We start from the raw sequence: 72089 nt of genomic DNA on the forward strand, positions 1-72089 counted from the left end.
CTCCAGAACCGAATGGTTCTAAATGTAGTATTAGCTGACCGTGGGGGTGCATGTCGCATTATCGGAAGTAGTTGCTGTGTGTACGTGCCAGATAATTCACCCTCTGTATATGATGCAATTTCTAAGTTGCATAAGATAGCTGCTGAGATACATCCTGATAATGGTACTTGGACACTTTCGGGTGGTTTTGGACGTTACTTAGTACTTGGGGTTGGAAGTTGCTGACAATCCTATGTGTAATAATTGGAATACCATTCTTCCTATGTCTCTGTATTCAATGTGGCCCTATGTTATGTTCTATGTGCCTTTCTGCTTGTATCCCATCCAAAGAGCTATTGTCAAGAATGAACAAATGATTCATAGAGAAATAGCAAATATTATGTCCATTGATATCGATGATGAATACCCTGATTACGTTCACTATGAGGTAGCTTCAGCTAAACGCTAAAAGGGTCTTCTGTCGTAATTTGACGGTGATCGGGTTAGCGTTAAGCTTTGCTACACGAATTTCCCCTTAACTTGACTATGGTGTTCGGAAGCCATTTTGAACACACTAGCGGCCATTTTATATGAATGCGTCGCCTCGTGGTCAGCATACCCATTGTCCTTTCTCTGTACCACTGACCACTCGAATTTGCCCAGCAACCGGCTATTTTTAGTATTGGTCAAGCTCGCACATGCGCAGTTAAACCCTCTGTACTAGTGGACAGTCATCGCTTAGGAATGTTCTTAAAACTGACCAGTGGTGTTGTAACCCCTCCCATGAGTTGGCTGTGTTCCAAAAATGACCTTATATGTACCTAAACTGAGTAAATGTGTTCCCCCTACTCTTTTTATTACTGTAAAACTGTATAAAAGAGGCCTCGCACCGATGTTCGGTGTGATACTTCTTGCATTGCCGAAGGGTGTTGTAGGAATGTACCACCACCCCATGGGGTCTTAATAAACTTGTCTTTTGCATTTTCCAGTTTCTGTGCCAACGTCTGTTTTATGGTGTAGCGGGTTTTGCGGAATATGTAGGCCTAGAGAACCCAATACCACAGCAGGATTGAATTATTTGTGCACAAGCTGGACTGACATTGTGAAGTCTGGGTAGAACTCCAATGCATTTCCCTGGTAAGTAATCTGCAGCCGTTCTCGAGCCAGTCTTAAAATCACATCACAATCTCTATGATTGAGGACTTGAGCTTCGATGATTCATGGAGTGGTGCTCGGCTTCGGCAGCGGGGCCAGAGATCGACGGGCACAGTTCACCAGGAAGTCCGCTGAAAGATGCTCCGCACCAAACACGCTTCGGAGCATTTTCTCTACATATGTTTCAAACCTTCCAGTGTTCGTGGACTCCGGCACTCCCGTGATTCTGATGTTATTGTGGCGAGACCTCACTTCTAAATCCTCCACTTTCTTCTTAATAGAGTCTAACAGCTTTCCCATCTCCTTGCATTTTTGAGTTGTGGAATGCGATTCATCTTCCAAGGCAGTTAGACGAGTTTCAGCTTCTACAAGTCTCTCCCCCTGCTTGTCTAGTTTAGCCGCCATGTTGTCTACTCGTAGGGTGATGGTGTCCAGTTTCCCAATTATATCCTGCAGACTCTTTGGATTGCCTGCAATACACCTTCCATGCTGGCTACAGGGGTATTTTCGATGTCAAGTTCAGTATCAGAGTGAGCTGTTGCACCCCTGGTGCTCTTTTTGGCTTCAAACGGCAATTTAAATTGCTGCATCTCTGGTTTTCCCATTGTCACTTTATTAAAACAACTCAATCCCAGGAGTGAAGCACTGTGTCTACACGTGGTGTGCGTGCTATGGAGAGCTCCTCCCGCTCCTCAACATGCGGTCAACGCTCCTCTTTAGCCCTACTGCTGTCAAACAATCACGTCTGAGCAGCGAAATCCACTGACAGTTAGGCTGAGGTACCGCAGTCAATAGAAGTCATACCATCATTCCTGAGATTGCTTCCCTTAGCATAGAGACAGAGTGGTCAGAAGAAATGTTAGAGACACGTCTGCTTCGCAGGCTTGTTCCCACCTCTACCAGCTTGTAGCGCGAAGAGCAGTAGCGAACACCTCAACCACCACGTTTCATGATCTGCAGGCAAAGGAACCCAGCAAGGCAGCTAGATCGTATATCTTCTCACCCACTCTCCTCAGCTGCCTCCCTGTTGCGGCTTTGTTCACTCTGGGCTCAGCAGTCTTACCGGCCTCTGTATACGCTGTTTGGGTCCACGCATACACTCCTTCGCTTCTGAGTTTCGGACATCTCCCAGCAGTGCGCATTAGATCGTGAAAATCGGCCAAGTCATATAGTCGAATCCCGGGATTTGTAAAAGCAGCGATGAGAGTTACGCTGTGCAGTGCCTGCATAACAGAGTAAGGGGCAGTGCGAGGCATATCCACTCTACCGCGTTATTGTACAATGCCATGATCATTCATGCCGTACTCGCTGCCCATATCAACGGCCATCTGCACAGTCGCCGTCCGCCATTTTTTGCTGGATTCTAGTGAGCTCCACCACTTGTGCTCAGCACCTCCTTTCAGCAATGTTTATGCATCTAATAGGCAATCCGCTATGTCTGTTTTCACTAATGCATGCCAGACGCAGTGTTTCCTTACTGTTCTGCTCCGCACCCGTGATGTCTACACGGCGCCCGCTCCTATACACGGCCACTTCAGGGCGCCGCCATCTTAGCCAGCACAGATCTCACGCATCCCGCTCGTTTTCTCAAATTTCTGGCCTTCACTTCAGTTTTTCGGGTTGTTTTTGCCCTCTTCTGGTGCCTGACACCTTCCGAGTTGTTGGTTTTTCATCCACTCGCCACTGGTAGAGTCACATTTTGTTCATGACCAGCGGAGCTGTCTCAGAAGGCAGCCATTCCACAGTGCGTCCTCTAGCGCCCGCGCATTTTGTACATTCTAAAATGTGGATAGTAACCCCGTTCGGGGTAAAAACTCTACCTAATAAGTCCAGTGCCCTGACTTTGGACACCCATTGACATGAGATCAAGCAGAAAAGAGTGGAAAGTTTAACCAAGAGCTTCTTCCGTGAAAGGTATTTGTTAGATATACAGGACAAGAAAATGTTATGGACATTGTTTACACCAAAAGACGGAATACCTGGGTTTTGGGGGAAGGGATTGGCAGATGCCTCTCAACCGTTTCCACAACAGAGGCTGCTCCCCACCTGGATGTTCATCAACTGGTGAGTAACCCACCAAAATTTCTGACCTGAAGATATTGATCGAACTACATGCAAGTCCCTCTGACACCAAAGAGGTGATAAATTCAAAATGTAAATAATGTCTGTTCACACCGCATTCAGATGTCATTGATGTCAATATGAGGGATATTAGACATCTGCGACTGCCCACGTTGGGAAATCTTGCCAAGAGGTAATCTCGAATAAGATTTTCCATTCTCACTAACGTAACATTGGTGAGTGAGGAAAAAACTCTGCTCCTCTTAGCTGAGTGGAATTTTTGGGAACTTCGCTAGCTATGAGAAGCGGGGAGTGGAAAAAACTCTGCAAACTCTGCAAGCGGAGCTGGATTTCATGCTCAGGCCTACATTAGACCAGTCTGGTCACACACGCATGAAAACGTTCAACAGAGCAACATGAGGTAGAATGAGGCACTACTACATGTACACCTCCACCTCCAAGAATGGCAACCTGTGAATTGGACACTGCACACAATGAGCATGCAGTCTGAGTGTAATGCAGCACCATCAACTAAATGAGCCCTGCATGGTCCCGCAACTTTTAAACCTGCTCACCACCAACTAAACGTTTATGAGTGAGGGTCCCTGCAGTACAGGCCCAACATGCCTTAGATGCGTGTAACATTTCTGGATTTCTGTACTAGACAATCCAGTCTCCAGCCACATCTCTTAATTGCATACTCACACCGCGCTCCTCAATGGAATTCTGTAGCCAATATGGGCACTTGAGACGGCACCCATCACCAGATGTTATAGTTAGATGGTGTAGGTCCCACAAAGGAGATCTTTGATGTCCCTGCGATCTCTAGGAGAACAGGCAGCCAACAGCCAGGCCCCAGTAGAGCACACTTCAGGGTGCCACACTTCAGCAGGTCTCCAGCCCAGACCAGCCTCTTTTAAGAAAATGCATGCAATCCCCTTCATGGGCAGGTATCCTCCATTTTCACAACAGAGTCCTCTGGCTATGTGCACCACGCAGTCCAGATTCTCCAGGCCAGCGTCCCCTCAAGCGTATCTTGCCCTTTGCTGAAGGATGCTACCTGTAGTTATACTGTTGTGCATCTTTGAACTTAGGGGTGTTTCAAGGTGTTTCCCATTGATGAACAAATGTCTCCCATAAATTGCAAGCTTGTCTGCCATGGGACAGTAGAACACAGATTTTAATCTTTAGTGGGGCTAAAATCCGGCCCTGATAGGCTCTGTCAAAACCTCGCTCCCCACTCTATTTACCTGACCCTCAAATGGCAGAGGAATTGTCATTGTAGTGAGATGTCCATGATTTATTACGTTCACTGGGGAATGCACAGTTGTGCTTCCCTGAGCCCTGGTGTCCACCGAAGCCAGGCACCATGGCACACAAGATTCTTTGAGCATAAGAATGTCCTATTTTATACATGTAATTTCTAGGCAAGTTATGCCAAATTCCCCTTTACCATTAAAAAGGGTTTGGCATTACAATTAAATTGATAGGAAACATCATGAGGCTGCCCTCCCGCAGTCCACTATAACAGTCTCAAACAATGACAATCATTTCCCCATGTTAGCCTACACACAGATATTCCTCACCACCTTGGTGCACATACACTTGTGTGGACACAGACCTGCAAATGGCAGGTTGGACACCTGGGGCCCGATGTAGGTAAATCCCATTTACCGATTTTGAAATACCGAATTTTACCGATTCGGTATTTTAAAATCGGTAAATGGGATGTAGGTCCCAACATCTGGATTCGTTACCGAATCCTTAACAATTCTTTAATTACCGATTCAGTAAATACCGAATCGGTAATGCCCATTCATTCCTATGAGCTTTGAAGCCCATAGGAATGATTAGGCATTACTGATTCGGTATTTACCGAATCGGTAATTAAAGAATTCACAAGGGTGCAGGGGGTGTCACTTTGACACCCTCTAGCACCCCCAAAACGGGCATGTGTGCAATGTGGCACACAGACATGCCCTAAGGGCACGTCTGTCTGTCACATGGATCGGTATTCCATGGTAAAAGACCGATTCTGTAAGCCATGTGCTGATGGAACATTGGCTAACTACATTGCATTTTCGGTAATTTTACCGAATCGGTATCATTACCGAATCGGTAAATATTACCGATTCGGTAAATTTACCGATTCGGTAATGATAACGATTCGGTAAAATTAACGAAAATGTGCCCCTACATCTCGATAGCCCTTTACCGATCGGAAACGGCCGAAAATCGGTATTTTCGGCCGATTCCGATCGGTAAAGGGCTACCTACATCGGGCCCATAGTCCTCAGCATCAGGGGTGCAAATGCGCTCGTCCGAGTCTGCAATGCAGACTGGACATAGATCGAACTAATATGTGTGTCAGTGCTCACACACTAGCCTGCGATGGAAGGCGGAACACACAATCACAGGCACCTTAGGTGTGGGTGCACACATACGGCGGCCTGCAGTGGCAGTCCACTCATGATTATAATTACAATAGATACCAGTGCGATCACACGCGTTGGTAATGACAGAATAACCCCTGAATCAGAACATCGAGTCAGCACCACTACCCAGTACAGGTAGGGAGGACGTTTTACCTTGTGAAAGTGCCCAGAGCCCGGAGGCCATTCAAGAGAATCAATAAAACCCAGGTGGAAAAACCAAAAAGTTTAGGGAAACGCTACCTGACGAGTGTCAGGTCCAACACCTGGGGACTATCTAGTCTATTCTATGAAGTACTTATAGAGTGCATAGTTATCCATAGGCATCATAGCTCTGAAAGGGTGGCACAGAATCATTGCAGAAAGAATTAAAGGGACCAATTTGGTTAAAGCCTAGTTTTCAATGCTTCCAAAAAGGAAGTTCCTTTTGATTGATCAAAGGGAAAGAGGAAGAATGTTCCACATTTTAGCGATGTTACATGCGAGGGAACGTCTTACATGATTTGCCCTTTTAATGATAGGTGCTTTAGGAAGATGGGCATTCAACCAGAGCAAAGTTCTCTAGGGGATGTAAAAGGAGATCAGTGCATGTGAGATTAACAGTCCTTTCTCCTGAAAGATCCTATGAGAAATGCACAGTGATTTGAATGTAACTCTTTCTGCAACGGGTGGCCAAAGGAGAAGGCAGAGATCTTGTCTGGCAGATTGGTGTCTGGGAAATTGAGGTCTCCTTTGTCATTATTTGTGTGTCTTCTCTGGTCTTTCACCTTAAAATCCAATCTAACAGCGTCATTTAGTTATCTGTTTTTGTCAGTATAGTCTGAAAATAGTCTCTAACATTTCTGAAATAATACTTCAAATCCATGAGGTAACGCCGTGATAAAGAAACAAGAAAAGAATAGGGGCGCATATTATCAAGGGAGTTTATCTCCGCTTTTTGGGCTTTAAAAGCCAAGAAATCGGAGATAACATTATCTCCCTATTACCTAGCGGTCGCTAACACCAGTTAGCGTCAGCTAATAGGAGATAGCGACCATCTTGGGCCCCACTTTGCATGTCAGTGATATTTATCTTTAATGACATGCAAAGTGGGCGTGCCAAGATGTTAGCGACTGAAAACAGTCGCTAACATCGCTATCTCCTATTACCAACTTTTGGAGATATTCACGCTAAGCGCGAATATCTCCAAAAGCTAACACCTGCCCTGAGCAGTTCTTAGCCATGTTATCCAATGGGAGGTGGATAACATGGCTAAGAGCATTAGCTCGGTAATGCATGAATATCGCTGACTTCTCAGCAATATTCATCCATTGCGGCAATTTTTATCGCATTTGTGATAAACCTTGGTAATACCAAGGTTTATTTGCGGTAAAAATCGCCGCAGCTCAGCGGTAATTTTTTGTCTCTAACCAAGCAATAGCGATAATTATCGCTATTGCTTGGTAATATGCCCCATGGTGCGGTGGGAAACCGAAAGGAGCCCTAACGTAAATTAATAAAGTGTCGTGGTATGGGGCAGACATTAAAAAAAAAATCACAGCTAAAACATCAGATTCTATCGACTTGCAGTTTCTCCAAAATAAGAGACATTTCTCCCCAAAAAAATAAGCAATATTCATGCTGGAGACTGTTTGTACAATGAGCCCATGGTATGTGCGGCATCACACTATATTGGACATAAAACACATTGTTTATCTGAGCTTTTATGAGGGCGTCGAACTCTTTTAGTGCAGGCTCTCTTATTTTCCCGGATTTCCTTGAAACCAACTAGTTACTGGGCGCTGAAAAATAATGAGAGCAAATTCGTTCTTAATATAGAATTCAAGAATATCCTTTTTCGTCTATCTTTCAGCTGTGCTGTAGCTGTTAGACTTTAAAAATAAAATACACAAAAATGACATCCCCTCCTGTAAACAAATCAATTCGTACACACAAACCAGAATGAAAAAAATCATTTCAAAGATACACACCAGAAAAGCAGCATTTCAAGTCCTGAGTTCTACCAATGATACCCGTAGGCTAAAACGAACAGCAACACATGAAAACAATAGTCGTACACCATCATGCATGCTGGCACTGTAATTGGCTCCCTGTCAACATGATTTAAATAAAGACTATTACTGTGTCCTACATGCTTCTTCTTTATTACAGCGGAAAAATATCAGGCCTGCGGTGCTTAAAAAGAGAGCACACCAACTAAACACAGCTTTACCAATAATGCCAGCAAACCCGAGAAATGCAGACATTTCTGAAATGCATCAACAGCTGTTTCTGCTTCTGATACTTCAAAGCCATCCACCTATCCTTTTATTAATCAGTGGTATTGTCATGATTGCACTCAATTTCAAATTGGAGGGGAAATACTGGGGCATATTATCGCTATTGCTTGGTTAGAGTCAAAAATTTACCGCAGCGCTGCGGCGATTTGTACCGCAAATAAACCTTGGTATTACCAAGGTTTAACGCAAATGCGGTAAAAATCGCCGCAAAGCATGAATATCGCTGAAAAGTCAGCGATATTCATGCATTAGCGAGCTAATGCTCTTAGCCATGTTATCCACCTCCCATTGGATAACATGGCTAAGAACTGCTCAGGGCAGGTGTTAGCTTTTGGAGATATTCCCGCTTAGCGCGAATATCTCCAAAAGTTGGTAATAGGAGATAGCGATGTTAGCGACTGTTTTCAGTCTCTAACATCTTGGCATGCCCACTTTGCATCTCATTAGTGATAAATATCACTGACATGCAAAGTGGGGCCCAAGATGGTCGCTATCTCCTACTAGCTGTCGCTAACTGGTGTTAGCGGCAGCTAGGTAATAGGGAGATAATTTTATCTCCGCTTTCTTGGCTTTTAAAGCCAAAAAAGCGGAGATAAACCCCCTTGATAATATGCCCCTAGGTTCGAGTTTTGGCATTGACGCTCAACATCCTGTGATTCTGGGTAAATTAATTAGGAGCTTATTTACAAGCCCCTTGCACCGACGGTGTGTCACTTTTAATATGGGAAAAAGTCACCCACTGGCGGCTCAACAAAACATCAAAAAATGAATGTGTCCATCTGTAACGAAACTGGTGATCATGTAAAATGCTCTGATACCTGATAGCTTCGGGTCTAGTTCGCGCTATATACAATTGGTGCAAAGCAGCATGCAAAGTTTCTGCGCTGCTTTATATCACTTGGAGAGTAGGACCACACAATATCTTAAAAGAAATGTTGCAGACCTGCTCTCTCTGGCTCACTTTGAGCTGCCTAGCACCAATGTAGGCACCACTGCGCATAGTCTAAGTTTGTCTGCATTGTGGTTTAAATTATTTTGTGAGCAAGAAATGATACCTTTCAGCTCAAAAAAATATCCTTCGTGGTTATTCCTTCTTTATATTGTTGCTACAGAATGCACACACATGCAAAGAGGAAATAATGAGGAGAAAAAAAAGATATTTGTTCTGGTTTAGCCAGCCTAAGGCAGGTACACCATTTTTTCGCATACCAATGTCTACATCTGTTTGTAAATATGAGTGTGAGTCAAAATCCATGGGTGAATGCATGGGAATGCCCATGCACCACCCATGGAATGCCAACCTGATTCCATGTAATGCAAGGCACTGCAATGCACTGCTTTGCATTAATTTTCTCATAAAGCCACACAAATCAACATTCGTGTGGCTTTGTAAATGTTATGTTATGTTATGTTATATATGATTTGTAACACGCGCAACTACTCAGGAGTATCCTGGCGTGAATGGGCGTAGGCAGAGAGGGCACCAATGAAATTAACTAAGAGGGTTGAAAAGATGAGTTTTTAGGAGTGTCCTGAAGATACGGATGTCCTGTGTATGTCGCAACAGGCCAGGAAGCTTGTTCCATAGAATGGCCACTATTACTGACCACGATTAGCCGCTCATCCTAGAGCGGCGAAATCACGGAATGGCCAGTAGAATACGAGAGGAGGAGCGGAGCGAGCGGCCAGGCTTGTAAAGGGCCACGTGCTTCCTAATGTACAAGGGTCCAGAGTCATGCAAGGCTATATGTGCCATGATCAAGATCTTAAATTAGACCCGCTGGGCCACAGGTAGCCAATGAAGGTCACGTAGCAGAAGCCTTGCACTGGATCATTTGGCGATGTTGAATAGGCGTCTGGCCACCGCATTTTGAATCAGTTGGAGTTTATTCATGAGGTAGCCAGGGATGCCAATAAATAGGGCATTGGCGTAGTCCAGCCTGGAGAGGATAAGTGCCTGAGCCACCATTTCCTTTGCCTGCTGTGGTAGCAGAGGGAATAACTTCCTAAAGATCTTAAGAGTGCCAAAGCAGATACCAGTCAGTTTTTTAATATGTTCGGGGAACCAGAGTACTTCCCCAAACCATATCCCAAGATCTTGGCCGGGCTGCCAACCAACCATGGGCATGGGAAGTCTGGAGGCCACAGGGCCTCTCTAAACTGTGGGAGAAAGTTGCCGTACAGCAGTATCTCTGATTTTTCTTCATTACTCTAAAGATGCACCTTGGCCAGCCAGGTAAACACCGCAGATAAGCACCTCTGCGCATCCCCGGTGTCCAATTCGGAACCTTTCCATGCAAATAAAATCTGCGTATCGTCGGCATATGCCATAATTGTGGCACCCAGACCCTCAGCCAGGTCAATCAGAGGGGTCATTTAGATATTGAAAAGTATAGGGCTCAAAGTAGAGCCCTGCGGGACTCCCGTTGATAGCTTCCTGGCTGAGGAAGAGAAAGGAGGCACCCAGACCTGTTGGGAGCGCTCCTCCAGAAAGCAACTCAGCCAAGCCCAGACTGCCCCAGAGATGCTGATGGCAGAGAGCCGATCCAGTAGAAGCTGGTGAGGTACCGTATCGAAGGCGGCAGAGAGGTCCAATAAAACCTGAGCCGCTCTGCCGCACCCATCCAGGCACTCTCTGATGGCTTCCGGGTATGCACCTGTTACAACGCATTTTTTACAACGCACTACCACTACAACGCAGGCATTACAACGCATACCATTACAACGCATAGCGCTGGGGGGCGCTCTAGGATAAGAGGTAAGTTTAATTTACTATCCAACACCTTCCCTAGGGTCCACGGGGACTGGAGTTAGAATAGTAAATTATACTTACCACTATCCAGCACCCCAAAGCGCTATGCGTTGTAGTGGTATGCGTTGTGAATACCGCGTTGTAATGGTATGCGGAGTAAAAGTATGCGTTGTAACGTCATACATCCGGCTTCCGCTACATCAACCAATGCGTCTCCATGCTAAAAGATGTTCTAAAACCAGACTGGGCTGGATGGAGCGCCCCAGATGTTTCAACAAAAGCCTCAAGTTGAGGAAAAACCACCTTTTCACAAACGTTGGCCAGTGCCGGCAATAAGGAGATAGGCCGCAGGGGATCAGCAGCTGCCTTTTTTAGAAGCGGGAGAAGTTTATCCTGTTTCCATTGGATAGGAACCCTAGCAGAGTGAAGTGAGCGATTAATAATGGAAGTGACTTCAAGATAGACACTCCCCGCTACACCTGCTAAGGCTCTAGCTGGGCATGGGTCTGATGGAGAGCCCGACTTTAAAGATTTGAGGATGGCAAGAATGTCGGAGTCTTCTGCTGGCAGAAACCGGGAGAACAGGGGGCGGGTAGAAATGTTAGACAGAATAGCTGAGGTAGAAGAGGTTGACATTTCCCTTACATCCGACCCCAAGCTGTCTTGAATAGATTGTATTTTGCTAATAAAAAAGGAGGAGAGCTCCTCGCACCACTGCGTGGAGGCAGGAAGAGGTTGTTGTTCTGCGCTAGGAGACATAAAACTTCTTACGATTGAAAAAATCTCCTTACTATTATTATTAGCCTTCAAAATACATTCTGCATAGAAATCACTTTTAGCTTTCTTAATGGCGGCATAATAAAACCTCTGATCTGCCCGAAGCACCAGTTTGGCCGCCGGACAATAGGCAGCATGCCACTGACATTCCAGTTTCTTGCAACCCAATTTTAATTCTTTTAGGTGCACCGAGAACCATGGCTTTGAGGTGGACGATCTATGATGACAAGTGGCTGAGGGTTTAGAGGAGGATTCAGCCCCCTGACCAATTTAAATATTAAAACAATCCACTGCCTCACCAAGGTCATCTGCAGGAGCCAATGAAGTGTCAAGCAAGGCCTCAGAAAAGGCTGGGATGTTAATCATCCTCCTGACCGGTCCGAAGGATGAAGATAAGGTGGAAGGAGACGACCCCAAATCCCAAGAAAACCTGATAAAACAATGGTCAGACCAAGTCACAGGTAGGGGGTCCCGGATGTGCAAATCAAAATTCGAGCAGACCAAATGGCCGCCAGAATGAGTTGGACCCTCCACCCACTGAGTCAATTGCGTGAGGTCAAGTAGATCCAATAGAGCAGCTGAGTCAGAGACCTCTGGGGTATCTAAGTGAATATGGAAATCCTCCAGGAGCAGAAATTTAGTAAAGCGCAGCACGCGCGGGGCAATGAAGTCTCCAAGAGTCTCCCAGAACGCTCCAGGAGGGCCAGGTGGTCGATTCAATAATATGCCCCTCAGGGTAAAATGGGGTGGCAGGATATAACTGAAGTCCAGCGCACCCACCTCCGCCAGTTCACTGTCGGTAGAGTAGGTGAAGGCCCAGGCCGCTCGGAATATCACCGCCGTTCCTCCCCCTCTCCCCGTTTTTCGGTCAGCGCGAATTATGTGGAACCCTCGGGGAACAGCAAGTTCAATTACCGGTGCACATAAATTGCCTAACCAAGATTCGGGGATAAACAAAGCGTCCAGGTTATTGTCTAACATAAGCTTGTGGATATTAAGAGCATGTTTCACCATTGAGCGAGCGTTGATGAGTCCAGCAAAAATCTCATGACCCTTATCAGCTCGACTGTCCCCACCAAGTGGCATGGTGCCAAAACAAAAGTTACAGGTGGGGCATCTGCTAGCGAGGTTAGGGAGCACATCCCACTGACTGTTACCTGCACGAAGACACAGGTTTCATGCCAGCAAATCCTCACACCCATAAGTCTGTATGTCACGCAGGGCAGCCTTTTAAGGGTAAGAGCCTAACAGCAACTAGACCGCTCACCCTTCTACCGGAAATGAGGCAAAGTGCAAAATGGAGACAGGAAGAATCTCCCTCCACTACAAATGAGCCAGGACTCGCGGTGGACCGGGGAGAGGGAAAGGAGTGCAGCAGGTATTTTTGATTGGGCATGCCTGAAAACAGTGACGCAACCCAGACACAAAATCTTTGTAAATCTTGGCCCTAGTGAGTGAAAGCATAGAAGACAGGGAATGTGATACACCATGCAAAGTACTGAAGAGGAGAATTAGTTAACTACTAGTTATAGTTATTAATAGTCCATATAACTTCTATGAGAAGCTCTGAGAAGCAATGTCATGCCCCTGGGTGTAACCTATATTCCAGTAACTATGGGAGACTTTGTGCCAATGCACTTGTGATTTACTGTCAGTCACTGGTAAATATTCTCTGATGAACACCAGGCAATGTTCCTTCGGTCACTGAAACACAGACATGAACCACTCTTGTGCTTTTTATCTTTATTGTGAGTTGCCCAAAGTGCAACTTATATTTCTGTGTGAGGGTCTCTTTCTCGCTGTGTCTTAGGATTCAAGCTGCACTTCACTAATGTGAACTCAGGGGACCATGGTGTAGACTTTGGCAACAGGGCTCCAACTGGGATGGTTGAGGTTGATTGCCACTGTGGTCCTAGGGTATATCCGACTATGGTTCTGCAAACTGAGCCACATACAACCTTTTTGGTTCTTGACCCTCAGGTTTGTGAGGGTGAGCAATCACAGGCTTCCCAGAGAGCTAGTTTGGAGGTGTACGAGTCGAGTGATCAAATATAAACCGTTAGACATAATTATTTAAATATCCATACCTTGCTTGTCTTTTTATATCACATAGCAGTACTAAGTATTTCACAATTTAATCCAGTACAAAGGGCAGTGATCTTTATTACAAATAACCATTGTTGCACTATTTCTGTGGAGTTTCCTCATGCTAATACCACACAAGTGACCCGTGATTGCTAGTTGTCAGCAATTGAGGCATTAGCATGAAAGGGGCTGAGGTACAGTGCCAATTGTACACTCAGGTCATGCTCCCAAGTTTCTTATCCATGGCTGTGTAGTGGAAAATTATTTTAATCTCCTATGCTCCTCCTGAGCAGAACTGATGGGTTCGCTGTCCTCCCACCAATGGAGTGCCATGTTGAGTGTATCTAACCTTAGTATCCATTGAGGAGCCCATATGTGGCCCATGTTCATGTACAGGCAGCAATCTAGTTAAGTTCAGGTGTTTTCCAGCTGTTATTGCTCTTTCCTGTGCTAGGGTGAGAGTATGCTCCATATGGGCTGGCCGGCTGACAAAAACATAGGTTATGACTGGGCCAGTGCAGTCACCATGGCAGCCATAGATGCGATCAGGTAGGTGCATTCCCCATGGCAGTTGTAGCCCAATTGAGCTGATGCAGGCAGTTGCAGCCCCAGTTCAGTCAACACAAGGAGTTCATATACATCTTAGCAGTTGTACTCTCGAGTGGGCCGATGTGCTTAGCAAGGCTTGAAGGGGGTCCTGTCAGCCACCTTTGTTTGCGAGACCAGCGGGACAATATGCAGCACAGGGGACTCTTGGCTTCACTCTTAAGCATGTCAAAAGGAAATCCCTGGGGAGCACTCGTTAATCTTTCATACCACTGTGAACATGCACACAAACCTGAATAGGGAAGGCCAGTTTATCCACACTATAGAGAATATATATTAATTTCCACAACCAAATTGAATCGTTTACAATCTATTTTTAATAAAACCGTATACATAAAAAACATAAGCGCTTGAACATCACAATTTAAAATTTCAAAGAGATATTCTTTGAAAGCAAAAGGTAAAAAACAATTAATCACAATATTTCATCACAATGTATAATTCAAAATTTAAAAATAAAAGCAGAGGAAAGCACATATAGCACATCTCAACAACTCATACATGAACACGGTAAACAAGAACCTATTAGTAAATAACCCCTAGTTTAAATGTGGCTACTTGGTCTATTTGCCACTATTTGTTACTGGATCCAAAGGCCTACAGTTTTTTCATCAATATAAACAACAGTAACAGTAGTACATGTACATCAGTTGTTTACTGGGCCCTGATTGGATTCTCTTTATGTACAAAAATGCGTCGACGCGTTTCGGTGCTTAACATGTGATATTGTGGCACCTTCTTCAGGACTTCTTTGATCGGGGTTTCTCGCTTGAATAAGTGGTGACTTGCACCCTCTCTGCAAATATATGGAGAGAAAAGTAGGGTGTCACTTATTTTATGTATAGGTTATAAACTTCTCATGGATCAGGGTTTTTCTAATAACATACTGTACAGTGATATCTCTCACACATTCACATAATGATGATACAGTTTTTCAAGTACATATGTATTAACCACTTAGTTAATACTCCCTGGTTTTAGTTATATATGCCTTATATTCAATTAGCTCTGTATTTTAGGCTTCTCGTTACATTAACCTCTGTAGGCATCTGACTTCCCTCCGAGTACAGTTGGATGTGGAAATTTCTACGGGCAACTAGGGGAACTTATAAAGAATAATTTCATTCAATTCCTTACATTCGGTACACACTCTTACCCCTTCTATATGAGGGAAGATCCAGATTAGTACATCTATGGTCTTCAGTAAATTTCTTCCGAATTACTTTTCATGGTCCTAATTGGATATATCAGGAGACATTGGTATATATTAGAAATACTGATCTGTTGATAAGGTCTATGCTGCTAGATCATGGCTGATTGAACTGTTTACCTTTCTTTTAATTAGAAGAGTTCCTTGTATTGGGTTCGCTTCTCCTGTTGTTCCAATCTTTTTGAGTTGTTAAGCTGAATTTCTATATGGGCAGAGAACAGGATATTTATTTTATAACTACCCTCTTTCAAAGTGGGGGCTGTACTTGGATTTTAACAGATTTCCCTTTTCGCTATCTTACCTTAGAAATTTTTAAAACTCTCCTTGAACGGGCATAGGATTTGTGATCTCCTTGAGAAAACTGGATTTGTTCTAATAAAGCAAACAAATACAGAAATATGTTTTAATAATAGCACGGTCACGCTGCCTCGATCTCTTCTCTATTTTCGTTTTCAGTAAAATTTAACGTGTTTATATTCTCCCTTCTATCTATCTATGTATCTGGGGATATTTTACGCGTCTTATCGCTTATTTTATTATCCTATGCTCCATCCTGACTATATAGGTAAATATAAGTGTGGCTCTCGGCTAATCCTATATTGTGGCATTTACTGTTGTAATTCCGTCATTGCTTCTCCTTCTATCCTTATTTAAAATAAAGAAAGCGTGTATATGTTCTCTCAGTGTACTGTGATATGATCAGGTATGATAAACCTTCATCATTGTCTGTGGGATCTACCCCCATCTTAAATAAAACTACAAATCTTCTTGGTGGGGGAAATGAAAGTTGTTATATACCGATAGACCCACCCTTTCAAATGGTTCTTTATATTTATAGAGGTTCCTCTACACGCTGATTTAGGTCTATCCCTCCCCGCTTCTTGCTAGCTCTGTCTGCATTCACTGGCTGGTCAGAAGTCTCTTACCTCGTATTTCCTGGAGCCGCATCTTTGCCTCGTTCAAACACTCTCTGAAGTGTTGCTCGCGACCGTCTCTTTTTTGTATACCGGCTTGCTCAGGGCAGATTAATCTCACCTGGGGAGCCATTGCCGTTTCCATAGGGCGTAACTCCAGTTACTGGAGGCGCCATCTTGGAACGGAGTAGATAGAGTATTATTCTATCCCCAATTCGTAATAAACAGCTTTAAGGGCAAAACCGAGTTTGTTATTATGTTTAGATATTACTCACTTTCCTCTTATTACTTTTATAGAATAATTATTGTCTTTTGTTTTGTATTTTTTATCCATCTTAAAGTCGGCAGGATAATATATTTTATTACAACGGCGCCTTGTTATTTATTCAAAGCGGCGTTCCAGTGATATGCCCTCTTTGAATAACCATTTGTTGCGTTTTCGTGGCGGATACATTATTAGGGCTCAAGCTAATCTTTTTAATACAGGATACGTCAGCTAGTCCTTTGTAAATTTTCAGTTAGTAGGTTTGTGGGATTTGTTCACAACATCCTTTTCCTACTACGGCTGCACATGTCTATTAGTACATTGGGGATATTCTGAGGGGAGGAGATATCTTACGCAAGAGTATTCTTTATATTATTTGTCATTCTGATTCTGTGGGACATATTGGCTATATATCTCTTTATTTTATCTGAATGTGTATCATACCCTTCTCATCCTCTATTTCATATTCAAAGTATTTATTAAATTTCTGTATATAGAATGTCCTTATTTGTTTTCTTTCTCAATTGATAGTATATTATCTTGTGACTCTTTCCTGTACTAAATACTCTGCCTACCTCTACATTTGCGTTTCAGATCAGGGCTTCCCATTCACTCTTAAGCATCCCACTTCCTCCAGGTGTCCCTTAGTCTTTAGAACCAACCGGGTTTCTCCTCCTGGATTGAAAGTCCACTTGCAGTGCTAGGCTGCCTTCTTCCCTCTCTCAGCATTTAGGTTGGATTTTAGGCACCAGGGAAACCTGCAGCTCCTCAACAGGAAGTGCAGACTTCAGGTGGTGGCCCCACAGCTTTTGTATACTCTGTCAGGTAAGTATCATCCCTGGTCTCCCAATAGTCATTCAAGTACTTACTTTCTTGGCCATATAGGACTTAGAACTGGAACAAAAGGGGCATATTAGCAAGAACCTCGATACAATTATCGCAGTTTTAGCGGCAGGAAAATGCCGCTAAAACAGCGATAACGGGCGTGGTAATATGCATTATACAATTCCAATTGAAGCCCAGGTTAGATGCGCAGGACATCTAACCTGGGCTTCTATTGGGATTCTATAATGCATATTAGCAAGCCCATTGTCACTGTTTTAGCGGCAGTTTCCTGACGCTAAAACTTGTGAAAATTTTAACGACGTTCTTGCTAATATGTCCCTGAGTTTGGTGACTTGGGCCTACTTTTATAGACATGTTCTATTTAAGGGATGTGGATCCACTGTCTCCAGCTTCAGAACCAGTTCGGGGTAGTGCTCCTTCCAAGTGCCTTTCTCGGACACAATCTGTGTGTCGCAGGAAGCATCTCACGACATATAGCAGTGGGGCTGTCTCCAAACTGGAGGGCCCACATCAAACACAGACAATAAAGAGTGTAAGGTTTCTGCACCTGGCTTTCAGCTGCCTCTCTGAATTAGTAATAATTGATAGACAGTAGGGCATGTTTACCTAACGCTACAGAAACTGCAGATCTAACCTGCCCCTCTACCAATCCCCAGGAAGAACGAATCATCAACCCTTCGCAAATTAAAGTCCTCGTGCACTATACAAAGATAACCCTCTCTCTAACATCCCAACTTCAGTGCCTGCATCGCCATCCTCCAGCTTTAGTAGTGCAAGAAATTCCCTCCTACTGTCTGGTAAAATTGTCCTTGTCCTCCTTATTGTGCTGTACCAAATGTAGGGTAGTAAAAGTGGATCCCAGTGGCTTACTATTGCACATGTGCTACAGACATACTACACAAGCATTTACACTCAGCCTGTACAGGGGACCCAATGGAAGGTTTACGGTATTCTTATAACAGGAGCCTGTCACACGAGCAGGGTCTTCAGTGCACACTCTCAGTAACACAGAAAAACGTATCCCAACATGGTCATGTGTTTCTGTGTAGAATAAATATGGCCTGGCAGTCATTGATGTAATGTATCTTTAGAGATGGGAAGAAGACTAATTTGAATATGGGGTCCCTGTCTCCAGGGGCACAGTGAGAAAGAAGGTGGAACTAAATGCTGTGACGAGTAATTGCCTGTGACACTGATTCTTTAAAGCAGTGAATCTATCAATTGTCCTTGTCCTCCTTATTGTGCTGTACCAAATGTAGGGTAGTAAAAGTGGATCCCAGTGGCTTACTATTGCACATGTGCTACAGACATACTACACAAGCATTTACACTCAGCCTGTACAGGGGACCCAATGGAAGGTTTACGGTATTCTTATAACAGGAGCCTGTCACACGAGCAGGGTCTTCAGTGCACACTCTCAGTAACACAGAAAAACGTATCCCAACATGGTCATGTGTTTCTGTGTAGAATAAATATGGCCTGGCAGTCATTGATGTAATGTATCTTTAGAGATGGGAAGAAGACTAATTTGAATATGGGGTCCCTGTCTCCAGGGGCACAGTGAGAAAGAAGGTGGAACTAAATGCTGTGACGAGTAATTGCCTGTGACACTGATTCTTTAAAGCAGTGAATCTATCAATTGTTTTTCATATCTGGATAAACCTACCTGGAAAACCATTATGCAGACTTTTGAGGTGTGGAATTATATCTCACATTACACTCACATTTAAATAAGTTGAGTAATGTTTGCTCACCATCTGGACCTTGCAAAAGGGCAAGTGAAAAAAGTAGAGCCTGATGTACAAAATACTTTTGCAGGGGCAATCCCTGCATTTTGCGGACTCGTAGGGTTTGCGAGGCAACCTTGTTTTCAATGTACAAAAACCCATACCTGCAGCATCAAAGCCTTCCCAAATGAGAAACTTTGTTTCAAAGCAGAATCCATCCTCTTAATGAACATAGCTTGCTATTGAAAAAAAAAGTGTTTCTCGTAGGGAATGCAAATGCAAGGATGGAACACTCTTCTTCCTTGCAGGTCATCATCACTGTTTTTTTCATCAAATTACAGGAGGTCACAAAGAGTGGCTTGCCTAATTAAAATTGTTATAGACATTTTCTAGACAGGGGAAATGAATCCACAGTCTCCAGCTTCAGAACTGCTTTTTTTTCTTTTCTTTTCAAGAGCCCTTGTCGACACACACGTTCTGTGTTTCATGAACCCTCTCTAACAGGTAGCATTGGTATTGTCTCCATTCTGGAGGACTCACATCATACCCACAATGACGTGTAATGTTTCTGCAGCTGCCTGAGGCTGTCAGCAGCCTACTAATTCATCCTACTGGTTAAATCTGTACCTATGTATTTAAGGATATGAACTCATGCTTAAGGAATGCAGGTCTACAATAGTTTGTTCGCCTACCAGCAGAGCTCTGCTAAGCAGCTTTGACATAGTTACAATAAAACATCCTCCCCCTGAGGGCAGAAATGATTAGACATTTATACGCAGAGAGCATGGCTGAGGTTGTCCTTTCATTGTATCTCTGAAAGAGGGAAAGTCACATGCACATTAACGTTCATCCAGCTAAAATAAACATGCACCATTCTGAAGCCTTTCATGAAGAATTTTCAATGCTGTCTGGTGCGACCTACTTATCCTAACTGAAGCTTGCCTAAATGTATCTTTTTTTTCTTTCTTTTTAGCAAATTGGAACTCGTGAATGCAGGCAAACAGACATGAGTGGAAAAGAGGTGTCCACGGCCACAAATCAGGAGCAGCCACACTGACCAGAATGAATTGCATACCACCTCATGCAGCCTGACCATTGGGTCCTAACAGATCTAACCTAGTGTTAGATTAGGTCACGCAGACCAAAGCGACTGCAAGTAAAGACATGGGGCCATATGTATCAACACAATTCCCCATAGACACAGAATGGGCAAAACCCTTTGATACATCTGGCCCTAAGTGAACTGTATCATGATTTGGTATGCCAATGAAGAAAGAAAATAAGCTACGCAAAGGATAGAAGCCAAGGTCCTCATTAATGAGGCCGTGCGTCACTTTTACGCCGCCGGTCCGTCACTTTTTTTGACGCACCAGTAGCGTAAAAAATGTGCCATGTTGCACCGTATTTACTAAGTGACGCATCTAGGTAGATATGTCACTTTGTGAACCTCTGTGCTACATTATACCTGCGCCAGGGATAATGTATGCAGGGTAGCGTTCTGACTCAAGAAAGGGTCATAGAAGTGACGCAGTGCACCACTTCTAGGACTCAAATGCATCAATTTCTTACACCTGCCTCACAGCAGGCATAAGATTGACGCAGGCCCTTTCGCATGGGGCTTGCCCCATGTGAAAGGACACATTGCTGGAGTTGCATCACTTTTGTGACACACTCCAGCAATGAGTCACTTTTGCGCCATACAGATACGTCAGAAATACTGACGTATCTGTAACTCCTTGCGCAATGATGCGTCATACTGTAAATATGACGCATCATTGGTGTTGCAAGGAGGGTGCACTGTGAAGTGAGGCATCGCTGTTTTCAGCGATGCGTCACTTTTCATAAATGAGGCCCCAACGGTTTAGCAAGGCTAGCATGAACTAATTTGTAAGAAAGGAACATAAACTATATATCCTTGCTTGGTTGTAAAGGACCACCATGATAGTGGCTCCGCATAGGGCTGGGCACTGGGACTGCCACACCAGCTGGCCCAGCGATAATTATGCACCTGAAAAAAACGGCAAGGACTCCAGCATCACTTGCCAGGCACAAATGTACCCTGGCAGAGATGTGGCTGATTTATTGAGAAGAGGAAATTACTAAATGACGGCTATTGACATTATGTTGTTTGTTATCTCACTAATAAATTTGGTTTACTTAGCAGCAGAAACGTCCAAACAGAAATCACATCATCATCAAAAGTAGTACCTGTGCTAACCATCGATTCAGTTCTACAATTATTTACGATATCATCGTGTGGACTTCATGCATCATGTTGATCTGTGCTTGCTGTAACTGAAGAAATTCATTGTTCTTTAGTTATCAGCCTTAGAGTGGGCATAGTTATCACCCCTGTAAACACATTTATGTGATCAAACATGTCAGCATACAAAACACGTACGCATTCACATCATATTCTTAAAGATATAACCTCAATATTCTGGCTCATGTGCATATTAGTAAACTGCAGAGTCATTTAAAAAAAAGCTTCAATTAATTTGTGAGTTCTTTATTTAATGACGCTCCATATGAGGGCACTAAAATGGTACCTATGTTTAGTGTCATTCTTCGCTATTATGTGCAGAACAGGGAACCTAAACGTCCATGAGGCATCAGTGGCTCCTCATTCATGCCAAGGAGAATGACAGCTGGTGTTATTTTCTAAACGAGTCATCCATTTTCTGGTTGTTGCTTTCATCACAATGAATATAAGCAGGCTTAGTGAATTGGAAATGGGGTATCAGCACACCCAACAGTACCAACGTACACTTGCAAACTACTACGGACTGAGGGTTGTCCAAAGCAGACTAAGATACTGAAACCTGTATTCTGTTTGCCTTTTATTGAATTTAGGAAAATTCATAACCAAAACACTTTTTCGAAATAAAGAAGTATGTTGAAAGGGCCAGACCAGTAAAATCTCATTACAGTTTTGTGATTTATGCCACTGAGCACACTTCAATGCTTCCATCATGAACAAAGCATTTTTTGAACAGAGTACTGAGGGAGTTGAACCCACACTGGCCAAAGATTGTGCCCGCTTAACCTTTATGCAAACAAATGATGGACGGAATGCTGAAGAAATCATACATTCACCCCAGTCAAGAGATCTGGGTTACATCCATCCTTCTTTTGCTCGCCATGCCACCCCAGTTTAGACCCAGCCATATGCAAATCAGTCTTGACTCTGTGCCTCATTGGAACAGTTAAGACCGAGCTGCCAAGCCATGTCCTCCCTGGACCCGAAACAAGCATCCTGAGACCGGTTTCTGGGTATTACACCTTCATCAGCCAGGCTAGCTTGAATCCAACGGCACAGTGAGCAAGGGACCCACATTTGGGCATTTCCCATACCTGGCAGTTCAGGCTGGACTGTTCCAATTGGGTGCAGGGTCAAGACTGATTTGCATGTGGCTGGGTCCAAACTGGAATGGCATGGTGATCAAAAAACAATGGATTTAGCCCCAGATCTCTGTAATGGGGTGAATGTTTGACATTATTCTGCATTATATCCTTCAATTGTTCTTATTGCCTTTGTCACCCTGAGTGGGACAGGTATGCTTAGACTTGAGACCTGTGCTCTCCATGTCACTGGAGTCAGGCTATCCTGGCTGATGAGGGCTGAAAACCTGAAACTGGTCCTAGGATGCTTGTTTCCAGTCCAGGGAGGACCTGGCCTGGCAGTTCGGGCTGGACTGTTCCCATTGGACACAGGGTCAAGACTGATTTGCCCAGATCTCTGTACTGGGGTGAATGTATGACATTTTTCTGCATTCTGTCCATCAATTGTTCTTGTTAGAACTGGGGGTCTATAGTTGGCAGAGGTAGGTACTTAGGTAGGTGCTTCTAGTCAGGCTAAGGAGGAAAACTCCAGATAACCCCTGCTCATCCCCTTGGTAGCTTGGCACGAGCAGTCAGGCTTATTGAAGGCAATGTGTAAAGTATTTGTACCAAAACTCACAGTAACACAGTGAAAACACCCAAAACTGACTCCACAACAGTTTAGAAAAATAAAGGTATTTTCAATCTAAACTACACAAGATCAAAATGAATAAAATTCAACATACACAGTTCAAGAATATGGTTTCAAATGAGTTCTTATGGTTGCATTAGAATTGTTCACAGTTCCGTAACGTTTTAGCCAACAGTACCTTTAGATGTGACAAAAGTTTCAAGTGAAAGCTGTAGCGTTGAAAAGCAAACGATGCGTCACTCCTGAGACCCTGGGGAGGCGATGCGACAACCACACTGGACACAGCTGGCGTGTTGCGGTGACTCCGGTCTGTATGGGGAGGGATGCGATACATTGCGTGGATTCCAGTGCACATGTTTCTGGTTGAAGCGGCTCGCAAAAGGTAAAATGCGACAATCTTCGGGGCGGTGACGATCTCCGGTGCGGCGACAATGCGTGGCTCAGCGTTGATCTTCCACTCTCACGGCCCCTTGATGTGATGGCTCTGCGACGACTCTCGCAGCGACCTGATGCGGTCCGCAAGCAAACGGTGCAACGATCTCACCCAGTGATGATTGGCTCAGCGACGATATTCACAGAGATGGTAATCTTCCCACACCGGACTGGTGCGTCCCACAAACGAAGGATGCGCCAGTTCTAGCAGCGGCAACGGGCACTGCGAAGATCTCGGCCTTCGTAGCGGCGGGAATTTCCTCGCACTGATGGGGATGCACTCCACAAGCGAGCGATGCGATAAACTTTGCAGAAAGTTCTTTAAATCTTTGTTTCCAGATTCCGAACACATATACAACTTCCAGAGGCACCACACATGGGCCAAGCACTCCAGGAAGGACAGAACTCTCTCAGCAGAGTTCGGGGAAGCTGGGGGTGAAGTCCTTTTGTTCCTGGGACTTCTTAACAGGGAGCCAGCTCTTCTTCAGGCCCTTGGAGATTCCTTCTAGCAAGGGGGCACAGCACAAAGCAAAGTCCTTCCCCTCTCCTTGGCAGCAAAGCAACTGCAGGTCAGTTCAGCAAAGCAACAGCAGGACCGTCTTCCTTCTTCAGTCTTCCAGCTTTCTCCTTGGCAGAGGTTCCTTCTTGATTCCAGGATGATCTACTTTTCGGTAGTCAGTGGTCCTGTACTATTACCCCTAAAAGTATTTGTTCCCTTTGTGCAGGAGGGCTCTGAGCCCAGTCTGAACCAGTTCGGGGTGTTCCTTGAGCACTTTGTTTTCCTGGCTTCTCCTTTCTTTTCAGAGAGAGGGGCAGGGTCATCAGCCGCCCAGCAGGAGGTGGAGTCAGCACGGTGGAAGGAAGGCACAGCCCTATTCAGGCCCAGGTGCTATCCCCTCCCACTACTCAAGATGCAGATGCAGTAATTTAGCCTAGATCTGACTCAGCCAGCCTCCTGGGGGCTCCCCATCACCTTTCATTCTCAAATCAGACAGTCAATTCACAAACAGGCCAAGGCACACAGAAAGGTCAGAGAAGAGAACAGCAACTTTCCAAAAGTGCTGTTCTCAAACACAGGATGTAAAAACAACATTTCCTAAAAGATGTGTTATTGAATTCTGAGTTCAGGGATACCAGATTGTTATGTCCTACCTTGCTCCTATGGGAAGATATGCTGGTAGCCACTGTAGCCAGCATTACACATGATAGCCTATGGGCAAGGTAGCCTTACAATAGTGAAAAACAAAAATGGCTGTAATTCACTACTACAGCATGTCACCTGCACTAGTACATGCTCTACCTTTCACATACACTGCACCCTGCCCAAGGGGGTAGCTTGGGCCTTCCATTGGGGTGACCACTGTGTACAGAAAGGGAAGGGTTAGGCCCGGTCAGTGGGGACATTGACCAGGAGGACATGGCAGTTCACAGACTGCACACAGGCACTGCGATTTTAGGGCTACCCGGGTGGGTGACACAATCAGTGCTGCAGGCCCACTAGTAGCATTTGTATCACCAGCCCTGGCACACTTAGTGCACTTTACTAGGGACTACTGGTGAGACAAATATTCCTATCATGGCTAACCAATTACCATCATAATTTACACAGGGAACACTTGCACTTTGACACTGATCAGCAATGGCCCAAAGCATCTATACCAGCAAAACCAAAATCCAGCACAGCATCAAAAATACTGGAGGTAGAGGCAAAAAGACAGGGGAAACCACACCAAAGATCTAACAGTTCTTTTTGCAGCTTAACATTTAACCAAATTTGATACCAGCCCGAGTAAGTCATAAGACAAGGTCCCTGCTTCAGGAAGCAGAGGCATAACACACACAGGGAGTTGCATCAATTGCACTGCAGTGGAAGTCAAGGCGTCTGGTCATGGGAGGCCCTCTAGTTTCTAATGACTTGCATGGGAAACAATTTCACTGTTTCAAATGTCCCAGGAGACATTTTGAGACTGTGGACATGTGCTGGTCTTTTAGCTGATGAACTGAACCTTCTTTGCCAAACCATTTCCTTTATTTCATTTTTTCATGTTCTCTATTACTTTGTTTATTCTAATGAACTCACCCTTAATTAACTTTGAATTTGAACCTTTTTTCCATCTTCATAGGACCTGAACTGTTAGACAACAATCTATGCTTCTGCCTAAACTATGGTAGGACTCTATAACTCTTTTAACTGATCCTGATTATAACCACCTGTGAAAGCCTTCTTAAATATTTGGCACTGTCATACAATCTGTGACATTTTTTACTGAACTTAATATGAAATTACTATTGGCATAAACTTTGGATCTTTAATACAATAACCAAATTAATCAATTATCTGCCTTAGTCTATTATTGAGTCCTGTTGATTCTTCCATTTAAACAGTGCTGTTTCTTAATGACTTAATGTGTTGTAGGTAGATTCATCATGCTCTGACAGAACATCAGATGTTACTTATTTTGTGTTGCAGAGCTTTTGGTCTGCATAATCCTAACTCAAAATAACTTCTTTAGGAGGTTGGGTTTTCCTGTTGCTATCCTTTATTTCTACAGCATTGTTTTAAGAGTGGTGTACCTACATTTAATCTCTAATTTGTGAGTTGGCTGTCAATGAATGGTCCTTATAGGACAGCTAATGCGGTGTTAGGTTACCCTCATTCCCACCCCTCCTATTGGCAGACAAAGATTTGTCAGAGGATCATTGCCTCTGTGGTAAATGGGTGTGCTGTAGACTGGCAAATTGTAAAGGCCCCAGTACAGTTAGGGGCATGTTCACAAGGAGCTATCGCCAAATTAACAGCACTTTATCGTAGCCAAAGTCATGATAAATTTACCCCACCATTCACAAGCAGGTGCTAACAGCCCACAGCACCACTTTTCCCGTGATAGCAGCCGCCAAACACATCACCACAGAGGACCCCTGCAGCTATCACTAATGAGATGCAGAGTAAGTGTTCCCTTTCAGAAACAAACAAAAAAACAGCAACACCACTTTCTCAACAAACTGACAGATCCTCTAGGCGAACGGAAAACACGCAGTAAGCCTTGTTAGCCGCAGGTATTTAACACCTGCCTCAAGCAGGTGTAAAGACAGCTGACTACCTGCCGTAGGCAACTGAGCCCAGCACAAAGCCACATCCGAAGAACAAACAATGTCATGGAGCTACTCATCATGAACTCGGAGCCCCAACAGGGCCACAACACCCACCACCATCACCCCAAGGACTGCCACCACCCCCTGGACCCGGACCCGCCTCCCCGGACCACCACAGAGGCAGCGCAGATTAAGAAAGTGGACCTACTGAAAATGCACCACTCTCACAGACCTAACGCCAGAGGAAGTAATTTCCCACTACAGGCTCAAAAGGATAACTATTCACCGCATCCTGAACCACATTGTCCACAGGATGACAGTCCCAACACAGAGGAGAGCCAACATCCCGCCTCAGACAAAGCTGCTGGCTATGCTGCACCTGTTGACCTCTGGTACATTCCAACTATCAACAGTCAGAGTCATAGGGGTCTCACAGCCAGCCCTATCAAAGTTCATCACACCTGTCCTGGATGCCATCCTCAGCTTTATACCCCAGGACCTTCACTTTCCCAACACTGCACAGGAACAGCTGGAGACACTGCAAGGCTTCTACGCGATAGCAGGATTCCTGATCGTGTTGGGGGCAATCGACTACACACATGTCCACTTGTGCCCCCTGCGGATACTGCACACCACTACCGTAACAGAAAGCACAAACATTCCATCAATGTGCAGGCAACAGTGGACCACCAGGGACTCTTCACCAATGTTGTCTCAAACTACCAAGGCAGTGTGCATGATTCCTTCATCTTCCGACAGTCCATCATCAACCAGCACTTCCAGGATGGCACATATGGGACGAGATTGCTCGTTGGAAAGTACCAAGTCAACACACCACACATCACAATGCCTCCAAAGAACAATGCAAAACTGTGGGGATGCACACATGACCATACCACATTCAACATGTCAAACTACACGGACAAACCTACCAGACACAACCACAACACTCCATGGTCATCCTGGCCTACCCCTGCACCCTACACAGACTGGTGGTGTTGTTGTCTGCATCAGCTACTCCCTGCAGGCTGACGAACACTCACCTCACACACAGCCAGCACAGGCGTCACTGGATTGGTGGACCTGCCATCACATTCAGCTGAACCAAGTATTGACTCTTTTCTCCCTGTACTGTCACAGGTGATCAAGGATATGCACTCTGCCTGTGGATGATGACACCCCTCCACGATCCGAACACACCAGAGGCAGTACAATGCGGCACACATACTTACCAGGGGTATCGTTGAATGTACATTTGGTGTGTTGGAGTCACGTTTCAGGTGCCTGGACGGCACAGGTGGGAAGGTCCTGTACAGTCTGGACAGCGTGTGCAAGCTGATCATTGCATGTTGGGTGTTGCACAACATCTGTGTTCTCACAAGGGCCCCATGGATCCCAGTTCCAGGAATATCACCCCGATGATGGTGGTGATGGGGCAGGTGGCCCACATCCTATTGCAGCAGCAGCAGGAATGGCCCGTAGGAATACCATTATTGACACTTCTCATGAGGACATTACATTGTGACTGTCCATGGCAATCATGCGACAGTAGAATATGTGCATTTGCACTGCATGTGTGAATAAAACATTTTTAAAGGTCTCAGGTTTTACTTGTATAGTTTGATCTTATGTTTCCCTGCGTCCCAGATGTGATTTGGCAGGTTGTGCTGCTGCTGGGCTTCTGCTCATGTACAGCACTATGCACAAGAAACCAGGACCTCAGTGAATTGTGGTGTACCAAAAAACTCACCTCAGTACCCAGAACCCCTAACCGACTAGCATCAGTGTCTCATTAGCTCTCCGTCCTATAGCGAAGCTACCAATGATTAGACAACCTAGAATATGCGACTTAGGGTATTCTCAGCAATGGTGGGAATCAAGAACACTCTTTTGTGTGTATTCTCATACCAGTCCACAATGTGAGTAATCAGAGACACAGAAAAGTTTAAAATGTGTTTTTTAATGACGTGCTCTAAGATGCAGTATTTTGGCTAACATAAGCAGGCATAAGATTCGAAATAATACGATCAGCATTGTTACAATTCCATAAAACACAAAAGAAGAAATCATGTTATAATGACAGTAAAAACAGGTCATATAGTGCCTTGTGAACCACCCTCCCCTGCAAGGAACATAGGGGCCAATTACGATGGCGGGTGTGGTGCAAAAGGCACTGCGCGCCATAGGTACGGCGGTCCCGCAAAACAAATTAGGATGCTCCCGCCACACTGGCGGGCGCATCCTGTATGTTTACATTGTGACAGGTGGCAGCACCTGCCACAATGTAAAAGTACATGTTTCACATTTTCATGTACACCGTGGCAGGCACTGTGTGGTACCTGCCTCCTTGTACATGCAAAAGTGGAGGGGTACCATAGGTACCCCCACGTGCAGCACCCCACCCCCCTGGGGGCCCGCAACGGGCCCCCGAAGGCATTTTCCGCCTGTATTTTTGCGGCGGAAAGACAGGCATCCAAATACCCTCGTTGGTGCCTGCACTGCACCGCCTCCATTGACCCCCTGTACCTGGTCCGGCAAGGTGGGCGGAACAGGCCCGCCTTGCAGGCCCACGGTGGACGGTCTTTCCATCCGCCGCGGTACCTTTTCCCTTCCCACCGCCATCCTAATATGGCGGTTGGAATTTTAAGGGTGATGGCAGTGAATCCGCGACCGCTGGGCCGGCGGGCCCCACTGCCGGCCCGGCGGTCGCGGATTCACCACCATCGTAATCGGCCCCTAAGTTTTATAATAATAATAGAATGTCTCTTCGGCTTGAATGGGGAACCCCATACCTCCAAGATCAGCAGTAGTGAATCACGTCACAGGATCAGCAAAAGCTCTCTCACTGGAAACAAATGTTTTCCAAGTGCCCAAATCATGCATGCAGTGGAATAATAAAGGCACTAGAACTTCAGTTGGTTGCAGCTCTGTACTTTTTGAGTTTAGAGCGGGGGCCGATCAACCTGAATAACAGCATACATTGTTATGGTGACCTTGACGGGTTCTGCAGGCAGTGTACAGACTAAGGTTGCGATGTAATCTAGGGATGTCAAAAACAGACCGATTTCATGCGAGGAACCCAAGCAGTCTAACTTACAAAAACAGTTACATGCAGTGTTGTGTGCAAAAGCTGCAAAGTGGCAAAATGGCATTTAAACTTCTAATAAGCTTATGCTAACATAGCAATGTGTGCACGCAGGACTGTGTCCTCACAGTGCACATTTGATGTACCAGTTGTGTCTTGTGTTCAAATGTGGTGGGTGTGCGGTTTGACCCGGGATGTTGTCACTGCCGGGGTGCACTCCTGATTTTGTGCATATGCTGCACGGTGGGTGTGTCTCTCCTGCCACTCTGCTCTGTCTGCCACTGGTCTCTTTTGTGCATTGTGCCTGTCGATTCAGTTCTTCCACTGTGCTTGGATGTTGTGGTGTACATGTTGTCCTCTGCAGTTAGCCAGGGTGCATTCCTCGTATCCAGCTGTTGATGATTGTTGTTCATTGGCATTTTCTGTGTGCTGTTCTTGTACTTTTTTCCCCGCATTGTTTGTTAGTATTGCTGCCCTTGCACTAGTAGTCTGTTTTGTAAAATATTTTTATCATGCTCTAAGTTTCAACAAAGCCAAAGACCTCCTGAATTTCAGTACATTTATTAATTAGTTTTATTGAGTGAAGCTCCTGTTTTAGGGGCCTTCATATGAGTGAGTGCCATTATGGTGCAGTGCTAAGCCACACCACAAGTGATTTCTTTGCTTTACCTGAAAGCTTTGAAACTGAGCTGCGTTTCACATTTAAAAGCATGACTCAATTCTGAGCCTATCTACCATGTTATATTATATTAGGATATTTCTTTTTTCTTTTTCTTTCATGAATAGGAAATCCGGAAAGATATTAGCAAGCTGGAATTATACATTATTTGTTCTGTTTTCCCTTTAAACATTTAATTTTCATTGAAGATCTATACGTCACACTTACCCTTAATCTAGTATTTCCTGGACATAATTGGGAATAACTAGTGATAATCACACGTTCAACATATTTTATTTATTTCTATGTAGAGTGACAATCATCTTTTCTGATGCCCATACTCAAGGTATTTCCATAATTCCATCTGATATTGCCTTCTTTCCATCAAGGGATAATTTAAAATTACACGATGTGATACATTCAGAGGATGACAGGAGATTTGCTTAAACACAATTCCTCGTTTAAGTTTATTAGTGTAACCTTGCATTTGTGATATTGTTGGGAATTTAAGATTAAACGTTGAATAACAAGGAGTTCTGATCCATTAGTGTATCCACATTAAAAAAAATACCAGGTTTTTGCTGGTGCAAATGGGAATGTGTTTTCTGGCAGAGAAGTGATATTTCAGGGTTTCTAAATAAAATAATTACATTATACTCACCAAAGACTTCATTCCACACATATAACCTAATTATTTTTCTCCTCTCAACATTCTCTAAATGAGGCCTTAAAAATGCACAATCTGTTAAATGCGCAGTGATCCGTTACTCCAGATATAACATGCGTCTTCATGAGTTAGTCTAAAGAACTTGCTAATTGTTAAACTAAATTAAACACGCTCAAAAGACTTAGCTAAAAAAAGGTAAGCAGTGCTGTTTAATAAAGCTCTAAAGAAATGAATAAATAAGCAGCAAAACAGCATCCATTTTAAAATTACCATGTGGTTTTTAATCATTGACAAACAAAGCAATAATGTTTTCAATACACATTATAGTATAACAAATAGGGTCGGCTTGGTAAAAATATTGCTATAATTTAAACAAAATATTCTTGTACTTTGAGAGTCTTCATTTCTTTTTTAAATAAGAGCAATCATTTTGCAATTGAAATGTAAAGCAGGTCAGTACCATAGCACAATATAGAATCACCATGTTTATGTTATGTATAACACTTTTATTTGATCTAGGTTTCGCACTGTGACCTTCCTCTTCACCCAATCCTTCCCATCTTAAAATGGTCAGACTCCCCTTCCTTTCGACCCCCTGAGTAGCAGTAGCCAGGTAGCGCCAAGAAACCGCTGGGTGTATGAGCGCTTTAGAAAACCTTTCAAACTCAAACACTGTGATATGTTTCATTACGTATAAGAGGCTGACATGCTACTGAGTCATCATCAAACTGGCCAATAATAATATTCTACTGACAACAATGAAGGTACCAAATTGACAAGATGCAAGTTTAATTCAGGGTTTGTTGCAAGAGTGTCGTCAGTTTTAAAGTGCTAGGGAAATTATCTTTGGGCTAGCACTCAATTTTGCAAGAATGTCATCACTTTTAAAGTTCTAGGAAAATTATAATTGGGACGGCACTCAATTAGATGATGATGGTGCAGAACAATTATTATTATGTTGTGAAAATCCTGCAACAATATGCAAATATACCTGTGTATGACTTGTCACATCAATCTTATACTTTTGTATAAACAAAAGTGAAAATAGCATGCATAGAGTGCCTTAAACTAAACAATAGCAATATCTGGTTCGATATCATGTACCCCTAATGGTCAAAAGTAATACATGTGCAGTGTTTTGCTATCTTAACATAATGTAAACCTTTTATGTGCGGGTGTAGTAACTGAAAAGATAACAGTGCAACATATTCCTGTTTATGACATAACCATATTTATATTAGGCCTGGGCGTAGTTCGCGTAGCCGCACTCCGCGAGCTACGCGAAGATGCACTTGCACTCTGCGAACTACGCATAGCTCCGCGAGCATGCGTAGTAGCTTGCTTGACCCGTTCGCGAGCCATTTTTCGTCTTCGGGAGCGCCGTGGAACTCTGGAACCTGCTCGACACCACATCTCCAGACGTCGCCTTCCTCACGGAAACATGGATGAACGCATCCTCAGCGCCCGACATCGCCGTCGCCATCCCGGACGGATACAAGATCACCCGGAGAGACCGCATCAACGAGACAGGAGGAGGCATCGCCATCTTCCACAAGAACACCATCCGCATCACGACCAACTCAGACGACACCCTCACAGCCGCTTAACATCTTCACTTCCAGATACACACCGACCCCAAGACCACACTCAGAGGCACCCTCATCTACAGACCCCCAGGACCTCGCACACAATTCAGCGAAGACATCGCAGACTTCATCAGCCCGCATGCCCTCGCCTCCGCTGACTACATCCTCCTAGGGGACCTCAACTTCCATCTGGAGAACAACAACGACAACACCACCACCACCCTGCTGGACAACCTCGCCAACCTCGGACTCATGCAACTGGTGAACACCCCCACCCACTACACCGGACACACGCTTGACCCAGTCTTCTCCTCCAGCAAGTACATCTCCTTAAGCCACTCCACCGGACTCCACTGGACAGACCACAGCTGCATCCACTTCAGCTTCAGAAAGACCACGACTCACCACCACCCGCAACAGGTTTCCCGCAGGAACTGGAACAAGATCACCACCGACCAGCTCACCACTTCACTGAGCCAGAACCCTCCCGCCAGCTCAACGGACCCCAACCAAGCAGCCAACAACCTCACACAGTGGATCACCAATTGCGCTCGCCCAACCAGCCTCGACCACTCGCAGTCCGGCTTCCGCGCCAACCACAGCACCGAGACCGCCCTCATCGCAGCCACTGACGACATCCGAGCCCTGCTCGACAACTGAGAAACAGCGGCCCTCATCCTCCTGGACCTCACCGCACCCTAGTGCAGCGCCTCAGCAACATCAGAATCCAAGAGAAGGCACTGGAGTGGATCATCTCGTTCCTCACCGGAAGAACCCAGAGAGTCCGCCTCCCCCCGTACAGATCCAAGCCACCGAAGTCATATGCGGCGTACCACAAGGATCATCACTCAGCCCCACCCTCTTCAACGTCTACATGAGCCCCCTCCCAGCCATTGTACGCCAACACAACCTCAACAGCATCTCCTACGTCGACGACACCCAGCTGATCCTCTCCCTCACCAACGACCCAGGAACCGCCAGAACCAACCTACACGAAGGGATGAAAGACGTAGTTGAGTGGATGAGGAACAGCCGCCTGAAACTGAACTCAGACAAGACGGAAGTCCTCATCCCTGGATCATCACCCTCCGCCTGGGACGACTCCTGGTGGCCCCCTGCCCTGGGCAGCGCACCCAAACCAACGGACCACACACACAACCTGGGCTTCATCCTGGACTTCTCCCTCTCGATGACCAGACAAGTCAACGCCGTCTCATCATCATGCTTCAACATCCTACGCATGCTCCGAAAGATCTTCCGATGGCTCGCCACCGAAACCAGGAAGACGGTCACACAGGCACTCGTCACCAGCCGACTGGACTACGGAAACACCCTCTATACCGGAACCACAGCCAAACTCCAGAAAAGACTCTAACACATCCAGAACGCCTCCGCACGACTCATCTTGGACATCCCCCGACACAGCCACATCTCCGGACACCTGAGAGACCTTCACTGGCTCCCCGTCAGCAAGAGAATCACATTCCAACTCCTCACCCACGCACACAAGGCCCTCCACGACCTGGGCCCCAGGTACCTCAACAACCGCCTGACCTTCTACACTCCCACCCGCCAGCTACGATCGACCAGCCATGCCGTCGCCGCCGTGCCACGCATCCGAAGATCCACCATGGGAGAAAGATCCTTCTCCTACCTGGCAGCCAAGACTTGGAACTCCCTCCCCATCCACCTCCGCCTGACCCAAGACCACCTCTGCTTTAATCCTGATTGATTGATTGATTGATTGCCTGCATGCTCGGGATGTGTAGCGCGCGAAGTTACCCATGAGGTTTGTCCCGCCTGCTCGCGTCCCCTTATTTCCGGTCACTACTAACGTGTTCGCGAGTTATTCTGTGCCAGATTGCAGTTTCTGCGTGTTCGGCAACTCGATCTTACCGACAAGCATCCTCGCGCACGCGAAAGTGCTATTGAGCGCGCGAGAACTACGCTACGCAGCAGTTTGCGGAGTATTCGACAACTTCGCGTTCTCCGCGGAGCGCGGAGTTGCTGAAACTCCGCAAACTCCGCGAACGGAGCGTAGTTCTTCGCCTAGGGTTAATTTATATTCATATTAAAGAAAAACAAAAAGGTAAATACCAATGTTGCTTCACTAATTCTTTTTCAATTCATTGCTACTTCTTTGTATACCTGTCAAACTACCTTCCAATCTGTGGGGCATATGTACTAGGAAATGTCGGAAAGTGGAGCTCTGCCAAATTTGGCCGTGCCACGCTCCTACATTTCCAAAAACCAAGGATACACCATATTTACAACAATATAGCTCACGCCTCTATTTTCCCTAGTGAAGACACTAAAATTAGCTGCCCATAAACAATCAATATTAGTTATTTGTTACTTCTATGTCTACTGCATAATGCAGCACACTCAGAAGTGCACTTCATTATTTAATGAATGTTTATGTGCAGGAAGGAACACCTTCCTGCATATAATAATAATAATAATAATAATAATTCTGCAGAACACACAGAAAAAGCAAAAATGAAAAGAAATAAAAGTTTTTCTCCAATCTTCGCCATTCTAACGTCTGACTTTGCATGGCTTTAGATTATGGCCCTACCTTAGATTTGCATATCCTTGTCAATCTGGGGCAGCGACAAAAGGCAATGGGTGTGGCAGTGAAATACACATAGCAACGCCCATTGCACTCCCCTTTCACACAGGCTTGCGTGAAAGGGTATCATATTTGCAAAGCAGCATTGAGCCCAAAAAATCGTTAAAAGTGACGTTGCTGTTCGCAGTGCCTTTGTAATTATGCCCCTTTGTGTCTCAGACATAGATTCACTTGAGCGTAGTTAGATGTTATGAAGAGCCTCTAATGTGGTTACTTGGAACATGCTCGTTGCTACATCACAGCTGCAGGGTGCCTTCTCTACTTTGTATGTTTGAAGGACATTGGGAAAGATTGGTGGTTGGAGCTAGCTTGCCTAAAGACCACACGTGCCTGCTTAGACCTGATACCATGTTATTTTTTGTGATTTTTACTGTTAATGACAACAGCAGTACAATGTGTCTTTATGGCATCGGACACATAACCAAAGCTTCTAGTTAACATAGTAACTATATGTGTTATGTCACTTGGTATTCGAAGAATGTTAAGATATATTTTAACCATAGCTGACAGCTGGTTGTACTGTACTGTGCACATAGTCTTTTCTAAGTTCATTAAACCTGCTCTTATGGTGATATCACAACCTGCTCTTCGTAGCTCGCATGTGCCCTACTGGGGTGTGAAAGTTGTTTGAAATCTCAGCCCCCAGGTAGGTGAGAAAACTTTGACCAATATTCGACCAATAGTCCATCTTTATAGGGGTCTCTCATTGCCAGTTTTTTTTTAGGTCGTCTAAGTTGTCTTGTTGTTGGCAGTATGTCAGTTGGTGGTATTAGTGAGCAGTGATGGTAGCAGACGTTTCCTCTCACTATGCTTTACTATGCACTTCCTCTGGCACATATTCCTCTTCCCATCCTTATGCACCATGTTCAAGGATGACATCTTTGGAAGGGGGATTGTGTAAGCATTTAATACAGTGCATGTCACATGGAGCTTAAAAGACAATTCTTGTTACAGGTAAACAGTGATCACATGTTAGTAAGTTGGCATAATGTACTTTTAAGTGCATATTTGAAATAAACTTAAAAACAGAGGGGCATATTATCAATATGCTCTTGAGAATTTCAATAGAAGCCCATGTTCTGGTGTTAACATGGGCTTCTATTGGAATTCTCTACGGTGTATTATCAAGCCCATTATCAGCGTTTTAGTTGCAGTTTCCTGCCGCTAAAGCGGCGATAATTGTAACGCCGTTCCTTGATAATATGCCCCAGAATTCTGTTTTATAGAAATAATTTTCCATAATGCATGGTCATGATAAAATAGCACATTAGAAACCCAGTAAACAAAAAACATCAGTGTTTAAAGTACAGCCCACACTTATACCTAACATATATTTGCTTTAAATTTATAAAGTGCCACAGATACCCGGAGGGTTCTCAGTGCTGAAGAAGGGAGGGCAGAGGGAATAAGATTACATTTGAGTACAAAGCCAGGTCCTGAGAAGTTTGTGGAAACACTGGAGGGAGTGGGATGATTTAATTGCCAAAGTAAGCTTATTCCAGATTAGGGTTGTACAGACCCCAAAGCTCCTGCCACCCCAGGAGGAGAGTCTGTAGGGAGGAACCACCAAATCCATTGCTGAACTAGATCTAAGGGTCCTGTTGAGCACATACCTGCTATTTTCCCTCAGGAAGGCTGGCCCTTGACCCTGAAGTGCTTTATAGGTTATACAAAGGCCTTTGAAATAAAATGTGTTGCCGAACAGGTAACCGATGTAGTTTAAAAAGAGCCAGTGCGGCCGACTAAAAACTTGGAATTTTCATCAGCAGTCTAGCTGCAGAATTTTTTAGAAATTGTAGTTTTTTCAGATGAGCCTTAGGAAGGTTACCGTAAAGGCAATGGTAATAGTCAATCCTGGAGATTACAAGTCAAATGATCCTGGTGGACAGTAGATTTGAAGGAACAAACTGTGCTATCTTCCTGATCATACGTATCATGAAGAAGGAGGTTCCTTTGTTATTCTATTCCTTGTAAGTAAAGGTAACATCAACCAGGATCACCAGCCTTTTCACCCTATGCACAGGAACCGGGAGGGAGCCCAAATCATCTACCCACAATGAAGGATTCCAAAAGGAAGTGTTATTACCAAAAAGAATAACTTCAGTTTTTATAGAATTAAGCTTGAGGCAGTTCACATAGATCCAGATACCAACTTCTCGCATACATGCCCGGAATAAATCACTCAGGTCCAGGTTACTTCTGGATAGAGATTCCACAATCAGGGTGTCATCTGCATATGAGACAGTGGAAAACCCAAATGACTTCACCAAAGCAGCCAGTGGTATAACATAGATGTTAAAAAGAGTCGACCCATTTGGACCCAGAGGAACCATGCAGGTCAGGGAAAAAGACTTTGAAGTAAAGTAACCCATAGACACTGTCTGAGCTCACTCAGTCAAAAAAGATCTAACAAATGCCACAGCAGCCCCATCTACACCTAAATCCATCAGCTGGTGTGACAGTAGATCATGATTGATGGTGTAAAAAGCTGCCGTCAGATCGAGGAGGATAAGAGCAGCGCTGCCCCCATCAACTGTAGACCTGATCATTTCAGTGGCTACAATCAGAGCCGATTTCATGGAGTGCCCCCTGCGGAACCCAAGTTAGGATTCGTCCAGCAATCGGTTACTGTTCAGGAAAGCTGACAGTTGGAAATTAATTTCTTTCCCTATTATCTTTGCTGGGAGAGGTAGTCTGGAGATTGATCTAAAGCTGCTAGGGTAAATAGAGCGCAAGCTTGCTTTTTCAACAAAGGGAGAATAGAGGCAGTTTTCCATGCTTAAGGGAAGACATGGGTCTTAAATATTGAAATAACGATAGGCGTCAGTTGGGAAGCAACAATATATATGTTATATATGTTATGTTAAACTAACACATTGGTGTAATGGTGGAAATAACGGCCACTTACTGACACATGGTGCTGCACAAAATAATACACTGCTCACTCCAATGTCTGCCTTGTGTGCAATGGTCAATTCAGTGCCACCCCTCCAGTCCCAGCTTGCCCCTCCTTCCTGCTTTCAATCCTTAGACCTGAAGTGCAAGTTGTATCAACTTTTTATTATTTTACTGATGCTATGGCTTAATACTCCACTGTATTTATCCTTTCTTGAATCCTTTTGCAAGATGTGCCACTTGGTAGCTTCTGGGACAGTGAGTAAAGATTTTCTGAAGGGAACATCATTGTTAGAAACACAACCTTCAACTAATATCTCGAGCTCTACATCTCTAACTTTTCTCTTTCTTTTTCTTCCATCCTCACCTCTTTCGACCTTCTATGTGACTATTTCCAAAGTCTTTTAATCCTTTCTATACACAGGTACTTTGCACACAAATCCTCTCTTCTCTCTGTTTTTACAAGGGATTATCTTCCTCTTTGTGACGTCATGAAAAGGAGCCATCCTCAATTTTGATTTATTTTGTTTCACAACTCAATTTTATTGTTGAAAGCTCATACAGATCCGACGTCTCATGAAACGCCAGTAAAAGATAATGACAAGCAGCATTGATTTCAAAATTTTCCATAATAATATATCTGTGTTGATATACAAAACACAAGAAAAAGAAAGGAAACAATACAATTTTAACAACAAACAAAAGTACAATAACAATATCGCTGAAGACATCCAACGATCTAAGACATGTAGATTGATGCAATTTAGTACACATATAGATTAGGTCTACATCCATAGCGTAGCAAAATACCATTAACTCAACAATTTTTCTACATCAGTGACAGAGGGAGGAGGATCTAAGTCTAGTCCGCTATAGTCCCCTCACCGCTTCCACAGTTTATAATGTTTCTGGGGGCACCTTCTTGCAGTAAAGACCGGGATCTCTAGACACAAACAAAAGTCAAGTCCTTTCTTCCAGGACGCAAACAATGGCAGAGACTCACTGCACACCAGGCTCCAGTACATACACCCAAACCTAAAAATGTGTTGGAATGGGCCACACACCATATTGACATATTTATCTTACCTATAAGTCTCTAGTATATGGTACAACAATGTTCCCAGTGCCTGTAAGTCAAATGTGATGATTTCAAATGATGGCAAGTATGTGGACTGGACCACATACTTTGCCATCATTAAAGTGACCAACTTTGCTAGGCCAAAAGCTTTCTTTTGAATACTAATATAAGTCACCCCTAAAGTTGGTTTTACCTGCCCATATGGCATGATGCATGATATTTGAAAATTGGGGCATGCCCAAATATGTTTTACGTGCCCTGGCACTGAAAGATCTTCAAAGCTATGTATTTTATGTGGTAAGGCTAGCTCTCCAATAATAAAACACTGGGTTACAATAGAACACCTTATAATGCTTAACATCAGTTTGGGATTAGCTAGAATTTAGGGATTAGCAAATCAGAGGCAAATTAGCAAATCAGGGATTAGCAAGTCAGAGTCAAATTTGGCTTTCTGTCAGTGTTCATCACCTGACTGTTGATGCCTTCCCTGTGGTGAAATGTGTACTGCTACCAGACAGTGGGCAGAAAAGTTGGTTGTGGGGAAATGCTTTACTTCTAAACATACTGATCATCTGGGCTGTGCCCATGAACTTAATTAACTTCAAAGGGAGCCTACCTTGTGCCCAGTATCTTAATTAAATTCAGAGGTTGCCTACCCCGTCACAGGCAGGTGTAGCTCGCACCTGCACCTATCTTCTCTGTTGTCCTGCTGAACAGCAAGCACCAATCCTGGTGGGGGAGGGACTGCATGCAGTACTGGTTTTGATTGACCAGAAGATGTTGTACAAACTAAGACTTTGGATTAGCTGTACACAGTTTGATGACATTTCCACCCATGGATGCTTTTACTTAATGTAGTCCACCAACACATGATCGTGAAGGTACAGTTTGTTGTAGCCCCACGCAACTCTACTCAATACGTAATTGATGTGTTGTCCGTGCTTTCTGAGTCCCTTAAAAACGGGTCAGGGATGCAGTGGTAATTCACGCCCAATTTCATTCTTTAGACTACCGCACAATGACTCTGAACTAAGAGAAAATGCATTTTATATGTAAAAGTGTTTATGTCAACAGTCTTATTCTGTAGCTTAGCACATGTAACATAACCTGGCAGAATTTTACTAAACCAGCACTGATGCATGACACTATCAAGACGTTTAATATGAACATTTCTAATGAAGTCAAAATTTCATTTGGCAACCATACAACCTAAAAACATCTTCTAAGGACTATGCATGAAAGCACCGCACAGCTTAACATCCATTTGGAGATTCTTAGGAATCAGTGCACTGCATACCTCTTTACAACAAGAAATCATCATCAACTGGGCTCAGTTCCTTTCCTCTCAGACTTGGCTCAGTATCAGCTCTCACTATAGGACTGGGTGCTGCAGCAATGTGACAATCTGATGGTCTATGTTAGGATCTCTGGCAGTACTGTGTTTGATAACCTGAGGAAAGAACCTCTTTCAGTTGCGGCCAGTTCATGAATCCTTTATACTTTTGGTCACTGGTCCTGTCCTGTATAGGGAATTTCCGAGGAATTTCTGGCATAATCTGTATGAATCAATATGCTGTACTTAAGATGCACTTGTTTAAAAAAGTCAGGTTAAAATATATCAATTCAGACCTCACTGTTTATGTCATTTGCTTTATCTGCACATGAAATATAGATAACAAGGCGCCTGTCCCAGACTGATGTCTCATTAGGCGTCTTATCAATAAGATTGTCTGGTTGATTTGACACTTTTACAAGTTATTTGAAAGATAAAGGCAGATGGCATCTACGTCAAAGGTAGATATGCCAATGATCAGGCAGAAAAAGGAATCTTAGTTTGCTTAAATGAAGTCAGACCTTAGGGTTATTACGTCAAATGTTTTTGTCATTAAAAGTTTTTCTCACTATGAGCAATACTCAGATCAGTTATTTCCTGAAATAAAATCAGCTCACACAAGCAATTTAGACTGGGCCCGCTTCTAGTACTAATTTATACAAAGAACTGGTTGAACAGGAATAGATCCACTACTTCCAAATGTGCACCAGGAGACAACAAAATAGTTCTACACTTTATGTTGTATGTTTGTTTTATCTGCAAGCAAGGGGGTTATACCTCTACCCCATCATCAAGATACACAACATAAGACACTGTAAAGTCACAATTAACTTATGCCTTCAATATGAGCAGGAATCAGTCTTCCACCCTGCGGCCTCTTATATTTATATCGCTGTTAGAAATTGGATTCCTGGTTGGCTAGGGCATGCATCTAAGCCAGGCCGAAACCACCACTTTAGTCAGGGAAAGAGAGTTACATGCTGAATATAACCCCTGCTCACCCCCTTGGTAGCTCAGCAGAGCAGTCAGGCTTATCCCAGAGGTAATGTATAAAGTGTTTGCGCAATACACACACACACGCGCACCAATATCACAATAGGCACACCACAAAGGAAACTTTCCACTAAGGTATGTTAGAAAATATGGCCTTTGTATTATTTAGAAAATGCAGTAGTATCAAGGAGTCACAGGTGTTACATATCATGTTCCAAAAATGCATTAGGCAGCATTTCACTATTAGGACATGTTACACTCACCAGTACCTGTCCTACCTTTCACATACACTGCACATTACCCAGGGGTGGTACCTTGGGCCTACCATAGGGGTGTCCTATGTAGAAGAAAAGGGAAGAGTAGGGCCCGGCAAATGGGTGCACTCGCCAAGTCGACATGGCAGTTAACAAACTGCGCACAGGCACCATGGTGGCAGGCCTGAGACATCTTTTCTAGGCTACTCATTTGGGTGGCACAATCAGTGCTGCAAGCCCACTAGTAGCAATTGGTTTGCCAGTCCTGGCACACTCAGTGCACATTACTAGGGAGCTAAAGTTAAAACAAATATGCCAATCAGGGAGAACCAATCACAATATCAATTTACACTGGGAGCACTTGCACTTTGACACTGATCAGCAGTGGCAAAGTGCCCAAAGCATCTAAGCCAGCAAAAACACAATACAATACAGCATCTAAAAAACAGGTGGCAGAGGTAAAAAGTCAGCGAAAACCACGCCAAGTATGTCATGACTAACAGCTGCCTGCAAAAGCTATGTGATTGATTGCTAATGATTGACAAGACTTTGGAAAACAATTCACTTATTAGGAACATACTATCTAAGAGGAGAATTACTTTGATCAATTTGGTACCATGCATCAGAGACTCATTTGAAGGGGGAATTGGGATCAAATGAATTTTAGAGATCTGCAAGTAGGAGCAAATATAATTAGTTGTGTCTGTCTGGATGGCAATGTTGTTAAGGTTGTATACTCTGGCGTGGTAAGGCTCAAACTTGGTGATATTTATTTCCACAAGATATATTTCTCAAAAGTAAGTCTTGAATGTCCATCCCAGAAGCATATCCTGCAGTATACCTGTGGGAGAGATAATGCTTAATATGAGATATGAATTTTTGGGCAGCAAATTGCGCTCTCCCAATTTCCTAAATAAGGTGGTAAACTGAAAAAGTTGTCCAGTGTCGTAGATTTTTTTTTTCTTCTTTCACAGAGAAATCTATCTCCAAACCAGAGTAGTCCCAATGGGGGTTAGCTTCGCCCCAGATCCAGGTCCTGTTAATTTGGACAGGAACATCTACCATGCCTGGTATGTTCCTGGAGTACCCCGGGACATAGCAGGAGCCAGTCCTGGAGTTTGGTGGTCCCCAGGGCCATTAATGGCTCCAGGAGAGAGCAATGTAACCTCCTCCTTTCTTGTATTTTGCCCTAGGGAGTTGATTACCCCTGGTTCTCGAGGAGGCAAAAACACCCTCCATTTATTTTATTTAAAGGCCCTGGGAAGTGGTGGTCTCACGTGGGTCTGCTTGGCCCCCTCAATAAATTAGAATAAGACCTGAGGAGATGGAGGTGGTGGTCCTAGAGGCATAAAATTGCAGCTGAATGGGGGGGGCACATGCTTCTCCATCCTTTAATTCGATGAACTCGGACTGGCCCACCCGGGAGCTTAATTAAGAATAAGCGTGGGAGACCAAGGCTTGGGGGTCAGGGTATTCCTTCCCTGCCCCTTTTCCTTGTATGCTTTTTTAGGGACTCAGCTGAGATTGACTCCCAAGATGACTGCCAATGTCTCCTGGTTGAAGTGTGGGCAACCATTCAGGGGTCTACATTTCCCTGCACAAGCTTGTTATTATTTGTGAAATAGCCTCGAATGCAGATATTCTTATTTAGTTTGCCTTAAATTTCTCTAAAACTATTGAATTGATTTACATCATATAACAAAAAAAAACTATTTACCAACCAAAAGCTAGCTTTCTTCCTAATTTTAGGTAATTCTGTCCAGCAGATCGGGCTACAGTTGTGTCTAAAGCTCCTATGGAAATTAACATGGGAAACACACTTTTTTTGATCCTCCTGTTTCTCGGCCCCTGCTTGATGGATCACCTGGAAACCTTCCATACGCATGACTCATTATGTAACTTGCTTTGCACAATGTTGTGAAGATGTGTCAAACAAAACCAAAAATATAGTCAGAAAATGCTTTTTCCATGGCAACATGGTCCTAACTATATCTAAATGTACTAATATCCCACTGGAGGGTACTTTTGAAATGCATATTGAGTGTTGCAGCGCTGAGTCTACAAGAGATAGAACACTGTCTGAAAGGGACTACATATCCCAGCATGAACACCAGTTAACTCACCTGTGACACCTACTAAAGGTCAATTGAAATGTGCTGAGAAGTTTTGCCTTTGAGTATGTCTGCATGCACCCTAGCAGCCTGTGATTAAGGAGCTGTGCTCCAAAACGCGTTAGGCAAACAAAGACCTTTGAACTAAAAATACCATTTGCTTTTACTAGATATACTTTGGAGTGCTTCTTTGAAGTGTGGACACATTGATGGACATGTAACTGAACGTCAGTCCGGCCTTGAAGACTGCATCACCCCGAGTTGGGGCAATGAAGGCCTGGAAATCCGGAGAAAGTTGAAACAGTAGATCAGCACAAATTATGGAGCATTTATGATTTGGAGGCCTACTGGAGGGTAATTTTGAAATACATATTCAGTGTTGCAGCGCAGAGTCTACAAGAGATAGAACACTGTCTGAAAGGGTCTACAGATCCCTGCATAAACACCAGTTAACTCACCTGTGAAACCTACTAAAGGTCATTTGAAATGTGCAGAGAAGTTTTGCCTTTGAGTATGTCTGCATGCACCCTGGCAGCCTGTGATCAAAGAGCTGTGCCCTGAAACACGTTAGGCAAACAAGAAAACTCTGAATTAAAAATACCTTTTGTTTTTACTAGATCTGTGGAATGCGTCTTTGAAGTAGGCACACATTGATGGACATCTATATATTACCTACTGGCGGTCGCCAGTAGGTAGTTACAGTTAGGACCTTGTTTCTCTTCAAAAAGTGTTTTTTCTTTGGGCATTATCTTGGGTGCTGTTTGAAAAATCTTCGGGAAATTTTCTGAACTAAAAACCAGCTCAGGCCAACTCCTGTCTTGAAAGTATTGGGGTGATTCGTCAAGCGGGCCAAGAAGAAAAAAGGGGGGTCCCAAAACACATTTCTCCTATGTTCATTTCCATTGGAAATTTTGGAACAGGCTACAGCCCAAACTGCTGATTGGAATTACACCAAATTTGGCATAAAGGTAGCTCTTGGTTCAGAAAGCACCCTTTTTTTTAAATGGTGTATATCCGTTCAGTGGTTGTTGAAAAATTTTAAAAATTTAAATTTATATATCAGAGCACCGAGGAGGAGCAGCGAATCCTCCCAAGCACGAGCTTGATTCTGATTGGCTGCCACCAGTCCAAACCAGAATGTGTTGGCAGCCATATTGTCATTTGGTAACCGAGTCACAAGAAACAGTAAAACAAAGATAAAAAACAAGAATAGTGGGCCCCCACAAAGACCCCCAGGGCCATAAAAAGCATTTTTTAATCGGCTGAATTTGAGCTGGGTGCACAAATCGGCCACATTTTTAAAAAAAATGAAGCGCTGGCTTCTGCACTTTGTTATCCTTAAGTCCTCTGGTGGGCCCGGTCCCAGGGGCCATATGCATTTATTTAGTGGGGGTCCGCGGGGGACCTCCACCTCCCCTGGCTTAGTTAATTATATGCAGGGGCATGTGGCCTGCTGCAGCCCCGGGGACCACCACCTCCCCGGGGCTTTAATAAAAAATGTGTGGGGGGCTACAACTCCCCCCACACTGCCCCAGGGAGGGCTTCATGGGCCCCCAAAGCCTGGGGACCATCACCTCCCTGGGGCTCTTTAATTAATGGGGGGCCATATGGGCCCCCCAACTCAGGAGGCCACCACCTCCTTGGGGCTTCCTTCCAAATTGAGTGGGGGCCTCGCGGGCCCCTTCAAGCCCTGGAGACAACAACCTCCCCGGGGCTTTTGAAATAGTGGGGAGGCCTCGCAGGCACCCCAAAGCACCGGGGACCACCACCTCCCCGGGGTTTTCTTATTTAATAAGTGGGGACCACCACCTCCCTGGGGCTTTGTACTGAAAGGGAAGGAGCCACACAGCCCCCCTCCTGGAGCCCTCTACAGCCCTGGGGACCACCACCCCCCAAGGCCAGCTGCAGCAACATTGTAGTTTGCAATGACAGGGCGGGAGCTGTGAGGCTCCTGCCCTGTCTTTGCAAACACTGCTTTGCTTGTTGAAGAAAGAGCTCTTGCTTCCTACCAGCAAAGCAGTATTGCTTTTGGACAAGGTGAGCTGCACGTTAGAAGCTCCCCTTGCATACAAGCACTGCTGGCTTCCTCAGGAGGTGAGGAACCGGCTTGAACCATGGGGACAACTTGAGAATAGGCCCCAAGGGATAGGGTCACCGAGGCCAGAAGTTGCCCGGGAGTGGTGCCATGATTCACCCTCTCCTAAAACAAAACAGGCTAGCCAGGCCCCAGGGGACGGGGTACCCGGGGTCATAAGTGGCCCATGGGAGGGGGCCATGCAGCCCCCCTCTCTGGATATATATTTTTTTAATTTAAAAATGAGGCCAGGCCCTTGGAGATGGGATCCCCGGGGCCAACAGTGGCCAGGGTAAGGGAGGCCACACGGCCCCCTTCCTGTTTAATTTTTTATTAAAAAAATATCATGCTCAGGCCCTGGGGGATGGGGTCCCCAAGTCCCCAAAAATACTAAAATAAGAGGGGCCACACAGCCCCCTTCAAAAAATATTTTACAAAAAGAAAAGCTGACATCTCACCGAAAGGCCCGCCCTCTCTCAGCACCACAAAGCAAACAAGCCTTCTGGCGTGTTCTGAATTAGGGGATCAAGTCCCCTTCAATCCTTAGGGTCCTTAGTGGCAACTAGGCCACAAGGAACCTCCAGTAAGCCCCACACAGAGGGATTGCTGAGAGGTGGTCCAAGGCCATGCCCCTTTTTACACCACTCTGCAAACATGCCTCTGTTCGCACTGGTGGTGGGGTGATGAGATCAACTTGCATCCTGAGGACCTCAGGACTGAAGTGGACTTCATCCCCCAAGCAGCATTGCACCTGATGGTGCATTTGCAGAGTGGTGTAAACAAGGGGGCGTGGCCTCAAACCACTCTCAGCAATCCAGCTGTGTGGGTTCTATTGTAGGTAACAGGAGGGCTAGTAGGCCCCCAGGGACCCTCAGGAGGAACGGGGACTTCACCCCCAATGAAGAGCACGCCGGGAGGCACATTCGCAGAGTGGTTGACAAAGGGGGCGTGGCCTGTGTCCACTTCTCAACAATCCCAATGTTTGGGGCTTACTGGAGGCAACAGATATGCTAGTTGGCCCCTAAGGACCCCCAAAAGTGATGTGGACTTTAATCCCCATGCAAGAGCGCACCAGGGAGCATGTTTGCAGAGTGGGGGGAAATGGGGCATGGCCTGCCATGAGAATTAAGCAATGCTGCTATGTGGGACTTACTGGAGATAATAGGAGGGGTAGTTGGCCCTCAAGGTTGTCCTTTGGGGGCCAACTGCCTCTCCTGTTACCTCCACTAAGTCCCACACAGTGGGATTGCTACGAGGTCTTCAGGAGCCACGCCCCCTCTTTTGATTGCTCCTATCAGATAATACATAATATTCCACGCGGTAGCCCAACACCCGGCGCAGTCAAAACACTTAACACAGCACCTTTAGAAAAGGGTTTTATTTTACAAAATGCAAGGACTCTCTCTCTCTTTTGAATAAGGCTTGGGGTTTATTTTACACAATGCTCTCAAAAGCTTTCCCAGATGTCAAATGCAAAAGATTCAAATATACAAAGAGATATATATGTTCATATGCAAGCAATAATAACCTAAATGCATGAGTAAAGACACAAATGATATGAGATAAGACTCAAGCAAATATACTGTACATCCTGCAAGAGATCAGAGAGCTATATATATCAAATGAGTACTTTGGAGGTGCACCTCGACTCACTCCTGCATCACAAAGAAAACACACTCACTCACACATCACAAAGCCAACACATCAAATGATCACAGCCACTGACTCACATCACAATGGGAATAATCAGAACTCAATACATCACCTGGTGCAAAAACACTGCATCTCAGAATGGGGAAGTAAACAGCCATGATTGAGAGCCTTGGAAAACCAGGGTCCAAGCTCCAAGATAGACGCGTCCGTCCTCGCTTGGATTTCAAAGTCCTGGTTTCCAAGTCCACAACCCTGAGCTTTAAACAAACTAGAAGATTCGAGAAATACCTCCCCATGGGCCAGAGGAATCTTACCAGAACTGGTCACATTCCAAGCAAGTATTCTCACAGTAGGAAGGAGCTCTCACGTCCTCTTCTTTAAATCTTGCATGTTCCATCCTCTATCTTGACGAAGCTCACAAGGCTTTCAGAATACATAAACAATCCCTCATGCAAACAGAAAGACCTTGAACGTAAATAACCCAAGAAACTTGCAAGCACTGCTGTGCACGCAGAAAAGCTGAAGCAAGGCATAGCCAGGAAAAAAGATTACATGATGCCATGTCAAAGCCAATAGTAAGCACTTCACTTCAAAAGCAAAAAGTATATTCCACACTTCTCTCTCCCTTTCAAGCTTTCAAATGCACAACCCACACATTCTATTCTTGGCAAGGCTGTCTTACTTTGTGACAGCTACCACAGAAAGACAGCAAGATTACAAGAAAGAAGAGAAGCAAGGAATATGCAGGACCATCGTACATCTGGACTAGGATGAAATAACACACTAAAGTCAGTTAAAAGAATGATAGTCAAAGGTCATCATAGGGTCTCAAACCACAAGAGTGCCTCTAGCACTACACCCCCTTTCTCCACCACTCTGCAAATGTGCCTCCTGGCACAGTACTGATTGGGGGATGTCGTCCACTTTACTCCTGAGGGACTTTGGGGACCAAGAAGCCCTCCTTGTACCTTTTGTAAGTCCTATGCAGCAGAATTCCTGAGTGCTGCTTGAAGGCACAACCCCCTTTCTCCACCACTCTGCAAATGCGACTACCAGTTAAAGAAGCCTTTGTAATGTAATAGATCTCGCATTTGCAAGAGTTAGAGCTATTGGCGTGGTAAATCTAAACTTTTTTACTAATGTTTTTTGGAGTGGATGTACTTTGTGTGTAGTGGAGTTATATGGTATTTTGTGTAGTGCAATTATGTGGATAGAAAGCATGTGGTATTTAGTGTATATTAATTATGTAGAGTGGGTTTATGTGTTAAGGAGAGTAATTATGTGGTATAGTAGTCTGTGTTGTGGAGTGGTAACCTCAGGTTTGGTGTTCCTCGTTTCCATAGAATCTAAATTATGAAGTCTATGAGTCAAAAAAAGAAGGAACCACTGAGGATCACTTCTGGAGCTAGTCAGAGGTATGAGCAGGCCACTGGAATTATGCGACTGTTGGCTGCACCAACATTTGCAAAATTATGCATTTTCTGCATTAGCCACATAATTAATCATCTGCTGCCTAATCTGCAGATTTGAACAAAAAAAGCCTAGTTTCTAGCTGAAACGGCCCAAACCTTACCAAAAATGCAGTGACAAGTGTTACTGCGTGGTGGAAAGCCCTTTGCAAACCTCGAATTGTTACCTGTTACCTATTGCTAAATGTGGGTGTTCAACTGGTACTAATGGTGTGCAAACCACTATTGCTTCCTTCTGCGCCTCTCTTGCCACTTCCTGCATTTCTATTGCCTCTTTCTGCAACTTTTTTCTGTCCTTTTTTTGCCTCTTTCTGCTCCTCTCTTCTACTTTCTGTACCTCCCTTACCTCTTCCTGCACCTCTCTTGTCTCTTTCTTCTGCACCTCTGCTGTCTCTTTCTGTACCTCTGTTGCCTCTTTCTCCACCCCACTTGCTTCTTTCTGCACTTCTATTTCCTTTTTCCCCACTCTCTTGCCTCTTTGTACACCTCTGTAGCTTCTTTCTCTTCTTCTGTTGCTGCTTTCTGCTCCTCTGTTGCCTCTTTCTGTACCCCTCTTGCCTCTTTGTGCACTTCTCCTAATCCTTTCTGCACCCATTTTGCCTCTTTTTGCACCTCTATTGGTTCTTTCTGCACATATTTTGCTTTGTTCTGCACTTTACTTGCCTCTTTCTGTACCCCTCTTGCCCTGTTGGTTCTTTCTGCACTGCTCTTGCTTCTTTCTGCACCTCTGTTCCAAATTTCTGCATCCCTCTCGCCTTTTTCTGCATCCCTCTTCCCTTTTTTCTGCAACCCTTTTCCCTTTTTCTACACCCTTTTTGTATGTTTCTGCAACTCTATTGCCTCTTTCTGCAGTTATCTTGCCTCCATATGCACCTCACTTGCTTCCTTTTGCACATCTTTTGGGTTTTTTACATTGCTCTTGCTTCTTTCCGCACCTCTCTTGCCTGTTTCTGCACCTCTCTTGCCTCTGTCTGCTTCCTTGTTCCCTCTTTCTGTACCTATTTTGCCTGTTTCTGCAACTCCCTTGCCTCTTTCTGCTGTTCTCTTGCCTTCTTCTGCACCTCTGTTGCTTTTTTCTGCACTTCATGTGCCTCATTCTGCACCCCTGTTGCTTCATTCTGCACTTCCCATGCTTCTTTCTGCACCTTTCCTGCTTATTTCTGCTTCCCAGTTATCTCTTTCCGCACTCGTCTTCCCTCTTTCTGCATCTCTCTTGCCTCTTTCTGCGTCTCACTTGCCTCTTTCTGCAACTCTCTTGCCTCTTTCTACAATTCTCTTGACTCTTTCGGCACATCTATTGCTTCTTTCTGTACTTCTCTTGCCTCTTTCTTCACCCCTCTTGCTTCTTTCCGCACCTCTCTTAGCTGTTTCTGTAGTGCTCTTGTTTCTTTCTGCATATGCCTTGCCTCTTTCTGCACCCCTCTTGCCTCTTTCTGCACCCCTCTTCCCTCTTTTTGTACCTCACTTGCCTCCGTCGGCCCCCTCTTGCGTCTTTCTGCACATCTGTTCCTTCTTTCTACACTTCTCTTGCTTCTTTCTGTATCCCTCTTGCCTCTTTATGTACTTCGGTTGCTTCTTTCTGCACTTCTCTTGCTTCTTTCTGCACCTCTCTTGTAAATTTCTGTACCTTTGTGCCTCTGTGTGCACCTCTCATGCCTCTTTCTGCTCATCTCTTGCCTCTTTCTGCATACCTTCTAACTCTTTCTGCACCTCTTTTGCTTTTTTCGGTACTGCTCTTGCTTCTATCTGCTACTCTTCTGCACATTTCTGCACTCCTCTTGCTTCTTTCTGCACCTCTGTTGGTTCTTTCTGTACCTCTCTTGCCTCGGTGTGCACCCCTGTTCCTTCTTTGTGCACCTCTTTTGGCTGTTTCTGCTCTTCTTTTGAAACTTTCTGTACCCCTCTTTCCTCCTTCTGCACCTCTGTTGTTTCTTACTGCACTGCTTTTGCTTCTTTCTACACATCTCTTGCAAATTTCTGTACCACTTTTGCCTCCTTCGGCACACCTCTTCTCTCTTTCTGCACCTCTTCTGCCTCTTTCTGTACCTCTTCTGCCTGTTTCTGCACCTCTGCTACCTCTTTCTGAACTTCGCTGTTGCTTCAATCTGCCACTCTCTTTCACATTTCTGCAACCTTCTCACCTTTTTCTTCACCTCTTTTGGTTCTTTCTGCACCTCTCTTGCGAATTTCAGCACCCCTTTTGCCTCTTCCGGCACCCCTCTTCTCTCTTTCTGCACCTCTTCTTCCCCTTTCTGCACCTCTTCTGCCTGTATCTGCACCTCAGCGGCATCTTTCTGAACTTCTCTTGGCTCTTTCTACACCTTTGTTGCTTCTATCTGCTACTCTCTTGCACATTTCTGTACCCCTCTTATCTCTTTCTCTTTCTATACCTTTGTTGGTTCTTTCTATACCTCTCTTGCCTCTGTGCACCCTTGTATCCCTCTTTGTGCACCTCTTTTGCCTGTTGACCCAACTCTCTTGCTTCTTTCTTGCCTATTTCTGCACCTCTGTTGCTTCTTTCTACACTTCTCTTGCCTCTTTATGCACCCCTCCTGCCGCTTTCTGCAGCTCTGTTGCTTCTTCCTGCACTTCTTTTGCTTCTTTCTGCACTTCTCTTTCCTATTTCTACAGCTTTCTTGCTTCTTTCTGCACCCTTTGTGCCTCTTTCTGTATGCTTCATCCCTTTTCCTGTATGTCTGGTGGTTCTTTCTGTACCTCTCTTGCAAATTTCAGCACACCTTTTGCCTCTTTCGGCACCCATCTTCTCTCTTTCTGCACCTATTCTTCCTCTTTCTGCACCTCGTCTGCCTGTTTCTGCACCTCTGCGGCATATTTCTGAACTTCTCTTGTCTCTTTCTACACCTTTGTTGCGTCTATATGCTACTCTCTTGCACATTTCTGCACCTCTCTTATCTCTTTCTATACCTTGTTGGTTCTTTCTATACCTCTCTTGCCTCTGTGCACCCCTGTTCCCTCTTTGTGCACCTCTTTTGCCTGTTTACACAACTCTCTTGCCTGTTTCTGCATTTCTCTTGGATCTTTCTGAACCTCTGTTGATTCATGTTGCACTTCTTTTGCCTCTTTCTGCACCCCTCTTGCCTCTTTCTGCACCTCAGTTTCTTCTTTCTGTACTTCTCATGCTCCTTCTGCACTCCTTGTGCCTCTTTCTGCTTGCTTCTTTCATTTTCCTGCTCATCTCTTGGTTCTTTCTGGATGTCTCTTGCCTCTTTCTGAACCCCTCTTGCTTCTTTCTGCACTTCTCTTGCCTCTTTCGGAAACCCTCTTGCCTTTTTCTGCACCTCTGTTGGTTCTTTCTGCAGTGTTCTTGCTTCTTTCTGCACTACTGTTTTCTTTCTACACTTCTCTTCTTTCTACACCTCTTTTGCTTATTTCCACACCTCTCTTGCTTCTTTCCTTAGCCTTCTGTTCTCTTTATCACCTCTCTTCCCTATTTGTGCAACTCTCTTACCTCTTTCTGGAAACCTCTAGCCTCTTTCTGCATCTCTTTTGCTTGTTTCTGCTCTTCTTTTGTCTCTTCCTGTACCCCTCTTGCCTCCTTTTGCACCTCTGTTGTTTCTTAATGCACTGCTACACCCATGTTACCTCTTTCCGATCCCCCCTTCTCTCTTTCTGCACCTCTTCTGACTCTTTTTGCACATCTTTTGGCTGTTTTTGCACCTCGCCAGCCTCTTTCTGAACTTCTCTTGCCTATTTCTGCACCTCTGTTGCTTCTTTCTATACTTCTTTTGAAATTTCTGTACTCCACATGCCTCTGTGTGCACATCACCTGCCTCTTTCTGCTCTTCTCTGGCCTCTTTCTGCACTTCAGTTTCTTCTTTCTGCACTTCTCTTGCTCCTTCTGCACCGCTTGTGCCTCTTTCTGCTCGCTTCTTTCATTTTCCTGCTCGTCTCTTGGTTCTTTCTGCATGTCTCTTGCCTCTTTCTGAACCCCTCTTGCTTCTTTCTGCACTTCTCTTGCCTCTTTCGGTAACCCTCTTGCCTTTTTCTGCACCTCTGTTGGTTCTTTCTGCAGTGCTCTTGCTTCCTTCTGCACTACTGTTTTCTTTCTACACTTCTCTTCTTTCTACACCTCTTTTGCTTATTTCCACACCTCTCATGCTTCTTTCCTCAGCCTTCTGTTCTCTTTATCACCTCTCTTCCCTATTTGTGCACCTCTCTTACCTCTTTCTGGAAACCTCTAGCCTCTTTCTGCATCTCTTTTGCTTGTTTCTGCTCTTCTTTTGCCTCTTCCTGTACCCCTCTTGCCTCCTTTTGTACCTCTGTTGTTTCTTAATGCACTGCTACACCCATGTTACCTCTTTCGGAACCCCCCTTCTCGCTTTCTGCACCTCTTCTGACTCTTTTTGCACATCTTTTGGCTGTTTTTGCACCTCGCCAGCCTCTTTCTGAACTTCTCATGCCTCTTTCTGCACCTCTGTTGCTTCTTTCTATACTTCTTTTGAAATTTCTGTACCCCACATGCCTCTGTGTGCACATCACCAGCCTCTTTCTGCTCTTCTCTTGCCTCTTTCTGCACTTCTCTTGCCTCTTTCTGCACTACTCTTCCTCTTTCTGCACCTCTGTTGGTTCTTTCTGCACTGCTCTTGCTTCTATCTGCTACTCTCTTGCATATTTCTGTTCCCCTCTTGCCTCTTTCTGCACTGTTCTTGCCTCTTTCTGTGCCTCTATTGCTTCCTTCTGTAATTCTCTTGACTCTTTCTGCACCCATTTTGCCTCTTTCTGCATACCTGTTGCTTCTTTCTGCACTTCTCTTTATTCTCTTTCTTCTTTCTGCGCTTCTCTTGCTTCTTTCTACACCTCTCTTGCTTCTTTCTGTACCCCTTGGGCCTCTTTTTGCATGCTTTTTCCCTTTTCCTGCATGTCTCTTGGTTCTTTCTGCACCTCTCTTGCTTCCTTCTGCACTATTCTTGCCTCTTTCTGCACCCCTATTGCCTCTTTCTGCTCCTATGTCAGTTCTTTCCACACTGCTCTTGCTTCATTCTACACCTCTGTTTTCTTTCTGCACTTCTCTTGCTTCTTTTTACACCTCTCTTGCTTCTTTTTGTACCCCACTTGCCTATTTATTTACCCTTTTCTCTCTATGTACACCTCTCTTCCCTCTTTTTGCACCTCTCTTGCCTCCTTGTGCACCTCTCTTGCCTCTTTCCACATCTCTTTTGCTTGTTTCTGCTCTTCTTTTGACTCTTTCTGTAACACTCTTGCATCCTTCTGCACCTGTGTTGTTTCGTACTACACTGCTTTTGCTTCTTTCTGCACATCTCTTGCAAAGCACTTCACCACTTGTGCCTCTTTTGGCACACCTCTTCTCTCTTTTTACACCTCTTCTGCCTCTTTCTGCACCTCTTCTGCCTCTTTCTGCACCTCTGCTCCCTCTTTCTGAACTTCGCTGTTGCTTCTGTGTGCACCCCTGTTCCCTTTTTGTGCACCTCTTTTGCCTGTTTCTGCAACTCTCTTGTCTCTTTTCTGCACTTTTCTTGCCTCTTTCTGCACCTCTGTTATTTCCTTCTCTACTTCTCTGGCCTCTTTCTGCACCCCTTGCCTCTTTCTGTACCTCTGTTGCTTCTTTCTGCACCTCTTGCTTCTTTCTGCACCTCCTGTGGCGCTTTCTGCTCGCTTTTTCCCTTTTCCTGCATGTCTCTTGGTTCTTTGTGCACGTTTCTTGCCTCTTTCTTCACCTGCCTTGCTTCTTTCTGTACTTCTCTTTCCTCTTTCTGCCCCCTGTTGCTTCTTTCTGCATCTCTGTTGGTTATTTCTGCACAGCTCTTACTTCTTTCTGTACCTCAGTTTTCTTTCTGTACTTCTGTTAATTCTTTCTATACCTCTCTTGCTTCCTTATTTACCTCTCTTGCTTCTTTCTGCACCAAACATGCCTCTTTAAGCACCCTTCTTCCCTCTTTGTTCACCTCTCTTCCTGCTTTGTGCACCTCTCCTGCCTCATTCTGGACCCCTCTAGCCACTTTCTGCACCTCTGTTGTTTCTCACTACACTGCTCCTGCTTCATTTCTATACCCCTCTTGCCTCTTTCGGCACCTTCTTCTCTCTTTCTGCACATCTTTTTTGCCTCTTTCTACATGACTTCAGCCTGTTTCTGCACCTCTTCTACTTCTTTCTGCAAATCTCTTGCCACTTTCTGCACCTCTCATGCAAATTTCTGCACTCCTTCGTGCCTCTGTGTGCACCTCTTGTGCCTCTTTTCTGCACTTCTCTTGCCTCTTCTGCACTCCTCTCCTCTTCCTGCACCTCTGTTGGTTCCTTCTGTACTGCTCTTGCTTCTATCTACTGCTCTCTTGCACATTTCTGCACCCCCTTGCCTCTTTCTGCATCTCTGTTGGTTTTTTGGTACCTGTCTTTCATCTGTGTGCAACTGTGTTCCTTCTTTGTAAACCTCTTTTGCCTGTTTCTGCAACTCTGTTAGTTCTTTCTGCACTTCTCTTGCTTCATTCTATACCTCTCTTGCTTTTTTCTGTATCCCACTTGCCTCTTTCTGCACCCTTCTTCTCTCTTTGTTCACCTCTCTTCCTTCTTTGTGCACCTCTCTTGACTCTATCTGGACACCTTTAGCCTCTTTCTGAATCTCTTTTGCTCATTTCTGCTCTTCTTTTGCCTCTTTCTCTACCCTCTTGCCTCTTTCTACACCTCTGTTGTTTCTTACTGCACTGCTCTTGCTTTTTTTCCTGTACCTCTCGCACATTTCTACACCCCCTTGCCTCTATCTGTACCCATTTTTCTTCATTCTGCACTTCTCTTACCTCTTTCCGCACCTCTGTTGGTTCTTTCTGTCCTTCTCTTGCTTCTTTCTACACCTCTATTGCTTCTTTCTCCACCTCACTTGCCTCTTTCTGTACCCCTCTTCTCTCTTTCTCCATCTCTTCTGACTCTTTCTGGACCTCTTCTGCCTGTTTCTGTACCTTTGCTGCCTCTTTCTGAACATCCCGTACCTCTTTCTGCACGTCTTTTGCTTCTTTCTGCACTTTTCTTGCCTCTATCTGCACCTCTCTTGCCTCTTTCTGCACCTCTACTGGTTCTTTATGCACTGCTTCTGCTTCTTTCTGCACCTCTGTTGTTTCTTTCTGCACATCTTTTGCTTCTTTCTATACCTCTTGTGCTTCTTTCTGTACCCCACTTGCCTCTTTCTGTATCCTGCTCTCTCTGTGCACCTATCTTATCTCTTTTTGCACTTCTCTTGCCTCTTTCTGGGCCCCTCTAGCCTCTTTCCACATCTCTTTTGCTTGTTTCTGCTCTTCATTTGCCACTTTCCGGACCCTCTTGCTTTCTTCTGCACCTCTGTTGTTTCTTACTGCACTGCTCTTGCTTCTTTCTGAACCTCTCATGCACATTTCTGCACCCCTCTTGCCTCTTTTGGTTCCCCACTTCTCTTTTTCTGCACCTCTTCTGCCTCTTTCTGCACCTCTGCTGCCTCCTTCTGAACTTTTCTTGTCTCTTTCTGCACCTATTTTGCTTCTTTCCGCACTTCTCTGGCCTCTTTCTGTACCCCTCTTGCCTCTTTCTCCACCTCTGTTACTTCTTTCTGCACTGATCTTGCTTCTTTCTACAGCTCTATTGCTTCTTTCTACACCGTTCTTCCCTCTTTGTGCATCTCTCTTGTCGAAAGAGGTCTTGTTGCAACATCATCCTTTGCCCTGGGCACCACCAACTTTTTTCTGACTGGTGATATTTTAGAGTGGGTGTTTCAAAGGTTATATTAGGGTGTGAGGAGGTGCATCAGATTATTATTTGGATGATGTCATCAGTGATGTCATTTACGATGTCATCAGTAATGTAATTGACCATGTCATGAATAATGTAATATGTAAAGTCATCAGCAGTGTATTGCGGAGGGCGCGAGTTATAGTTATCTCAACTCACTATAACAGCTGAATTTCTCTGGTTTTGTATGTGTAAAATGTCCCATTGCAGAGTTTTTTGTTTGCACAGTTCCTCTTTTTCCTTTAACAAAAAAAAAATAAAAACTACAAAAAAGACAACAAACATAGTTCTTTTAAGAACTAACTTCACTGGTCAAAAAAAGAGCTACATTAGTATAATAGTGTGTAAAAGTTTTTGGGAATGAATGTGTAGTGCAGAAATGAATGAAAGAATACATTAGTAGTGTATGGTTAATGTGAAAGTACAGAACTATAAGGAAGTGATACAAGTTGTTTACTTACAGTATACTGTACTACTTCCGAAGCACTTGAATGTAACATTTGTACATAAATATGTAACAAGTCTATGCTTCCCTTTGCACTGCTGGTGAAACTGCCTGGGTGAATTTGTAAGTGTTAGGGGCAGATTTACAACCCCCTTGTGCCTCTTTTACGCAGCCGTTGCGTCACTTTTGTGACGCAGCGGCAGCGCAAAAGATGTGCCATGGTGCAGGGTATTTACATCGTGACACATCTGAGAGATGTGTCACGTTGTAAAGCCCTGCACCAGAAGGAGATGTTCCTGCGCAGGGGGTGGGGCGTTCCTGCACAAGAACGCCTCCTAAAAGTGCCTGAGTGAAATGTACAAGACTTCACTCAGTCACTTTTGGGCCCATGCTGTGTCAAAACCCTGAATCTGCTTGAAGCAGGCACAATGGATTGACACAGCATTGTGAGCATAGGACCCCCAGAGCATTTCTGGAGCTGCATGGCACTTGCGACGCAACTCCAGCAATGTGCTGCCTTTACGGCACAGATGCGTCACGCGTCTCTGCCGATTTTGCCCCATGGTGCACCGCATTGTAAATGTGGCGCATCCATGGTGGCGGTGGCATGGCGCACAATGACTGGCATATCATTGGGGATGCGTCAGTTATTATAAATCTGCCCCTTTGTTTTTTAATGCAGTGAAAGGTTTACTGCACACTGATGAATGAGTCACTACAACAGTGCAACAGCAGTGACAGAGTGCTTGGTGAAAGTGTAAGGATACAGACTGGGGAATGGAAGGTGTGAAACACAAGTGAGCAGGTGGATACAAGACTACAAGCATAGTGCATAGCGCTTTGAAATAGTTCATGCCCTAAGGCTTACTTTGCTGCATGAGTACTTTGGTACTGACTGAATGATTACAGTTCTGCAAGTACAGTGCCTGACTGAATTTAAAAGTGTTTGAGTTTTAGTGCAGTGAATGGATTAGAAGAAACTGCTGAATGAGTCAATACAACCGTGCAACAGCAGTGACAGACTGCTTGGTGGAAGTGTTAGGATACAGACTAGCGAATTAAAGATATAAAAGACAAGTGTGCAGGTAGATAGAAGCCTACAAGCATAGTGCATAGCGCTTTAAAGCAGTTCATGCCCTAAGGCCTACTTCGCTACATAAGTACTTGGGTACTGACTGAATAATTACAGTTCTGCAAAGACAGTGCCTGACTGAATTTATAAGTGCTTAAGTTTTAGTGCAGTGAATGGATTACAACAAACTGCTGAATGACTCACTACAACAGTGCAACACCAGCGACAGACTGCTTGGTGGAAGTGTAAGTATACAGACTAGGTAATTGAAGGTATAAAAGACAAGTTTGCAGGTAGATAGAAGACTACACGCATAGTGCATAGCACTTTGAAGCAGTTCATGCCCTAAGGCCTACTTCGCTGCATGAGTACTTGGGTACTGACTGAATGATTACAATTCTGCAAAGACAGTGCCTGAGTGAATTTATAAGTGCTTCTGTTTTAGCACAGTGAATGGATAAGCACATACTGTTGAAAGGGTCACTACAATACTGAAACAGCGTGTTTCACCAAACACCCTTCAGAACCACTCACAGCATATATACCATTATTGATGTTTTCTGTAATATGCCGTTTAAAAGTATAGTTTTGCAGCACTTCATAGAGACAAATGTTCTCAAGATGATGACTTCTTTTTTGGATAATATGTATCCAACATATTTGTTTTCACAATATTTGTACTTTCTGGCTCTTTTTTCAGCTAAATATTCAATTTCCTGTACAGATTTAAGTACTCGATTTCGTATTGCAGCAAGACCTAGATTCCCCCAAATGATTCTTCTAGATTTGGAGTATTGACTTGCAGATGATAAGCGATCTCACATTCATATGCTCCAATGTCTCGATGAGATAACATCTTCAAACTGTAGCTGTATAATTTCTTATTTAGACTCTTCTTGTGGGAAATCTCTTCCCACATTTCCTTCAATTCCGTCTTTTCCGATTTTGTTATGTAGGACGTTACATATCAAGCAACAGCGATGGAATTGTCCGCAACGTATTGAATATCCATGTTAGCATTTCACGTGGACAAAATTACTGGTGTGTAGTCATTTATATATTTTGACTCTTCATTTCTTCTTAATTTGTAGGTATTTTTTGGAGACTTTCTTGTGATAGTATGTCGCAAAGATGACATAAAATTGTTCACTCTTCCTTCCGAAATTCCAGGACGTGGAAATCCAAAACGACATTTGGTGTAGAACTTGTCCTTAGATTTGTACTTTTGACGAGAGTATTTCCCACAACGATGGCTTTGGAATTGTAAGACTTGTTGTCTTAAGTTCTTTTCGTCTGTGCTTTTGGGTATAGCACATGTAGCATATTCTTCAATAAAAGACAACACAGTATCATCCGAATCTGTTCTGAATTTAGGGACATCTTTGATCCATATTAGCATTTGTATGTGAGGAGCACCTCGTACTTGATACTCCTTTCCCCAAAAGAACTCCACAACTTCTCCAAAAGGAGGATTTTTTTATTGGTGATAAAAGACATCATAGCTTCAAATCTATGTTTGAAATATCTGCATACATTAACTGGATCCAAAGAGCACAATTCTCCAGGTATCTTGTATTCAATATTTAGTATATTTGGATTTGCCTCTCGAAGAAATTGAAGTAAATCATCCCAAGCATATTCAGCACAGCTTAGAGTAAGGAACCATGTAGGAGTTCCTAAGTTCCTTAGCATACATTTAAGTTCTCCATGACGACAGTACCAGTACTCAATAGTACCACGCTGACATGTCATGAGATTAATCAGCTGAGTTTCCAAAACATTATCTTTCTGCTGTACTTTATCAATAAATTCCTTTGCTGAAACATTTTGCAGATGTACACCTGTTTCCAATATATGGTTGACTGCATAAGAAAGTCCAGACAAGTCACTCTCAAACTAAAGATGAAACAAATACGGAATACATTGTCGAAATCTTGGATCTTCTGCATACAATCTGCATACAGGAATCTGCACAGGTCATTCATCATATTGTCCTCCTTTTCCTGTTTGAATCAACTGAGGGAAACAATGAGCTTCCAAGATTTCTTCCCATACACTCATGGGACTTCCCTTTGCTTCTTTCATTTGGAATAACTCAGTAGTATTCCCCTTCACTTCTTTGGAATGAAGTGGATGAACACTGTAATGTTGATAAATTTCTTCAGTTCGGGACATGTCAACTTTTTCAATTTGTCCAGTTGACGAGTCAGTATCTTCTTCTACAGTTATTTCTTCTTCTCCCACATGCACATTTTTATAGTACTGATTATTTTTTTCACTTTCCTAACATCCACTAATTGTAATGTAAATGTAAATGTATAGGCATTTATATAGCGCACTACTTACCCGTAGGGTCCCAAGGCGCTTCGACCACTGCGAAACCCTTCCTGGCTTCCCTGAGAGATGGTCCCTTAATGGGTATCTCCAGGGTGAGACCAGGCATCCCCGGCGGTCTGGTGGGGCCGTTAGTGAAGATGAGGCAAGCTAATGCCCAGAGTTGCCGAGTGTGATCGCTGATCAGAGTGGGCACCGAGGCGAGAGAATTATCGAGTCCGCTGACCCTGGTCCAGAAACTTGCCGCGCCGGGAATCGAACCCTGGTCCCGGGCCGTCCTCTGCTCTCGGGTCTGCCGCCTCTAACCAGTGAGCCACACTACTTCACTTGTTGTTGCCAGATTTTCTTACTCTTAGTAGGAACGCCATAAACAAGAATAACTAAAGGTTCATCTTCTAAATTTTTTAAACCAATTGCTTTAATATTTGTCTTTAAATCTACAGGCAAATACACAACGCTTCCCTTTAATCCTCTCTGTAAATTTGAAGGAGGCAATTTCCCTGTCTTAGGCTCCATACGAACAATAGCCTGAAATGGATGCACACATTGAATAAGAATAGACTTATAGGGCCAGATGTAGGTAGCCCAATACCGGTCGGAAACGGCCGAAAATACCGATTTACTGCCGTGTCCGACCGGTATTGTGCTTTTGGGATGAAGGGGACTGAAAATCGTCCAAATCTGTACATTCACCGAATTGTTAAAGTTACCGAATTGGTAAACATTTTGAATCGGTAAATTTACCGATTCGATAATATTACCGAATCGCGACAGTTTGCGAATCGATAAATTTACCAAATTGGTAATTTTACCAATTTGGCGAATTTACAGAATCAGTAAATATACCGATTCGGTAAATAAGAAGTGGTAAAATTGAATATTGAGATGTAGGTAAGCTCTTAAATACTGAATTTGCTTGAAATTTGGCATTTAAGAGTCTGTATTTACCATGGATTGAAATCAGGTGGTAACCAGGTGCAGCCTATAAAAAAGGACCCAAAATGCAATACTTTTTTCACAATGGCGGCATTCTATGTCAATGTGAGGCGGCTGCGGCTACAGGAGGAAAGAGAGAGGGAATGGCTGAGACAGGAGCAGGACTACAGACAGAGGATCACCTTGTTTATGCTCACAGAGCCAGAGATTCTCCAGAGGTACAGGTTGGACTCAGACACCATCTTGGACCTCATCAGGGACCTCCACCCACTGTTGGAGCACACTACCCCAAGGGCACACGCCATTCCACCCCACGTGCAGTGGGTGTGCAGCCTACACCTGCTTGCGTCAGGGAGTTTCCAGAGTGTGGTTGCTGCGGTAGGTGGGGTAACCCAGAGCAGCCTGTCACGCTTTTTCCACAAATGTTTTGACGCCATGGTACAGAGGATGGACCAGTTTATAACTTTCCCTGAAACCGATGCTGAACTGCTCCAAACAAAAACTGACTTTTATCTGATGGCGCATTTCCCCAATATCATTGGCTGCATTGATGGCACCCACATTCCTATTTGTCCCCCTGCTGCCACCGAATACATATATAGGAATAGAAAGTCCACCCACACCATCAATGTGCAGGTGATCTGCAATGCCAAGTGGGCCATCACTGACCTTGTGGCAAAATTTCCTGGGAGTACCCACGACTCCTTCATATTTCAAAACAGCGGTATCTATGCACGGCTGACAGCAGGGGGATTTGGTGAAGGATACCTGCTAGGTAAGACACAGTGTGCGATCCCATTAACACCATTTTCAGAAAGAAGTACATGTATGCATGTGAGTAATGTACTCCCATTTCCTTTTAGGGGACAGTGCATATGCCCTCCGCTCCTTCATCCTCACCCCCTACCTCAACCCCTCAACACCCAGCCAAAGGAGATATAACAGGGCCCACAAGAGCACAAGAAATGTTGTGGAGCGTACCTTTGGTATATGGAAGTGCAGGTTCAGGTGCCTGCATAAGAGTGGAGGTGCCCAGCAGTATACCCCCATCACCTGCTGTAAAATCATTGCTGCCTGTGCCATGTTGCACAACCTTGCCGTGAAGAAGGGCACAGAAGTGGAGTTGTCAGACTTTGATGAACATGACAACGAGGTTGCTGTGCCTGAACCACAACCTGCTGGAGTGTCAACACCAAGTGATGGCAGATACAGACATGAGGAGATTACACACAACTACTTCTGAGTAAGTAATGAGACACAGACAGGTTGTGTATGGTACCAACGTATTTTATTGGTGCCACAATGTTTAAGCACGTAAGTGCAACAAAATATAATATACACGTGGGCACTGTATGCCCCGGGTTACTTCACCCCTGAACGGCAATGTTGCGTGCGCCCGCGCTTCCTTGAGCCACTTGGATGTTGTTCGCTTTGTTCAGCGTGCCCTGCAGCCTCAGCTTGGCGCCTGGTACTCCTCCGTGTCTCCACATTAGAGCTTGCTGTGCTGCTCTGGCTACTTGTGTTCTCACCCTCTGCCACGTCCAGGGCAGGATTCTGTGCGGTGTGGGAAATCAACATTGCCTCTAGAGCACTGGTCATTCTGGCCATGCTCCGGGTGACCTCAGTTGTATTCTGCGTCAATGCCTCCTGCATATTTATGCCTCTCCTGCATAGCAGGGATGTGGCAGTGGCCAGGCGATTGATGGCCAAATTCTGGGCACGGGCATCCCTGCGCCATGTGTGTGACACACTGTCAAGTTTAGAGCATGGCTGCGTAACTGATTGGCTCATCTGCTGCATCCCTGCTGCAATTTCCCTATTTGTTTTGGCAACTTCTTTATTCGCCTCCACTATTGCTCTCATGCCCTTCCCTATGTCTCCTATGTGCACATTCAGGGCTCTGACTTGGCGTTGGCAGGCTTGGATAGATTTGCCCTGCATCCTTTCAATGCGCACCATGCTCCCCTCCAGCCCCCGGAACACAGTGCCCTCACCACTTCCACCTACACTGCTTAGTCTGAGTTGTTTTCTGCGAGAAGGGCCCATCTCATTTGTGGACTGCAGTGCTGCTGGACTCTCATCCAGGGTGTCTTCAGCCTCCCCCTCACCCTCTGCTGCCTCCATTGATGGTAGTGGGGCCACGACAAACCTCCTGGCTGGTGGGGTTACAGGAGTGGACTGGAGCAGAGATGGTGAACTTTCTGGTGAGAATTGCAAGTGAGGGGATTGGGAAAGCTGTGGGGAGTGAAGCAACTCTGAGGTCAGTACAGTGTCATCTTCTAGGGACATGCCAGTTGTGTCACCTTTGTCCTGCGAGACTTGCACTCGGCTAGGACCTGCTTCCTCACTCTCCTCCCTCTCTGGTGCAGTCCCTTCTGTGTCAGTGGATCGACTGGTGATTTGGCCCCTAGCTATAAATGAGCGTACATTAACTGAGTGCTACCATGTCATGGTCACTACAATAAATGATTTACACATTTCATTTCCATTTATCTGCAATCATTTCACTAACTTGCTGATGTCTGCGCTGTTACACATGGTCTTACATTTGCTGACTACATTTCCCATAATGCGTTGCTCCTGAATAGTGCTAGCAGTACTGGACTGGGGTTTGCTTGTCCTCAAAGGGTAAAGGGAAGCAGGTTGGTATGGGGTGTCATGCTGCGCATGCGTCTTACCTTTTTTTGTTGCAACTCTGGCTGAGCTGTCCACATCTCCCAGTCCGCAAACACTGTCCGTCTCAATGGTTGAGACCACCAACTCCTCCAGGTCAGTCAGGGGGGGGCTGTGTTCCTGCCTCCACCGGTTAGGCCTGCCTGCTTGTGGATTTCTGCCATTTTCCTCTTGGTGAGGCTCCTAGGGTCATAAAATCTTTTTTTAAGGTCCTCAGTGTTCCTGGTTGTGACTTCCACACTATTCACTTTCTGAACAATTGCCAGCCAGATTTTTCTTTTGGCAGACTCGGCAACAGTGAGGGATTGCCTGCCAAAATGTTTGTTGTGCACCCTCACTACCTCCTCCACAAGGACCTGCAGCTCCATGCTGCTGAACTTGATTTTCCTCTTCCTGTCTGACTTTTGGCTTTCACTGCTGCTTGCCATTTTTCAGTTTGTACAGTTACAAAAAACTCTCCCTGCTGCTCTGTGACTCTGCTCAGCTCTGACTGCCTCTCCAGAACCCTCTAATTAGTTGCAGCTGCCTGGGTAGCCACTTCCTGGTAGGGAGGGGGAGTGTGTTTGCACCTGATTGGCTGCCTTCATAGGTTTCACTTTAGTTTTTTTTCCCCGATTCGGTATTTACCGATTAGGTATTTACCAAATCGGTATTTCCGAATCGGTATTTCCCATTCAATCCTCCTATGGCCGAAAAGGCCCATAGGAATGAATGGGGAATACCAATTCGGTAAATACCGATTCGGTATTTACCGAATCAGTAAATACCGAGTCTCCAATACCGACTTTTACCGAATCGGTATAAATTACCGTTTTTTTCCTACATTCCATTTACCGATTCTGAAATACCGAATCGGTAAAATTCGGTATTTTAGAATAGGTAAAATGGATTTACCTACATCTGGCCCATAGGTATTTAAATCCATCAGTTCTGAAGGAATATTTACCAACTCAAGATTATTATGCACAGCTCTAGCAGGCATTTTATTCGCATCTAATTTGTTATAACAATATTTAAAAATACGTTGATCAGAACCCAAATCAAAACAATTCTCTACCAACAAATTAGTTGCAAATTCCTTCCACTCATTATTATTTTCTCTTTCACTTTTTAAATACAGATCAACAGTCCTGGTCTGATTTTTATCATGAGTTCGTCGAAAACAAATACAAGAATAATTTTGCCTTTAACCTGAAATCACCTTAAACTTTGTAATTTCTTGCTCACAATTTCCTGTATTAGAATGTTGTACATTCTCTTCCACATTTCCTTCTAATAATGTATCAGTTTCTTTACTGTCTTCCTCAGGATCAAAGTAACTAACCTCAATTTCTTCACAAACATTCATTACATCTAATACAGATCCACTCAAAAGCGCACTGTTCAACTTTTTTAACATCAGTGCTGGACTTTTTGCATAATACAATGTTCTGACTAATTTCCTCATGTGAGTATGATGTACTGCTAACATCCTGAAATGGTGAAAAACACTTTGACATACTTTTTTAGAAAGACAAGCCAGAGAATGACCTTGCAAACCAGTATTTTATCTCACTCTGCAAGGGTCTAATCCTTGCAACATCTGAATCTTTTGTTTAACACTTTTCTTAGTATACTCACGCAGGAAATTGCGTAAAAAAATCAATAGATACCTGCCGTACACGACAAATACTACTGCAATTCCAAGTGTGCACTGGAGCTTTAGGACGTCTCCCTAAAACTTCATCAGCTAACACCGCTTCTGCATTTCTGGGAACAATTTTCTCTTTCTCACTAGGACAGCCATTTCTAACCTCATAAACTCGACCACAGGTGTCCACTGCATGCAACAAATCATTACTCTGAAAATAACTCTCTTCATTAAAAAAAAGGCTCAGAACGTGTACTATGTTTCGAATCACCCAAAACAACATCAGAAAAATGTGTTCTATTAATTAGTATTCTCCACTTACTTTTGGCCTTCATTACATTGATTGGTTTATCTAGTGATCGAATTCTATTCATTATTAAAATAAACAATTTCTTTTTTAATTGAAAAGCCTTCTCAACAAGACTTTCAAGTTGTTTCTTCTTTTTACAAAATGCTGATTTTCTTTTACATTTCTTCATATCCTTCATTAAGTTTAAAACAAATCTATTGTAAAACATTCTTTTTCTAATTACTGAAATTGATTTTTCCTCCTTTTACTATACATTCTTTCTTTAAAACATGATTTTCCATCATTTTTGTTTTTTCTCTTCTTTTTCTTTTTCACTACAATACTGAAACAGCAGTGACAGAGTGTTTGGTGGAAATGTAAGGCTACAGACTGGGGAATTAAAGGTATAAAAGACAAGTGTGCGGGTGGATACAACCCTGCATGCATAGTGCGTAGGGATTTCAAGCAGTCCATGCCCTAAGGCCTACTTTGCTGCATGAGTACTTGGGTACTGACTGCATGATTACAGTTCTGCAAGGAGAGTGCCTGACTAAACTTATAAGTGTTTCACGTTTAGCCCAGTGAATGGAAAAGCACATACTGCTGAAAGGGTCAGTACAATACTGAAACAGCAGTGACAGAGTGTTTGGTGGACGTGTAAGGATACAGACTGGGGAATTGAAGGTATAAAAGACAAGTTTGCAGATGGATAGAAGACTGCATGCATAGTGTATAGGGGTTTGAAACAGTGCATGCCCTAAACCCAACTTTGATGCATGAGTACTTGGGTACAGACTGAATGATTACAGTTCTGCAAGGAGAGTGCCTGACTGAATTTATAAGTGCTTCAGTTTTAGCACAGTGAATAGATAAGAACATACTGCTGAGTGGTTAACTAAAATACTGAAACAGCAGTGACAGAGAGTTTGGTGGAAGTGGAAGGATACAGACTGGGGAATTGAAGGTTTAAAAGACAAGTTTGGAGGTGGATAAAAGACTATGTGCATAGTGTATAGGGGGTTGAAGCAGTCCATGCCCTAAGGTCTACTTTGCTGCATGAGTACTTGGGTACTGACTGAATAATTACAGTTCTGCAAGGAGAGTGCCTGACTGAATTTAAAAGTGCTTCACTTTTAACACAGTAAATCAAAATAAGCACATACTGCTGAAAGGGTCACAACAATACTGAAACAGCAGTGACAGAGAGTTTGGTGGAAGTGGAAGGATACAGACTGGGGAATTGAAGGTTTAAAAGACAAGTTTGGAGGTGGATAGAAAACTGCATGCATAGTGTATAGGGGTTTGAAGCAGTCCATGTCCTAAAGCCAACTTTGCTGCATGAGTACTTGTGTATTGACTGAATGATTACAGTTCTGCAAGCAGAGTGCCTGACTGAATTTATAAGTGCTTCCGTTTTAGCACAGTGAATAGATAAGCAAACTGCTGAATGGCTCACTACAATACTAAAACGGCAGTGACGGAGTGTTTGGTATAAGTGTAGGGATACAGACTGGGGAATTGAAGGTATAAAAGACAGCTTTGCAGGTGCATAGAAGAATGCATGCATAGGGTATAGGAGTTTTAAGCAGTCCTTGCCCTAAGGCCTACATTGCTGCATGGGTACTGACTGAAGGATTACAGTTCTGCAAGGAGAGTACCTGACTGAATTTAAAAATGTTTCAGTTTTATCACAGCGCATATATAAGCACATACTTATGAATGGCTAACTACAATACTGAAACAGCAGTGACAGAGTGTTTGGTGGAAGTGGAAGGATACAAACAGGAGAATTGAAGGTATAAAAGACAAGTAGGCAGGTGCATAGAAGACTGCATGCATAGTGTATAGGGGTTTGAAACAGTCCATGCCCTAAGGCCTACTTTGCTGCATGAGTACTTGGGTACTGACTGAATGATTACAGTTCTGCAAGGAGAGTGCCTGACTGAATTTATAAGTGCGTCACTTTTAGCACCGTGAATGGATAAGCACATACTGCTGATATGGTCAGTACAATACTGAAACAGCAGTTACAGAGTGTTTGGTGGAAGTGTAAGGATACAGACTGGGGAATTGAAGGTATAAAAGACATGTTTGCAGGTGCATAGAAGACTGCATGCATAGCGTATAGTGGTTTGAAACAGTGCATGCCCTAAACCCAACTTTGCTGCATGAGTACTTGGGTACAGACTGAATGATTACAGTTCTGCAAGGAGAGTGCCTGACTGAATTTATAAGTGCTTCAGTTTTAGCACAGTGAATAGATAAGAACATACTGCTGAGTGGTTAACTAAAATACTGAAACAGCAGTGACAGAGAGTTTGGTGGAAGTGGAAGGATACAGACTGGGGAATTGAAGGTTTAAAAGACAAGTTTGGAGGTGGATAAAAGACTACATGCATAGTGTATAGGGGGTTGAAGCAGTCCATGCCCTAAGGTCTACTTTGCTGCATGAGTACTTGGGTACTGACTGAATAATTACAGTTCTGCAAGGAGAGTGCCTGACTGAATTTAAAAGTGCTTCACTTTTAATACAGTAAATCAAAATAAGCACATACTGCTGAAAGGGTCACAACAATACTGAAACAGCAGTGACAGAGAGTTTGGTGGAAGTGGAAGGATACAGACTGGGGAATTGAAGGTTTAAAAGACAAGTTTGGAGGTGGATAGAAAACTGCATGCATAGTGTATAGGGGTTTGAAGCAGTCCATGTCCTAAAGCCAACTTTGCTGCATGAGTACTTGTGTATTGACTGAATGATTACAGTTCTGCAAGCAGAGTGCCTGACTGAATTTATAAGTGCTTCCGTTTTAGCACAGTGAATAGATAAGCAAACTGCTGAATGGCTCACTACAATACTAAAACGGCAGTGACGGAGTGTTTGGTATAAGTGTAGGGATACAGACTGGGGAATTGAAGGTATAAAATACAGCTTTGCAGGTGCATAGAAGAATGCATGCATAGGGTATAGGAGTTTTAAGCAGTCCTTGCCCTAAGGCCTACATTGCTGCATGGGTACTGACGAAGGATTACAGTTCTGCAAGGAGAGTACCTGACTGAATTTAAAAATGCTTCAGTTTTATCACAGCGCATATATAAGCACATACTTATGAATGGCTAACTACAATACTGAAACAGCAGTGACAGAGTGTTTGGTGGAAGTGGAAGGATACAAACTGGAGAATTGAAGGTATAAAAGACAAGTAGGCAGGTGCATAGAAGACTGCATGCATAGTGTATAGGGGTTTGAAACAGTCCATGCCCTAAGGCCTACTTTGCTGCATGAGTACTTGGGTACTGACTGAATGATTACAGTTCTGCAAGGAGAGTGCCTGACTGAATTTATAAGTGCTTCACTTTTAGCACCGTGAATGGATAAGCACATACTGCTGAAATGGTCAGTACAATACTGAAACAGCAGTTACAGAGTGTTTGGTGGAAGTGTAAGGATACAGACTGGGGAATTGAAGGTATAAAAGACATGTTTGCAGGTGCATAGAAGACTGCATGCATAGCATATAGTGGTTTGAAGCAGTCCATGCCTTAAAGCCTACTTGCTGCATGAGTACTTGTGTACTAAATGAATGATTACAGTTCTGCAAGGAAAGTGCCTGACTGAATTTATAACTGCTTCAGTTTTAGCACAGCGCATAAATAAGCACAAACTGATGAATGGCTCACTACAATACTGAAACAGCAGTGACAGAGTGTTTGGTGGAAGTATAAGGATACAGACTGGGGAATTGAAGGTATAAAGACAAGTTTTAAGGTGCATAGAAAACTGCATGCATAGTGTATAGGAGTTTTGAAGTCGTCCATGCCCTAAGGCCTAGTTTGCGGCATGAGTACTTGGGTACTGACTGAATGATTACAGTTCTGCAAAGAGAGTGCCTGACTGAATTTATAAGTGTTTCAATTTTAGCACAGTGCATAGATAAGCACATACTGCTGAAAGGGTCAGTACAATACTGAAACAGCAGTGACAGAGTGTTTGGTGGAAGTGTAAGGATACAGACTGGGGAATTGAAGGTATTAAAGACAAGTTTGCAGATGGATAGAAGACTGCATGCATAGTGTATAGGGGTTTGAAGCAGTGCATGCCCTAAAGCTAACTTTGCTGCATGAGTACCTTGGTACTGACTGAATGATTACAGTTCTGCAAGGAGAGTGCCTGACTGAATTTATAAGTGCTTCAGTTTTAGCACAGTGCATAGATAAGCACATACTGCTGAAAGGCTCACTACAAAACTGAAACAGCAGTGACAGGGTGTTTGGTGGAAATGTAAGGATACAGACTGGGGAATTGAAGGTATGAAAGAAAAGTTTGCAGGTGCATGCTATAGACTCGGAGAAAAGAAGCAACAGATTTATTCACATGTTTCCTAGATTTCTCAATCTGTGGACAAAATTGATTGGACCAGTTCCATTTCTGTCTTTGGCATATGTCAGAATACACAAAGGCAGTTTGGGGGAAAAATGACATCAGTTCTTTAAAGCTGTCCTTCACAAAGATTTCCAGACCTACCCCAGTCAAAGTGCCTCGGTAATTCCCACAACAGTGCACAATTAGGAGGTCAAAATGTTGGAGATGTAAAAAGGAGTTCACCAATGGCATCAATTGGTGCCACTTTAACCCTCTCTGCCCAATCCATTTAACGTCTACGTTTGGTAAACCTAGGTCTTTGTGAATCCCTTTCTGTTCTGCGAACCTTTGGCTCCAGAAAATATGCTGTGTTCCATAATCCACACTCTAAGCATCTTGAAGAGAGGTCTGGATGCAGTTAGATGGTCTCTCTAAATGAAATGGCAGTTTGAAAAGTAAGATTTTTCTAAAATGGTGGATAAGATGCAGTTTTGAAAAAATAAAAAAAATGATTGGTTGTTTGAAAACATTCTGCACGGAAAAGTAGGGTACAATTTTCTGTTTTTTAAAAGCCTGATATTTATTGGTTATCAAAAACTGATAGAAAAGAACGTTACATAAGATAAGCTGGTATATTGACAAGTCAAGCACACTTTGAGGCCCTTGTGGCTCTTCGGAAATTTTTTCCTCTTCTACCAGAACGGCGAGAGAAACAGTGGCGAGAGCACTTATTCTCTCTTGCCTTGACTACGCCAATGCCCTGTTTAGTGGCTCCACGACACATCTGTCTAATCGTCGTCAGATAATCTAAAATGCGACTGCCAGACTCCTTTTCAACATCTCAAGGAGGACTAGTGTTTGTCTCCATTTGCGTAGTCTGCACTGGCTTCCGGTGTCTCAACGGATTATCTTTAAGACCCTCACTTTCGCCCACAGAGCCATTCATGATCAGGGCCCTCTCTATCTTAGGAAACACTTCTCTTTCTATCTTCCCAATCGTCCCCTGCGCTCTGCCACCCAATAGCGGCTGGCGGTTCCACGGTTCAAACGTTCTTGTTTTCGTGGACAATCCATTGCTGTTAAAGCAGCTGTGGCCCTTCACGCTAATCAGAACTAATCGCTCTTTAAAAAAGCGTTTACGACTCACCTGTTTAAAATGTCATCTTAATTATTTGTCTTTTTTCCTGTAGCCTCTGCCCTGCTGCATCCCCCCTACGTGCCAGGATACTCCAGTAGTTATTGAGCACGCTTTAAAATCCTATATAACATTACATAACTTGCTGTTTTGATTTGCAACATTGTGTGATAAACTTTTGACCTGTGTGTTTAGTTAGGTGTTCCATGAAGTGTTTCTGTGGTAACAGGCAGAAGGCAGAATGGGGGTAGGGTTGAAAGTTATGTCAGTAGGCAAGGGTTCAAATGTTCAAGCAATAGAAATGTGTGTTTGCTTTTGAATTAATGTGGGAAGAAATGTGATTTGTTATTTATATGTATATGTGTGTAGATTGAGTGTGTAGATTGAGAGGAAAAGTTTTCTACTTGCCATAG

Source organism: Lissotriton vulgaris, chromosome 4_1 (genome assembly GCF_964263255.1).
Source record: "Lissotriton vulgaris chromosome 4_1, aLisVul1.2, whole genome shotgun sequence".
Taxonomy (NCBI): domain Eukaryota; kingdom Metazoa; phylum Chordata; class Amphibia; order Caudata; family Salamandridae; genus Lissotriton; species Lissotriton vulgaris.